At 29.3% G+C, this 72,089-nt stretch overlaps 1 protein-coding gene and 1 long non-coding RNA gene across 2 annotated transcripts in view; both read left to right on the forward strand.

The window, feature by feature from the left end:
* The window catches only part of LOC136085938 (uncharacterized), a 6,000-nt gene extending 2,856 nt beyond the window's left edge, over positions 1 to 3,144 (forward strand). Inside the window, exon 2 of the long non-coding RNA XR_010641274.1 lies at positions 2,997 to 3,144. This is a non-coding gene — a long non-coding RNA (uncharacterized LOC136085938). The remainder of the gene's footprint in view (positions 1 to 2,996) is intronic.
* Positions 3,145 to 27,141: 23,997 nt separating this feature from the next.
* Positions 27,142 to 43,631, forward strand: LOC100201866 (uncharacterized). Its single transcript, XM_065807927.1, has 11 exons — positions 27,142 to 27,208; positions 31,494 to 31,591; positions 31,680 to 31,758; positions 31,933 to 31,964; positions 33,507 to 33,538; positions 36,211 to 36,354; positions 36,544 to 36,616; positions 36,719 to 36,779; positions 36,875 to 36,906; positions 43,116 to 43,147; positions 43,382 to 43,631. The coding sequence occupies exons 2-11, from the start codon at positions 31,542 to 31,544 to the stop codon at positions 43,582 to 43,584; spliced, it is 738 nt and encodes a 245-aa protein (XP_065663999.1). The 5' UTR covers positions 27,142 to 27,208; positions 31,494 to 31,541; the 3' UTR covers positions 43,585 to 43,631.
* Positions 43,632 to 72,089: the final 28,458 nt, after the last annotated feature.

The raw sequence follows: 72,089 nt of genomic DNA on the forward strand, positions 1-72,089 counted from the left end.
TTGTAAAGTATTGAAGTTAATTGATTAACGTGTTGAAGTAGATGAGATAATGCAAGCTTTTCAAGAATTTTGGAAATTGTATTGAGATTTGATATTGGGTGTAGATTTGATGAATCAAATTCTGCTAGTCCTGAATTTTTGGGAATTGGTGTTATTTGAGCAACTTTTTATGAGGCTGGGAAAATTTCAGATTTGAATAAGAGGTCAGCAAGGTGAGCTATAATTGGACTGAAAAGTTCTGAACAAGATTTAAGGATGTATGTTAGAATAATATCAAGTGGCGATGTCTTAGGTTTGAGAGCTTTGATTATTTTTGACACATCTGTAGGTGTGACTGTACCAAATGTTGTAAAAATATTTACCGGGGATGTAACTCTGAGATGAATTTAGATTTTGGGTTTTTTGTAAGCCTTTCCTGGATAGTATTTTTTATACTTTCAAGTTTGTGTATGAAATATTGACTTATTATATTGCATTTTGCTTCTGGTATTGTGTTTTTAGTTTTAGAACTATTTGAATGTAGTAATTTCTTGGCAATATTCCATGTTTCATTCTGATTACCATAAGCTAAATTTAGTTTTGCCTTATAGTGATTACATCTGGATTTATGAATTGCCATCAATTCATAAATCCAGATGTAATCACTATAAGGCAAAATTAAATTGTCATCATGTCGACTTATTACTAAATCAAGCAAGTTGGCTATACCTGTAGTAGATGATATGCGAGTTGGAGATTGAACTCTTTGTATCATTTTGTAGATCTCTAGAATCTCAGCAAGTCTTGGATTGCAGGTTGTTGGAGTAGTACCTGGGCAGTTAAAGTCACCACAGAAGTATTTCTCCAGATAATGTTTGATGTTCTTCTAGGAGATCAGATAATTCGAAAAAGAAAATACTTGTTGGAATGATTGGATTTGATCGGTAAATAGCAATAATATTGTAGATATTATTTGCCAGATTTAGTTTGGCAGATATACGTTCATAAGACAGGCAGGTAGACAATAACGAGAGTGGTTTGATATTTAAGTTGTCCTGGTATATTATTGCAACGCCTCCTCTACGATGATCTGATCGACAGTACTGAATCGTTATAAAGCCTGTTAAGGCCATATCTTCTTGAATTGCAGTAGGGTCGTCTGACTTTATCCAAGTTTCAGTGAGTATAAAAATATCTAGAGAATTATTATGCACTATATCACGAATGATAGCAGATTTTTTTAGCAGATTGAACATTTTGTATACCCAAGTTTAATGTAGAGGATCATTTAATTTTTATATGTAATTTATGCAGATTTGATTTCAATCTATTTGAGTTCACCTAATCGTATACCCCAATAATATTTTTTTCCATTGTGCACATTGTATTGTTGCCTCCCATTTTTTCCCTCAACTTCATGAGCAAGTGCTCCGTTTCTAGTATTTCTAACTTTTCTGAGTTCACTGTCGAACAATCTCTCGTTTGCAGTTTTGTCTTTGTTAATAAAGATATTTTTGAAGTTTATATTATCATTTAACTTTTTGGAATTTTTAATTAAAAAATTTTGAGTTTCTTTGTTCTCCAATTCAACTAAGATGAGGTTAGGTGGTCCTTCTGGTCTTTTAGTATTTTTAGTTAGTCGAATTATTCTTTTTGTATTTGTTATTAAAAAATCTTGTTTTTATTGCTTTTAGTAATGTTTCGATGGTTTTTTTATCATTTTCTTCATTAATTTGTTTGTCTAAAGTAGTATGATCAGCTACCCCTCTTATAATGATGTTGTTTTCGATTCTTTTTTTATTATTAAACTCGTTTGTAATTTTTGCCATCATTACCACTTCAGTTTCTTTTGGTTTTGATTGATTTTGCTGAATTGATGTTGCTTGTGCATATGTGAATATTGTTGTTGGTTTATTTGATGTTGCTATTGAGACATTTATCTTTTCATCTTCAAGAATTTTAAACCGTTTTAAAAGGTCAGAAACGATATATGATATTTTGCCACACCATTTATGCATATTTTTGGTAACTTCAGCAGATGCAATAGTAATTGTTGGCCAATTTGGCTCTTCTAAGCATTCATAGTCAAATTCCATGCTTTTTTTTTAAATATTTTTTATAAATATATGAGAGGGCTACCACGCTGAATAACAATGGATTAACTCTTGATGTCTTTTGTAGGAGGGTTACCACCCTGAATAACAGTGGATTACCTCCTTAGTATATATATTAACCTTATTACACAGGGACTAAAAAGTTTCAGTATGTGTTTTTTTTCCGTTTATATGTCAGTCATAACATTGAGCACTCTATTTTGTAGAATACATTTTAAACTTGTTTAAATATATATATATATATGTGTGTGTGTGTGTGTGTGTGTGTGTGTGTGTGTGTGTGTGTGTGTGTGTGTGTGTGTGTCAGTCTTCTCCATTTAGCCAGCGCTTTCGTGCTCAAGTCTTTTTGCGCTCACCCACACACACTTGCAAAATTTTGTTTTAAATTGCTGATTATTGACCAATATCATTGGTCAATATTTAGTGTCAGAAACCATTATATAGCAACTCCAGAAAAAAAATCTCAAAAAAAAAACTGATTGATGCACATCCAAATCTTTTTTTTTTAATGTCGAAAACGTCACTTGTATTTCAGGCTGTTTTTTAACATTAACATTGTTTTGGTCTCAACACCCACCCCCTTTTTCCCAATTGTCAATTGTTGTCAAACTAAGCACCCCCTTTCCCCTCTATTTACTGACATTATTTGTCGATGGCCCTTAATATCTCATTAAGGGCCATCCACAAATAAAGGAGAAATAAAGAGAGAGAGAGGAAGAAAGATTCTCACCGTCATAGCCTCGTGTTTTATTTACTAAATAATCTAAGCTTTTTTCTTCGTATATAAACAGAGAAGAAAAAAAAAAACTTAATTATTTGAAATTTCTACAAATTGAAAAAATATTAAACGCATTTTTATGGTTTTATGCCGAAAATAGTTAACAACATTTTTTTTTTTTTTAGAAATTGTGGAATCACATAAAATCAAAGTATGAGTCGCCTGCTGAAAACTAGTCAACATGAAACGACGTGATTGAACTTTAATAGTTGCAATTGTTACTTTAAAATATTGTTACTGTAACTTTGAGATGATTGAGATATTTGAATGAAATGTTTTTATTTTTTAGTTTTTAATAAAAAAACTTTTTTATTGCTTTAAATTATTTTTTTCTAAAATGTCCTAAATATTGTCTCACTATTGATTAAACTATCTAATGAATAAAATTTAAAGAAATGTTAATTTTTAGTATTAGATATTTTGTAGGTATTGATACATACAGCTGCAGTAAATACATACAGCTATAATATTAAATACATAATTTCCTTAAAATACATAAAAAAAGTGATCTTCTTCACTCCATTTGAACGAATTTTGACATGCATTTTTTTAACGACGATCTATCTTACCTTTTTTAATTTTTTTATTTTTTATTTTGTTAAACTCAATATCATAAAAACAACAAATACAGTGACAATTTGTGGAAAAGTTTTTAAATATTTAGAAACGTGACTAGCAAAATATAAAGTACAAAAAAAAAAAAAAGTGGCAATATTACGACATGGAATTAAGACTAACCGTTTACAAAATCTCAAAAAGGTATTTTAGACGAGCTGAAGTGAAAAAAAGATTGAGCTGGAATTCTTTTTGTAGAGTTTGACATTTACGAAGAAATAAAAATTGTAAATATACGTTATTAGTCCCTTTAAAAAATTGAATAGATGAAAAATAATAAGTATAAATTATATAATTTATAATTTATGTCGGGATTACGTTTAAAATTATATTATAAATGTAAACCTAGCAAAAATACTGTCATACAAAAAAATTCTGGATGTTTTTCATAATTTCGTAAGTTCCCGATCGAAATAACGTTCTTTAAAAAAATTGCAAACCTCTAGCTAAACGAGGAAACGTAAGTTTCAAGCAGGTTGGAGGGATGGTCGAAAACTTTAATATTACTACCTACCGTCAAGGTATAGAAGAAAAAACTACTTCTTGATAATTCAAATAATAGTTAAAAATCTATTGAACCAACCTTGGGTAAGCAATTGTTTTTTAAAAATGAAAAAAAGGCAACAGGGTTTGATAAATTATTTAGTAATATTGTGATAAAATGCGGGTTTGATGAATTATCGAGTGATATAATGCGATCAAATTCGTGTTAAAATTTTTACAAAAAGAAATTGTCGCAAATTTATGATGAATGTTACTTAATAAAGTTGATGAAATGATGTTGACTAATTGTTTAACTGATATTAACTAGTTATTGAAAGAATATCAATTAGTTGTTGAATTGATAATTAAGTTGTTGAAGTGATATTGACTGAAATGATAGTGACGTTTTCGTCACCAATAATGTGACGAAACCGTAATAATCTTTGTATCGTACTTGTACCAGATTTTATAAGATTTTGCAACAACAAAAATTGTTTCTTATTCCGCATATTTCCATTAAATTCGGAAACTTTTAAATTTAATGCAACTGCACAATATGAATAATAAGTATAAGAATAAAAGTGTCTAAAGGTCATTTATTTGAAGCCTTTTGTGAAATTGCAGCCTGCTTAAATAATATTGTCAATGAAAATATATAGAAATCAAGATGAATTGTTTTTTGTGTAGATAAACAATCCTGTTTATCTGCACAAAAAACCTTCCTATTTATCTGCACAAACCAACCCTTTATAAAAACTAAATGCTGATAGTAAAGAAAATTTTAACGAACGATTACAATTATTGATTATTTGCTGTTACTTTAGCAGTTAAAATATTAGCAGGTAAGTTACCAACAAAATCGTAAGTTACCAACCAATGCTCGCTGAGTTATAAGTTATAATCTTAAGAAAATTAAACCCATATATAAAAAGAATTTTTATCCTTTTTTTTAATGTATAAAACATCTTTATAGGGTAAACTTATTTTTGGAAATTTTTATTTTGATTAGATCACTTATGACTTTGTTGTTGTATTATATATATACTTTAATCTGGTTATTAAGTAGCTGGAAAAAGACCTGAGGGTTTTGTTTTCAGAGCACCGTTTAAGAGCATTTTAACTAGGAAGTTTAAGCCTCCTTCCTTACTAATGTCGCATTTAGTGGAGCTCTGGCTATGAATCTTAGACCTCTTGATTCTAAAGCAAGCTAACTCAATAGTTTAAAAACTTAAGTCTCGTGCTTAAATATGTTGTGAATCTGATATTTAACACCTTAACATTAAAAAAAAAGTGATCAGTCAAATTCTAATACGTCACCTGATAAATTATTCGGCAGATTACATGTTTGAATTAAACTTTTCGGATTTCCGAACAGTTTAATTCAAGAAAATTTAAATTTTTTTAAGCAGTTTAATTCAGAAAAATTGGCTCTGGTTTTAGACTCCATTAATCTCCAACTCTAGCTCCGGGACAACGCTGGAGTGACTCCTGGTAAAATAAATAAAAAAATAAAAAATTTAAGAAAGATCTAAAATATCATGAGTGAAAAACGATGATCACTAGATATGAACTTAAATGTAGAAAATAGCCTCTCTATTCTTGCTTGTGATACAGGCATACAAAAGACTATGAACGCATCTTGTAATTATTGGGTATTCCTTAATTTCCTCAAATGCTGGTTTCACTTTTAGGCGTTTCATTTCTGAAGTGTGATTCCAGATAATTCAGTTCTATTTCTCATCTCATGATTTTATTTTTTTTATATTTTTGGCATCAATTTTCTTAATCTGGTTCTTTTTTAGCAGTATTTTATATCAACATATTCTGCAGCTCGAAATATATCAAGAATTTCTTAGTTTCTTCACAATATACCGGATCTATGCAAAAATTTGGGTAACGTATTTTTTTTTTTTCAAAGCATAGCTAGCTGCAAAGTGTGAATAACTCAGCTCAGTGTCGGTAGATAACTGCTTACACTATTCTGGCAGAGCAAAGGTTAGACTTTCTTCCCAAGCTACTGCGTTTTTTACCTCGTTTGTATTATGTCGTAAATATTCCTCTTCTTCTTCATTATATAAAGCTTCATCTAGAAAAATTTTCATCAACTGAACTTTTGCTTAAAAGTGTGATTTTCCTCGTTTCTCAAGTTGAGCATCAAATTTTAAATGTCAATCTATATATGTGATTCTAAAATATTATAAAATGCTATTTTTAAATCATAAAACTAAAAATGTGTGATATTTCATGTATTTTTAGAATATTCAGAGATGAGAAAAAGAATTTTGTTGCATAAACTTGTCGTAGCATGTTATCTCAGTAATACTTTAAAGATCATATATTTAAAAGAAAAATCTATTAAAAAAATATTTTTTTACTGCACTCTAACTAATGATTGACAAACATTGACAAGTGCTATCAAATACTTATTTGAGCTACATGATGTTTAAATCGAGTTTCCGTTGATTGCTTATTCACTAAATCCCCTTTTTAATTTTATATACGTTTACATTTTTGTATATTTTATTTACACGGTTTAAGAACAAAATATTACCAAATTCCACAATAAAACATTCAACGACTTTCTCAAAAAATAAACTCCCTCGGCTTTACCATACACTGAAGGTAGTAATGCATGAATTTATGGAAAAAGAGCTCATAGATCTTAATCAGGTTGCCATAACCACCAACCACTGGACATCAAGGGCAAATGGTTCATACATGTCCGTGACATTACATTATATCTCGCCAGACCTTGCCCTAAAGAAATTTACATTAGAAGTGTGCCTATTCAAAGAGCGACACACTGATATCAACATTGCAAAAGCACTTGATAACACACTCTCATACCCTGAATCATTAAAAAAAATACCCAATAAACTGTGTGTTATTGATCAGACATCAAATATGGCATGTGCTCTAAACAACAGTGTGTCTTTAATAACTAAAGAAGAAGGTTCTGTTGCATGCAGTGATCACAAACTCAACACTGCACTTCAAAGAACAGTTGAGAGTACCCCGGAACTGAAAGATGCTTTTCTTATAGCCAACTCACTTACTACCAGGCTTCATAAATCGACAGCCTTCAGTGCTTTGTTGAAAGATGCTTGTTCTAGGTTAGATGTGAGTTATCTCAAAATACCCTCCACAGTAACCACGAGATGGAACAGCCATTACGATATGCTGCACGTCATGCTTTGACTGAAGGTTCCACTCATATACTTACGCGATGCAGAAGTTGATGATTGGAAGAAAACCGTACCTACAGATGAACAGTTCCTACTCTTTGAAGCTATTGTTCCAGTGCTTAAATCTGTTAAAGAATTATCAGTTTTTTTATCTTCTTACGCAGAGATCCGAATTGACATGTCATTGTGGAAAGTAACAGCACTCATCAACTTCATCGAGAAAGAAAAAAATAATTATGTTACTAATGGAAACAACAAATTAGTAGAAAAATTCTTGGAGAACTTATTATCAAAACTAAATAAGAGATTCTCAGACAAAAGCCGTAAATTACCCGCATTTGCACTAGGAAATTATCTTCATCCATTTTTGTGTAGATATCTTCTTAATGTTGACGATGAAAATATTCAAAAACTGGTTGAAAACCATCCCACAACCAAAGAATACTTTGAGAATTCTTCATTGTCTGTCTCAAGCTCCAGTAATAACAACTGTAGTAACGATTCCGTCGCTGATAATGCACAAGGCTGGGAAGAAAATGAGTACAATATTATTTTAGCAAAGTATAAGGAAGATACTAATTCACATCATATACACGAAAACCCTCCTATTAAACTTGAAATTGAAAAATACCAAAAAACAATAAGATCCAAAAATGCAGGAAAAACTGACACCTGAGCATGGTGGAAGCAGCATACAGCGGAACTTCCTATCCTTTCGGGTGTTGCAAGATCTTGGTTGGCAACTCCACCAACCTCTGCATCATCTGAAAGAGCATTTTCTGCTTCTGGGCTTGTCATCACTGGTCGTAGATACAATCTTGATAGTGACAAGGCAGATAAGCTTGTATTTATAGTGCAGAACTATTTCGCTCTTGAAAATTACACTAAAAAATGGCCCATCGAACAAGAAAATGAAATTGATAAAGAACATGAATCAGACTTATCTTTGCCAATATTAATAGAAGAAAATCCTAAAGGTAAAAACAACGAATGGACAATAGCCAAAGTATTGTAGATTATTAAAAAACAATAACTAAATCTCTAAAAAGCAATTGTACTTGTATTTTGTATTTAATAAAAAATTCATTAAGTCACATTTTAATTTTTTGTTTTTTTGTTTTATTGAGAGTCTCGATTCGAGACCATGCGATACTATACGATTCTTTTTATTATCGGTATTGTTTGGTATTGAAGCGATACTGATAGTATCGACATTGGAACTTAAGCAATACCACACAATACGAGACCTTCATTCTCGGTATCGAGTGGTATCGAACCTATGCTGATAGTATTGACATTAGTATATAAGCGATACCACGCGATACGAGACCATTCTTCTCGGTTTCGACTTATACAATACCGATTATCTAGTGTCTAAGGGCTGGCTTAATGAAACATATCAGTTATAACCGTTAACAAATCAACAGTAGAACAAGAAGATCGAAAACTAAATTAATGATCAGAAAGTTATTAGATTTAAGATGAGAGATAAACTGTTTGCTAATTGATAGAAGGAATGATAAGAAGAAGGCCAATGGGGCGGTAGTTAGACAAGTCAGATTGTTCTCTAAAATCTTTGAAAATAGTGATAACAGATGCCGCTTTCCAGAAGACTGGAGTCAAGATAAGCAATTGTTAAATAGTTTTGATAGTATAGACGACAGCTCTGGAGAATACCTCTTCAAAACTATAACATGTATGTTGTCCGGACCATAAGCTGTAGAAGAGTCTAAGCAGGAAATCACTTTACATATAGAAACTGGAGGGATACAAATGTCAAGCAACAGATTAACCTATTGTCGACTTTATCAGGTAGGGTGTGATAATTTCTTTGCAAACAATTCAGATTTGTCTTTAGGTGAGATGATAAAATTTGAACCTTGCAAGAGAGGTGGATTAATATGTTTGCACTTATTATGGTTGCTGTTAAAGATTATCCAAAAGTCTCAGGATCCTGATTTTTGAGATAAAATAAAAGATTTTTAGGCCTAAGAATAGCGGGCTTTGGGCTTTTGACAAAACCTTTTTACAATGGTTTCAATCAATAGTAAATAGACATCTATTTTCAAAAAATTGTTTTGGTAATAGGTAAAGTGGAAATTGCAGCAGCACACTGAAATATTGAATGCTGGATCTTTTTGACTCATTGAATGGGTTTAACTTGTTTTATGACTAGGCAACTTATTCTTTTATCTGCTAATGAGGGCACAGCTTGAAAACTCAGTTTTATTTTTCTGAAGCTGGCTGGTAGTCAGGTTTCTTGAACTTTGTGATAGCTCTCAGATAAGCTGATCTCATCAACAGCTGTAAAAAATCAGAGTACTAACAGTTGCCATGTTGCGCATGAATAGTGTCTCTGCTCGTACTTTTGGTGTGCATTTTCAAGGTCACATTTGAAGTCCTTTGTAACCGCTTATAATCAAGCCATTTAGTGTGAAGAGCATAAAAGTCATCAATAACAACATTATTATTAATAAAACCTAAGCTGTAACAAAAGGCTCCAAATATGGTCTCGCCAATGCTCACCAAAAGTACAAACAGGGACACCATCCATGCGCAACATGGCATTGTTAGTACTCTGATATTTTTGTAATAAAAACAGAGAAACAAACTAAACCCATACATTGATTCAAAAAGATCCATCATTCAACATCCTAAACTGGAAACAATGTATTATGAATACATCTACGTCAGCCTCATAGATAAAGAAGTGGTGCGATGCTGGTCAACAGATAGAACCTGTTTACCCCTTATTCCCTTTGTCTATCTGATACGAAATATTTTGTATACATTTTTTCTTTTTTTTTTGTTACTCCATATATATCCCTTTATCAATCTGATACGTTATAATTTTGTATATTTATTTTCTTTTTTTTTTTTTCACAATCAATCTTTATATGGTATACCTGAGGAAAAAATAAATAATATGAAATAAATAAATAATCTAGCTCAATCTGCGCAAAATATATTGATACATGGACATGACAAAATTTAAAGACTTGCATTGCCCATAGGACTTACGTCTGAAGAAGTTCAAGAGGCAAGAAACAAAGATTTTAAAACTTATCGCAAAAATTTTAGCCAAAAAATAGGCAGAAGTGAATACCCACCAAATCAATCAATCAACCGTTTATTTCGCTTTTTTTAATAAATGAAAAGTTAGGATCAGTTACAAACAGTTATTTAACTGACAAAAACGTGACGACCTACAAATATTCACTGTAAATTTGACCAAATATATAACACGTTACTAGTAGATATATAATAATATCAAGAATATTAGAATAATAATAATATTATAATAATAAAAAAACAACAACAAAAAAAAAGCAATAACACTAAAAATAATAAAAAAAGAACTTGAAAAACAAAAACAAAAAAACAAAAAAATAACACTATTTAAAAAAAAACAGGCACTTAAATGGAATAATAACAATACAGTAACAAGAACATCAGCAATAGCATGTTATTTAAGAAAAAAGGCAAAAATAACTTGAGCTTTACAGGTATAAAGAATAAGGTCAAAACGACTGGAAAAACAATTATTAAGATAAACAACACAGCAAAAGCTTTACTTATTAAAGCTTCTGCTGTGTTGTTCTTCTGTGTGTAAAGCTTTACTTCCTTTTTTTTGATTCCTTGATTTTTTTTAGATACGTTGTCTTGATTTTAAAGGGAAGATAATTCCATGATTTAATGGATTGATATTTAATTGAGTTAATGCCATACTTCAGTGTTTGTTTTAAAGGTATTACAAGGTTGTTACACAATGCTAATCTATGGTAATACCTTTTGTTAACAAATTTATAATAAGTATCGAAGCTTATTGGTAAGTTATTATGCAAACTGTCCCATAAAAATGTGCATTTCAATAGGAATATTAGATCTTTTAGCTTCATAATTTTTGAGAGATAAATCGAAGAGTTAAATCTAATCGATTGGAAATGAACTACTTTAAGTAGTTTGTTTTGAAGGTTTTCAATGATCTTTGTATACTTTGAATGATTTTTCCCCCTATCTGACAACCATAAAGCAAATGCGAGTTGATTATAACACTATATGTCTATGAGTGTACCAAAATATCATTTGCACGGATGAGTTTAAGTGCTGTCTTCTTCAATTAGTGTGTGAAGGAAAAGTTTTTATCTAACATTATTCCTAAGCACTTTATTTGACTAACAAGATTTAACTCTTTGGCCACTGATTCTGATATTTATTTTTTATGAAGTTTTACAGAGTGTGGTTTAAATAGAATTATTTCAGTTTTTGTAACATTTAAGGATATTTTATTGGATTCTAAATAATAAACCAAGCAGTCCAAGTCGTAATTAAGGTGTTGATTTATTTTTTTACGTGATTTTTTAGTAATTAGGGCGTTAGTGTCATCAGCAAAATGATATGTTTTTGAGAACTTAGTGCATGAATTTAGGTCATTATTAATGTAGATAAGAAAAAGAAGAGGGCCAAGAATGAAACCTTGGGAACACCTACAGATATTGATTTGGTATCAGAAGAGATATCTGAAACTGTAACAAATGAAGAACGATTCAATATGTATGACTTAAACCATGAATGAGAAACTCCTCTGATACCATAATGATGTAACTTTGATAACAGAACTCCGTGATCCACAGTATCAAATGTCTTCTGTAAGTCAATAAAAACCCTGCAAGTAAATGTATAATTGTCTAAAGCTTTGCGCATTGTTTCGGTTATGTCTATGAGTGTTTGGTTAGTACAATGTTTTTTGCAAAATCCAAACTAAAGCTTATATAGACAATTGTGCTGGCTTATAAAACTTTCTAATAACTTATACACAAATTTTTCTGGCAAATTACTGATATTGAATAGTAGTGATATTGGTCGAAATTGATCGATTTAATATGATATTGATTGGAATAACCCTAGCAATTTTAAATAGGTCAGGATATGTTCTGGATTTAAACGGTTCATTAGTTTTAGCGGTTAATAGATGACTTCTTTTGATAGATGATAGTATAAAATAGTTCTTTTGATGCTAAGAAAAGTATATTTGTGGGAATGCTGTTGGGACCTGTGCTTTTTTTTTTTGGATTCATTGTGGATAAATAATCTTTTACTTCGTGTGGTTTTGTCTTCTTCTTGTGCGTTCAAATTTAATGAATATAGCACTGGTAAATAACAAAAATATGTTGTTACTCTGCAAAAAAATGAGTGACGAAAAATAAAATGACAATTCATTTGCTAAAAAAAGTTACTTTTTTAGCAATGAGCTGAAAAAAATAACTTTTTTGTTGTTTTGTTATTTAGGTGCCCCAAGAAGACCTAACGGTCTTGTCACAGAGCACCGCGAAAGTGCATTTAAATAAAAAGTTCACGCCTCCTTCCTTACTGTGACGCGAAAATTTGTCCTGAGATCGTTTCGAACGTGGATCTCCTGCTTCTAAAACAAGCGCTCTAACCACTGCGCCACGGCCGCTAAACCTTCGCGGGCATTATATAACTAGTTTTTCTAATTTTAGTAAAAATGCGCCTAATAATAAATTATGAATTTTGTCCAGTAAAAGTAAATTCTGGCCCTCTGTGCTCCCTGAAAAGCTTCTTCAACTCAGCTTTTTAAAAAAAAGCTTAGTTGAAGATAGTCTGGCTCCAGCTCCGCAGCAATGAAGTACACAGTAAATATTGTAGTATTAATAAAAATTAACGGTTCTAATAACTATCAATTAACATCTATAGTATTACATAATCAGGAGCCGATCCATAGGAGTTCAAAGGTTGCTCCAGCATCCCTGAAGTTTCAATAATTTTTAAAGAAAAAATAAATATTGTGTCCCATTTTTTATCCTTAACAAGTAGATTTTTAAATAGTTTATTTCTTCTTATACACAGCAACCTTCGGAATAAGGAAAAATGAAGTCAGCAATAATTTGCCGACCTCAATCTTTTAGAGGTTGGTTTCAGGTCTACCATAATATTTATATATGAAGATCTTACCATAAAACATAGAAATGAGGTCGGCAAAAAATTGCTGACCTTAAACACTTTTGAGTCGGCAGTTAGGTCGGCATTACCGAATGCAGAACCTAATTCCGAGGGCTGAAATAGTGGTTTCATTTTTTAAAGAGCACTATTTTAATATTACTTTTTTGTAATATTTTGATAGGACAACCTTTGCAATGACTCTTTCTGATTTGCCTGCTCCCTTCAAAAATGCTTTTGATAGGTCTGCACTCCTCAAAAGGCACATTAGATTGGGTTGGTTTCTTAAGCTAATCAAAAAAGTTTTGAGGAATACAAGCCCCATCAGAAAAATCTTTGAAGGGTGCAGCCCAATCACGCAAGTTCTTACTGCGAATTAGAAAACGGAAAAATAACTTTTCATTTTATATATGCTGTTTCACAAACTTAAGTGCTGTAAACAAGTAATTATTATGGCTGATTCTATGCTTCAAATCGTTTTAAAATGTCTTTTAGATGAAAATATGGTTCAAGCTCAAAAGGAATTGCTATTGTTCAATATTGCAGAAAAGATTCACAACAGTATCAGAGAAAAGTTTTTTTTAATAAAAAAGCTATAATAAGTGTATATCATAAAATCTTCAAAGTTTCACATATTATGTTTTCTTTATCTCAGAGATTTCGAGCAGGAAACGAATAATTTCAACCTGTTTGGTAAGATTATCGTAAATTATAAAAGTCACACAAAACTCATTTGTGTGCATTTGTGTGCGTGTGTGTGTATGATAGAGAGAAAGAGTTTGTTTGTGTGTGTGTGTGTGTGTGTGTGTATGTTTGTGTGTTATAGGAAAAGCATCTTTGTTTTTGAAGAAAATAAATTATACATTTAATTAATAAAAGTAAGATTAGTTACTTGTTTAAACAACAGCAAATAAATAACCATTTCTGTATAACTATTTGTAATATTTATACTATTGGTACATTGGAAATTATTAGAAACTTTTAAGATTTTATAGTTAATAAGAATCAAAATTACAGTAACCAGTTATTTTTTGCTAAATCATTTATTTTAATTTTTTTTTAATTTATTAGAACGTCATCAAATTGAAACTGTTTATTTAATGCTTCTTCCATGTCGCTAATTGACAATGAATCTTTGTGACAATATTTTAGATGGCTAACGAATTTTATACAAATGCTGTTTTTTACTCAAATCTTGCAATTATTTTACAAATAATTGCATGATACAAAAAAAGTCGGAGAAGGATGTTGATAACATATTTTTTAATTTCACTATTAGACCACGTGTTAAAAACTCTTGAAAAAGGTACACATTCTTTGTTGCTCTTCAGTTATTAAACAGGATTTGAACATGCCTCTAATATATCAGTAAACAGAGATCATTTTGTGCCTCTATTATCTTTAACAAATTTATCTAAAAAATACAATTGAATTACTTGTTAAATTACCTGAAACAAATCAGGTAGCTATTTATAATTCTACTATCTTGTTTCGAGATTATACTCAAGAAGCAGAGATATTAGGGTCAAGTAAAAGTACTTCCTTTAAAAAAAGAAAGCAACTTAAAATTAATTAATTAACTATTAACTCATCTTTTTCTGCAAAAACAATTTTTGTTTAAGATCTTCGCCGCCTAAATTAAAAGCTCTACTATACTTTCTGTTGATACAAAATATACTTCAATATCTAGTGAGCCATTGAAAAATGTAAACATGGAAAGTAATTCTTCTGTTTTTTGAAATTATTGTAAACTACCTTTTTCAAACAAATTTGATGTTGGGCTCTATGCAACTTATGAATATGATAAATTAGGCAATGAAAAAAAATATGATTTTCTTAAAAAGTTTCATAAACAAAGTTTTAGCTTTCATTTCGAATGCAATAAATCAGGCCGCTCTTGTAAATGCAATAAATCAGGCCGCCCCTCATCTCAATTCTCTTGGCTCTCTTTGTGCTCTTGGCTTGCATATTCAGAAAATAAAAAAGGTGCTTTTTGTGTTAATTGTGTAATCTGAAGAATCAAGTCGTAATGCAAGCAAACTTGATTAGCTTTATAAATCTCCATTTGTGGCATATTCAAAGACCATCAAAAATTTATATAAACATGCTGAAAGCAATTCACCTATGTGCAACTTTTAAAGCTATTCTTTTTCGCCAATAAATGGAACAAAAGATAAATTTTATTGATTTAAATCCTAACACAGTAATTGAACAACAAGTCAGGAAAAAATAGAGAAGTATTAAAAACCTAAAATGTTTAAAATATTAAGTTGTTAATATTTCTGTCAATTATTATGTGTGGCCAGTGGCATAGCTAGGGTTTTCGGCGCCCAGGGTAATGCTGAAAATTGACGCTCCCTTGAAGCAGACATTCAAACTAAAAAAAAAACACTTAATGTTTCCAAGTATATGACAATTTTAATAAAAAAATGCAAATGTTAATCATAATGCAAACTCAATTTAACTCATGTTTCCAATAACGTATCCATTATGGTTCATGTGAATTAGTCATTAAAAGTGACAGATGATCAATCAGATCGAATGATCAATAACTATTTATAAATTATAATTTGATCTTTCTAGCTTGAACTGCAGCAAATTTATCTATTATGTCGTCAAAGTCTGTTGATTCTAGAGTTTCTCATTCAACACTAAGGATTGCTAAATCAACAAGACGTTGTTGCCCCATTGAACCTCGTAGATATGAAAGAACAAGCTTCAACTTGTTTAAGGAACGTTCGCAACTGGTTATTGAAACTGCAATTGTGAGCAAGATTTGTAATGCAATGCGTAAGTTTAGAAAAACCTCATCTCTGTATGACAAAATAAATGAAAGTAAATCCAGCGGAGTTGTTGGTATTGGGTCCCCATGAGATTTAAGCAGCATCTGACAGTCTGCGATTTAAGAAAATAATTCTGCTCCACTGATATCTGTTCTGTAAAAGTTTCCCAGATCCAAACAATGTTGCTGCAAACTTTCTTGATTTTCATCACTATCCCTCTTTAGCAATATTCTCACATCGAGCAAGAATCCAAATTTTTCATTGAGATCATTTAATCGTCTAAAGCGAGTTGTTAGTTCTTGTTGGAAATAATCCAATATCATTTTCAAAACTCTCCTAACTTCATCTTCAGCAGAGAAGCCACTATCTCCAGCCTTTTTACCTGGCATTATTCGCCGCTGCCTGACTCTCCTTTCAACTTCAATTCAATACATCTGCCCTTGCTATACTCAATTGCATTTTGGCACAAATGATCACGAAATTCTTTGAGATAATTTTCAAACATTTCCATATCAGATGCTGTATCTTTAAAAATCTTTTTAGGATCTTGTAGTTGTTCTTAAACGTGGTATACTTTTCCAAAAATGTTGTTCCAGAAGAAAAACAATGAAATTAAATTTCAGAATATTTTGAAGTAAAGTTCCAGCTTCATTTCATGTATCCATCGTCTGGCTTATGTCACCTGAAAGACTTTCAAGAAGTTCAACCAATTCAGTGACTCCTTCAGAAATTGCTTTAACAGTTTCTGGTTTTGCACTCCATCTGGTTTCTGCTTCCCGTTTAACAGTGATCTTAACAGCATTTTTCAATTGTTCCCTTTGCAGAGTCGAACGAGAAAAATACAGATAAATGCTTTCAAATGTTCCAAAAAATGTTATGACTATAGGATCTACTTTTGCAGCATAAACTCCAACCAAGTTCAAACTATGGTTATCACAATTTACAAACAATGCTCGAGGATTTCGGTCACATATTCGTTATTGAAGCCCAGAGATATGTCCTCTCATCACAGTAGCGTTGTCGTAACATTGGGATTTACAATCTGCCAGTGTTAAGTTGTTCGATTTAAGTTTCTCAGTAAAAACAGTTTCAAGAGTTGCTACATATTTGGCATGGATTTCAATGTATCCAAGAAATGACTCTCTGATTGCAACATTCTTGGTAACAAAATCAATATCCACAAATCTTATTACTTCGGATAAGCAACACTGGCGAAATATCTTTAAAAAATTTTTTTCTTGTATTAAATTTTTTGCTTCTCAGAACATGGCTTTACGTGGTCATAGAGAAAAACTTAGTACTGCTGATGAAGGAGCCAATATTAGAAACTTTCTTGCCCTTTTGAAACTCCTTGCTGAGAAAGACCTTCTTACTGCAAACCTCTCGATGTCCCAGATCAGGAGTAGAATCAAGTAAGATACCAAAATACTTACTTCTATTGATACTGGTGAGGAGCTTATCTCTAACAGTACAGGCAAGTAGGTTGATGAATTCATTTTGAATATCTGGAGACAGATAATAATATATAAATATTGGCTCCTTTATCAGTAGTATTAAGTTTTTCTCTATGATTACGTAAAGCTATGTTCTGAGAAGCAAGAACTTTAAAACAGGAAAAAATTCTTTATAAGATATTTCGCTAGTGTTGCTTTTCAGATTCAATTTGGGCTTCGAGTTCTGAATCTATTCCTTTTCCATAAATTATTTTTCGTCCAGCTTCTTTCCATATAGTATATGATTTGCGGTGACAGGGACTGTTCTCATAATCTTTTAATCGTTCTGTGTGTCCCCAGTTAGTGAATCCACCAGCTGATTCAAAGGAAGATTGTGAACTTGAGCTGGAAGTTGGAAATAGTAAACAACAGAAACAATCAGCTGCTTTTTAACTGGTGAGTATAACTACCACGAACGACCCACTTTATCACCATTAGCAAATCGTCGTTTGAACCACGTCGAGTTGATTGAAGGTCCTCCTGAGTTTGCCACAAAAGGTCCATTCTTGTTTTCAAATAAATCAGATCCGCAAGCTTTGATCTTAGTTCTAAGACTTTGCAACAAGATAGGTCGCTGTGTTGTTTGGTCAAATTTTAAAAAGCCAATATCAAGAAATGACAATACAGCAGGAATAGGAAGATCTTCAACCATTTCTTCATTTTTACCGTCACTGTCGTTATAAGGATCAGGATCGCGGGTATCTTCACCTCCTTGGTCCAGTGAGTCTTCTTCATTTTTGGCAAACAATTGATAACTGCCTTTATCTCTGCAGTCATCTTCAGATTCTGATTCACTTTCTGCATCATCTATTTTCGCTTTCTTTGAATATAGAAACTTGTTCATTAACTCTTTGTACTTTCATACCTCTTTCTCATCATTTTTCAGTTTTTTGCGACGCTGAGCCCCACTTAGTTTGTGTTTTGGCATGTTTGAATTTGAAAAATGATATTGTCATGATTAGGATTAGTTTCTCTGCTTAAATGTTATAAAACTATAATTTGCAGATTTTAAAATTGTTGTAAATTAAAGGCTGAATACTCGGAGTCGAACTCGTTTACATTTATTATACATTGATGGTCTTAGCTGCTTTAAACAATATATATATTCTAAGTGAAGAAGAATCGTTTGACTCCGAGAATTCCGCTTTTAATCTTTTATTCACGTTTAATGTTTGGACGTGGACGATAATGCTGTTCAACGATTTAAGTGTTGAAATTTTGTCATTTTAGAATGTGTAAAATCTCAAAATTGTATAACTCAGTTTTAGTATGATATTAACACTTACCTTTTGCATTGATAATTTTAGTTTAGCTGAAATGTTTATATTTCATATTGATTTATATTGAAATATTTATATTAAAAACTCATAAGTTTCACCGTAATTTTAGGTTGAGTTGGTATTACTAATACGAATGTATGTAACGCTAATTCGAACGTGTTCGAGTTTCGAACGTTCGAACTTTAAGCCAAAATTTCAACGTTCAGGTTCAAGCATTTTTCTCTTAAAAGTCCGAACTTTCAGAAAAAATACCTTTAAGGTCATTTTGATAAACACAGCTGAAATTAAAGTGACCATACGTACGCGTTTGGCGCGTACAGTAAGCGTTTGGCGGTAGTTTTGCGCGTTTGAGGTTTGTACGCATTTGTGTACGCGTTTGTGTATTAAAAAAAGCAAATAAAATTCTTTTAAAAAATATTATTTGAAAGACTTTAATAAATGAATTTTCTTAAATTTAAAAAACAAAATGAATAAAATTCCAATAAACTTAACTATAAAACATTAAACTAAATGAATAAAATTCCCGAAAACATTAAAAAAAAAGTTTTTTAAATTCCCATTAGAGAAGAAAAAAATTACTTCGAAAGATTTTTTAACTACAACAAAGAAAATGCGCTCGTTTTACGCAAATTTTGTTTGCTTTGTAATGTCTTTTTTCCCAAAATATTGTAAATAACGCTTTGCAACTTATTTTAATAAGAAGTTCATAAAAATAAGTGTTCATAAAAAAGTAATTTAAGGCTTTTATAACTATTTATACATCAAATTCAAAAAATGAATAGTAAGAAGAGAAGGTTAAACCCAATGACAATTTAAAGAAAATGTTTCCTTTCTTAACGCAGATCAAAGATGAGCTCCTCAAATGTACTCTTGGTCAAAGCCTATTTGACATTAGTAGTCGTGGACGGTTTGCAATTCAAGATCATTGCAAATCCATCAAACACAAAATGGCATTGGATGTTTCTATATCGTCAAACAAAATCACAAAGTTAAAGAGTCAGTGCTGGTCAAAATGAAAAAATATTAGCCATTCAAGATGGGACAATTACATTGCAATTTGCAAACAATCAAACACAACCATAACTTTAGAAGTGCTAACTGTACATCAAAGCTATTTAAAAAATTTTATAATCGTAGATTTGCTTGTGCGCGTACAAAATGTGAAGCAAATAATTGTAATACCAATTTCGGAGGTTTAAAACGAAACGGTTATAAGAATACTCCCAAAAAGTTAATTGTTAAGCTAAACCGTAAAATTATTGCTATCGGTTGATTATATTTTATCAACGCAATGAAAACTGCATCTGGTTGTTTATCGATTGATCTGGAGATAACTATTCCTCAAATTTATTAAATTTTTTAACGTTTTGCTGTTCGAGTTTCGAGTTTAGAAAGTTTCTGCGATGAGGCCGGTGTGGAATATCAAAAAAGGTTGGCCTTACTTCCAGCTATCGAAAGAGTGCTTAAGTTATATCAGCCACTAAGATCATATTTTTTAAGCTTAGAAAATTGTCCGAAACTTTTATTCGACTTTTTCAATAACGAAATGGGTGAAATAGTATTGTTTTTTGTTCACAATCAAGCCAATGTTTTTTATAACACGGTAAATATAATTGAAAAAGATTATATTTCTGCTTCTAAAGTTGCCGTGGTATTAAAGGATTTGAAAGACCGGATAAAATATAGAAAGAAGAAAAATTTCTACCTTCCATTGTAAGACAGCATTTGCAAGTTAACGAAAAACGTAGTCAACATTTGAAAAACCAATTTCTGAAAGAAGTAGACATTTTTTACAGTGTTAGATGAATGGAAGCGTCACTTTAATCAGGTTGAAGTATTTAAACGATCTTTGCTTAGCTGTAAAGTTGAATGGATTAAAATTATTGAAACTATAACTTTTTTGAATTTATCACATTCGATGAAAATGAATTGTTTGACGAAATTCGGAGAACTAATTTATATTGCACAAGGGAAAAGTTTTCTTCTTGGAACTCACAGTCTGTTGAATGTGATAGGCGATGGGTTGAAATTTTTTCTCACTTCGAAAATAATCACGTTCCTTAAAACAATTTGTTAAAATTGGTGGAAGTCGCTTTATGTTTGCCAGGTAGAGCTATTGTTTTCGATCGCCAATAATATTTGGACGGAAGGGAAATCACAACTTACAATGGAAACTTTAGCCGCTGTTTTGTTCGATAGCTGCTCAGAATTTGCAGAAAAAATTGAAAATTTTTGTTGCTGAAAACAATTCATTCTTATGAAAAATATTTGTGATTTAAAAATTCAAATATTGTTTAATATTTTTTCCATAATTTAGTTTCTTTACATAAAATTTTAAAATAGATAAACGAGATTTTAGTAAAACCCATTTAAACCAGGCCGGTAAGCAGAGCGGTAGCGAGGGGGGCACGTGCTCCCCTGCACTTTTTCCTGTTTGGTCACTAATATATTCAAAAATTGGTAGTACAACACAAAAAAGGGCATTTTGTTAAATATCAATTGGAAACACGTTTTTTAAATCCGCCCTTAAGGTTGTTTTTCGAAAACTGCAAATGCAGACTTAAGAAAATTGTGTTTACACCTAAAATGACAAATGTATTCATTAACCTCAATAATCTTATACCTATTTATTAAAAATACCGTAGAAAAAAATTTATTAATATAGGTATCAAAATTTATTTGTTTAGATATTCATGGTTTAAATTTTGCTCTTGGCATATTTTGAGCCATTGCACAGTGATTCAGAAACACTAAAAATTTGGCCAAAATATAGTTTTTTGAGTAGCGTAATTTTAATAATGTTATTAGCTAACTATTTTCTACAGTTTCTTATGATTCTAATGGTATAAAAAAATAAATACTGAAATAATAGATTTAAACGTTAATATACGTTTAAAATTGATCGAAAACAGCTTTTTTTTATCATTAAAATTTTATCATTTTTAAAACTTAATTTTCTCCCTATATACAAAGTTTTTTATTTTTGTTTTTACAACATGCAAAGATAATAGATAATTCTATTTTAATTTATAAAAAGAATTTAAATATGTATTTATACAAGTTGTACAAACTGCATTTAAAAAATGCGTTTTTAACGATTTTAAACTGTTTTTTATGGTGCTAGGACTTTTTACCCTAAACTTCCTTCACCAAGCCAATTCTTTTTTTAAAGAGAGTTTGTATCATTCTATAAGAAACCAAAAAAGTTAGCTGCCCCAACTTGCCCCATTCGGAAATAATGTAGTTTTAAAAAGTTCATTTTATAGAAATAATTAGCAACTTTCATGTTTTGCGAGTTTTTCCTGACACGTCTAAACAAAACTTTTAATTTTATTTTATTCTAGTACATAGCTTATGTAGTTATCTATGTTGTAGAATATATACATATATATATATATATATATATATATATATATATATATATATATATATATATATATATATATATATATATATATATATATATATATATATATATATATATATATATATACAGTATTAGACAAAACATTTGCAAGCAACATCGAACAATGCTAAAAAGTGTTCCTAATTTTACATGTCTTAAAAACGAAACGAACTATACTACCACAGCAAACAGTTCAGGAGTCTGGAGTCATAGCATGCCATGACATAAGCAATCAGCTGACAGGTGACAGCACACAGGCAGAGTTTCGTTGACAAGTGCCATTTTGCAGCGGACAAAACAAGTGCAACTTTTTTGGTTTGTTTCATTTTCTTAAGTCTGACCGTGTCAACGTCACGGAAGTTTTTTAATAATAAAAGGAAGTATCCAGAAGTTTCCAGAAGTTTCCAGAAGCATGGAGAAGCTTCCAGAAGTTTCCGGAAGAAGCATCTGGAAGCATCTAGTAGCATCCAGAAATATCTAGAAGCATTCAGAAGCATCCAGACGCATCCAGAAGCTTCCAGAAGCATCGAAAAGAAGCATCTAGAATCTTCCAGAACAGGTTCACACAGGTTCGTTTTACTATATAAGAGACATGTAATTCAGTCAGTATATGGAAGTCAATCAGTCAGTATTATCAAGACAGTTTATCGATGTGAGTTTTATCAAAGTGTTTTATCGAATAATACATCAATACAAGAAGTGAAATACAACAAGTGTTTCATTACATCAATACAGTCCACATCCAACCAAGACGTTGTGTTCCACAGAGCATTATTGGATCATCACAAGGTAAATGTAACACGGTAAGCCTTGAGGAGCGTGATTATTTATTTTTATTATTTTTATGGCTTCAAGTGCAAAAATGGCTCCCGACAGTCTTGGATTGGAACTAAGAAAGAAAATTATTGGCGATTACGTAAGTGGAATGTCACAAAAAAGTATTTGTGATAAATATCGCGTGAAAAAATGGACCGTATCAAGACTATGTTCCAAATATCGTTCTACGGGGAAGTTGGCAGCAGATAACAAAGGTGGAAGACCGCGTTCCACCACTTCTAGAGAGGATTCTATGATCGTCAGATTCGTCAAGAAGGATCTCTGGATATCATCAGTCGAGATACAAAAGCAAATAGAGCTGCCTGTATTGGACCAAACAATCAGACGACGTGCTGTTGAAGCCGGATTGTTTTCTCGACGCCTTGCAAAGAAACCGCTGATTTCACTAAAAAACCAAAAGAAAAGACTCTTGTTTGCTACATCTCATATTGACTGGAATGTGCAGAAATGGCGAACTGTCCTGTTCAGTGATGAATCGAAGTTCAACATCAATGGGAGCGATGGCATTTGCCGTGTACGTTGACCGGCCGGAAAACGCCTCGATTTAGGTTACTGCCATAAGACCGTGAAGCATGGTGGAGGCAATGTAATGGTCTGGGGGTGTTTTTCTGCTAACGGTCTAGATCCAATACATCGAAACGATGAAATAATAGACCGTTTCATGCATAAAAATATCCTGAAAGATGTTATGTTACCTCATGCTGAATGGAATATGCCAATAAAATGGGTTTTTCAGCAAGACAACGATCCGAAACACACTGCAAAAGTAGTCAAGCAATGGTTTCAAGACAACCACCTTTCGGTGATGGATTGGCCGTCTCAATCTCCGGATCTCAACCCTATCGAGAACCTATCGGAGATCGTCAACCGCAGAATTAATCGTGAAGGTGTTCGTGATAAGAATCAACTGTTTGAACAAATCCAAAAGACCTGTGCAGCGATTCCACAAAGTTTCATTGATCACCTGATTGAATCTATGCCTCGAAGATGCAAGGCTATGATCGACAACAAAGGATTCGCCACGAAATATTAATAGCGAAATACAGCTTGGTCAACATTTTGTCGAGTTGCACTTGTTTTGTGCAGAAGGAAATCAACTTTGTTTTAATAATTTTGATTAATTTATTAATTTTTGTGTACAAATAATGAACTTTGTGATGAATAAAACTTGAAGAACTTTGTCTCTAAACAGTTACATAGATATTTCTCTAAATTGAAAAAATGCAGCACTTTTATATGAAGAAGCTAAATTAGCATTATTTGGTTGCACTCGTTTTGTCCGATACTGTATATATATATATATATATATATATATATATATATATATATATATATATATATATATATATATATATATATATATATATATATATATATATATATATATATGCATACAAAAGTTAAATTAATTTATCTCTCTTTTTAGTTTAAAATGAATATAAAGTTTATTAAACATCAGCTTTATTTAATTATTAAAGACAGAGTTTTAATCGATAAAAATGAATTGCTTCAAAATTTACTTTTTGATTACATTTTGGAAGTTAATCAAACAGATTTGTGTTCTTCTAAGCATTATAGAAGTATACTAAAAATAATGGAAAATTCTATTCAAAACTTAAAAAAGAAATTTTATAATCATAATCGACAACGTGATCGCTTTGAAATCAAAGAAGGAAGTTGGCTTCAATCAGATCTAGTTATTCTAGAAAAATTAGAAGAACATTCCATTGCGTCAACTTTTAAAAACATAACGTATCAAAATGAAAAGAAAACACTCGGAAGAAAATGCCTTGAATGGGAACAATCAAGCAGCAGAACAAAAATAAGAAAGAGTGAAAAAATGGGAACAAACCATACTTATGACGAGTTGATCTTATCTGCTATAGTAAGTTCAAGGAGAAGTCAATGCTATAGTCTGTGTTTTACTTTAAACCAATTGGTTTCTTCTTCCAGTCAACCCAATAAAGTAGCTAATATGATTAAAAATGAAAAGCCTATTATAAAGTTATCTCCAAAAGAAGGTTTGGCTTTGATGGTCTCAGCTGGTTTGTCCCAAAGAGCTTATTAGAAAATAAAGATTATAGCTAAGGAAAGAAATGCAAATATATATCCTTTATATAGTGATATTTTATTAGCAAGAAAAGAATGCTATCCTGATGGCATTATATTTAGTGAGCAAAGTGCTGAAATTAAACTTCAAAGTCTTCTTGATCACACAATAATTCTTTTTTTTCAAATCGATTCAATCATAACAAATTATGCAACTAGAGAATTACAAATTATGCAACTAGAGAATAACGGTAAAACAAAAGGAATATTATGTTGTAAATGGGGGTTTGATGGTGCATCTGGTCAAAGTGAATATAAGCAAAAATTTGACAATGATAGTTCGAAAGACTCTGATTTATTTAGTACCACTTTTGGTCCTTTGGATCTTTCATTTGGAAACATTACTGTTTGGACAAACCCTAAACCATCGTCAATTAGATTTTGTCGACCAATACAAGTCAATATCTAAAGAAATCAGAAGCTTTTTTGAAATTTGAAAAAGAATATATTCAGAATCAAATAAATTTACAAGAGGATTCAGAGTTTGAGTTGATAAACGGTTTAGAAGTAATTGTAACTAAAGTTAAATTTAATTCAGAATTAACAATGATTGACGGTAAGGCTGCCAATGCAATATGCTCAATTTCTTCACAACAAGTTTGTAATACATGTTCAGCTTCTCCTAAACAAATGAATTCTATTGCATGTGGCTCAATACCAACTCCAACTTCTAATATAGATAACATTGAATTAGGTCTTTCTCCATTGCATGCTCGGATAAGGTGTTTTGAATGTTTGTTACACACTTCTTACAGACTTGAAATAAAAAAATGGCAAATTCGTGGTAATGATGACAAAGAAGTTTGTGGAAAAAAAACAACGAATCATACAAAAAAAATTCATTGAAGAATTAGGATTAAGAGTAGATTTTCCTAGGCAAGGTGGTTCTGGAACTTCAAATGATGGTAATACTGCCAGACGAGCATTTAAACATTTTAATTTATATTCTTCTATTACAGGCATAGATGAAGAATTAATAGAACATTTTGCAAACATTTTGAACACAATAAATTCAAGTTATGAGATAGATACAATAAAGTTCAGTGAATATTGCACTAACACAGCAAAGCTTTATTGTGAAAAATATAATTGGTTTTATATGCCTGTATCTATGCATAAGTTATTGCTTCACAGTTCTGAAATAATTTCAAAGTTCTTGTTGCCAATTGGATTATATTCAGAAGAAGCTAAAGAATCTAGAAATAAAGATAATAAACAATTCAGACTTCACCATTCAAGAAAAGATACAAGACTCCATGCAATTGAGGACCAACTTCACTATCATCTTATTACAAGTGATCCAATAATATCAACTATAATAATTTCTCAAGATAGAACAAAAGTTAAAACAATGCAATTATCAAAGAGCGCTCTAGAACTTGTTAAAAAATCAAATAAAAATACCATTGATGAAATCCAAAGTGATAATGAAACTGATAATGAGTACAATGAGTATGACAATGAAGACGAAGAAAAAGAAAATTATGAACTAGTTACTGAGGAAATAGATTACGAAGATGTATATGAACATAATAAATAAGACGATGCTGATTTATTTTTAAGCTTATTTTTCAATATTGGTGAAATATAAAACGTATAGATCATGTTAACTAATTATTTTCATAATTTTTCATTTGATTTTGAAAATAATAATTAGTTTAAAACTTAATTAGTTAAAATTACTCAAGGGCAAGGTGGTGGGGAGGGCGACCCAGTAAAATTTGCTAACCCCTGACCATACATAACCCTTTAAAAAAAATTTTGAGTCTTCTTTTCCTTGTCTACTTTTTTTACATCTTAGAGTAAATTTTCAGCAATTTTGAATAAGTATTTTTGAAAAAGTTAATTTTGGCAAAACTTTAAGTTATTCCTGATTACTGTGCATTAAAAAGGTAGGAAGCGTAAGTTTCCTAGTTACATGCTATCACGGCGTTAGTTTTTGTTTGAAAATCTCCCGGTTTCCAGTTTGCGCGTATTTTCACACTTACAGTTATAGTAAGTGGAAACCGTGTAAAAATAATAGTTAGACAAATCAATATCAAAAGTTTTTTGATATTGATTGGTCTAACTATTATTTTTACACGGTCGAGTGTTCCTATCGGTACAGACATTTTGCGCTAAACTTAAATTCTATTTATAAGAAGACAAAGGGTATGTTCGTGTACCTCATCCTAGTATTATATGAAGGGTATGTTCGTGTACCTCATCCTACCATTTTTTTAATTATATCTTGAGATTATACATTCACATTGATAACATAATATTAAATTGATATTTGCAGAAAAAATATTACAAATTGGACACTCCAATTATAATTGTTCTTTTGAATAAAAATAATTTTTAATAATTATTAAAAAACTAAAAATCTATATGTAAAATAATTTTTTAAACTTGAAATTTTGTAAAACACCAAAATTAAACAAACTCCAAAAATAATTTAAGTAAATGATGAAATATAAGTAATCTAATTAGTAAATAAAAAAGGGAAAATGCTGCTATTAATGGAAATGCTGCTATAAAAATTATTTTAAATTGGTTTGTTGTTGAAGGTTCTTTTGATTTCGTTGCAGGAAAGTAAGTTATCAAGTACAGCCTGCTAATACCTAAAAAAAATTACTACTGTCATATCATACATGTTCTATTTTCATTCAATTTCTAAATTCTATTTAATAAATCTGCACACACTATAATTTGCATAGCTTGTTGAACAGCCTGGCTTTAGATATGTTGTGGATTAAATAGCTAACCATAACTTAATCTTAAACCAATAGAATAATTTATTCTTAAACCAATATAATAACTTAACCTTAAACCAATAGAACTACTATATACATCTACACCTTAATTTATTGAAAAATAAATAAAAAGCATAACATTAAGAAATGTGTCAGCTTATTGATATTTTTATAACAGGTAATATATATAAAAACTAATAGAAATACATTATTTTCATATTTTGGATATCTTATCTTTTTTACGAAGGTTATGTCAAAATATCTTAAAATGATATAAATAAAATCCAAGTCTAAAAAAAAATATTAATTAATTTGAACATATATAATTTCTGAAATTGAGATATAATCAAAATGCAAAAGGATTTCCAGAGATAAAATGAAACCAAAAAATTTGTTGCTCGTACATTCTTTTTGATGTTTTGCTAGCACAAATTTTATAATAAAAAGCCATATAACTGAGCAGCCTTGCAAGTCATTACATCTGTGATACCTATTTTGAAATTCACAATATTTGAAGTAATCTTTTTGTGACATACAAATCCAGAGTCCTTTTGGGACTCAGTATCCCTGCCTGGATCATGGCTTTACTTAGATAACCTTAACACAAACATCAAGGTTTTTAATAATCTGATACCTTGTATCAGATTACTATAACCTCATACAAAGTATATCTGATACCTTGTATCAGATGTTTATCAACTTTGAAAAACAAACTACAAGTTTTTTTTTTTTTGAACATGCAACATATAAATGGATATTAATGAATATAAATGAGAGAAACACAGTTTTTTTAAATATACACCAACATTTGTATGAAAAATGTTAATATAAACATTTAAATCTTTAAAATTTGAATATAATAATTATAATTCCTAAAGTACTTTTTTGTAGCTGTTTATACATTTTATTCACAGTAGTACAAGTCTTTACATTCCTGGAGGTCTTTCAATGATAAAATTGTTGTAATCAATAATAAACTTGTTTATCAACTTAATATTAACTTAATAATAAGTTAATAATATGTAACCAAGTAAAAAATTTATCCTTCATAAAAATATTTAATGAAGTTACAATACAACTATAAAAAAAAAATGCAGAATAAAATCCAGACAATTTTAAAATTTAATCAACATAACTTTGAAATTTATGAAAACGAAATAAAACAGAAAACAAAACAAAAATATAAAAGTAAAAATAATAATTAATATAAACAATTATGAAGACCTAATAATAAAAAGATAAAACTTGGAACTTCAAAAACTTCCAAGCATTTTTTTTTTCCACTAAGCCTGCTTACCTCAGCCAAATAAAATAAAAAGTAATATTTAGTGTGTTTAAATATCCTAATAACACAATAATGTAGAATAAACATAAACTTCATAAAATGATCTGAATGCATTTCTTGGTTAAACACAGACAACACTGATGTGTAGCCAGTCACAGTTTGCAAGTTAAGATATTTGTAAACATTTTTAATACTGCCTTATATATATTTATACCTACTAATAAATATTATTTTTATGAAATATATTTATCAACTATAAAATTTTTAAAAGTCAAGCGACAAATAAATCAAGATAAAGTCCTAAAAATAGTTTGTTTGTTTTTTAATGAAATAATAAAAAAATATTTTTTAAATATGGCTGCCAGTTTTCTGAAAATTAGTAAAAAAGTCACATAGAAACATCAGAGATAAACTCATACTTATCTTTTACTTAATTTATAAAAAAATTACACAAATAGTCCTTAGTGAGTTAGGTACATATTTAGTTAGAGATTTTAAAGTTAATTCATTATTTTAGGTTTTAAGACTTTTTGAAAATCAAAAATGTCAATTTTACAAGAAAAAATAAGATCTCTAGAATATATATATTAACTTTTAAAATCTCTAGCTAAAAAGATAGATATTAATGCAAGTATCAATTTCAAATGTAAAACTGTGTGTATAGAAGAGGTAACATAGTGGTTTATTGAGCATCTTTTTGTAGACTTATTTATTATGATTAAAATAATACAAAGAATGTGTAAAAATACATATATTATGTTCATAAATACATACATTAAATACATACAGAAAATTTGACGTCAACAATGTTACTTTTTTAAATAAATTTAGTTACTTCATTACTAGTCATGCATACTTAGTTACTAGTCATGCATACTGGCCGATAAAAAAGGTATCAAAACGAGACTATTACATATCAGGATCAGATGGCCTGCCACTTGCAATCGAAGTTGCTCAGTTAGAGAGAGATCTTGGAGTTCTTATCTCAAATGATCTTAAACGTAATGCTTTCTTTGTTCTTTTAAATTCCATAACTGGAACAATTTTTTTATTATTAGCATAACATCGACTTGCAGTTCTTCGATAAGTTGAGAGAATTTAATTTTTTTTTCCTTCTATCATGCACTGAAAGAAGTTTAAACCAATAGTGTTGCATGTAGTAATCACTTTTACTCCTATTCACTTTTGTTCAGAGCAAGCCTTTGTAATTTTAAATGGCTATATATATTTAAAAAATGTTTATAAGTTAAAAGTTAAACTAAGTTTTTTTTCTAAATATTTTACTTTTAAACACTTTTTCTATAAGTTGTAAACTACTACTATTACTACTATTTAAAAATGTTTAATTTTTTTTATTTTACATAAAAAAGGTGTGTGTGTGTGGGGGGGGGGGGGTAGGGTAGGGTAAATTAAATGTGTAGATAATTTTATAGGGGGGTCTCTGAAAGCTTGACAAGTTATTGACAAGAGGGAGGGGAGGTGGAGGAAAAAATTGCCAAAAAATTGTTGATATATTTAATGGAGTGCCCCTAATAGTATATAATAATTATTACCATAGTCATAATAATAATTATTATTGTTATCATAATAATTATAATAATTATTATCATATCATTATTATAATTATCAATAATCAAGTAATTAACGTCTCCTATGCAAGAATATTTAGCGCGCTATGTTCAAACTTGATCTAAATGTGACACCAATAATATTGGTATTTAATATTATTGTTTTGTATATAATATATATATATATATATATATATATATATATATATATATATATATATATATATATATATATATATATATATATATATATATATATATATATATATATATATATATAATCAGCAATCAAATACTATGTGTTAATGTCAACACTAAACTTTATTATGTTATGAGCTTTTAATATAAGATCTAATATTTGCATCTTGAATACTTTTTTTTTTGGTCAACTTAATTTTAACTGTAAATATACTTCATTTCTGCTTCCTTCAAAATGTTCAATAGAGGCGCCTCTTAAACATTTTGAAGGAAAGCAGAAATGAAGTATATTTACAGTTTTGGAGAGATCTCTTTAATAAAATTAAGTTGGTTAAAAGTTTTATTATCTCTATAATAAAATTAAGTTGGTTAAAAGTTTTATTATCTCTTTAATAAAATTAAGTAGAATAAAAGGCCAAACTTTTTATAAATAATAAAATGAAGTCAATAGGCACAGACTCAAACTTTTTATAAATAATAAAATTAAGTCAATGCAATATAAAATAGATATCCGATTCAAGAAAGCTAAAACATTTTGTTATAACGTTCTCATTTGTTTATACACTTTTTAATTAAACTTGCATTTAACATATTTCAGTCATGCTTTCAATTTATATTTCATTTTTCTATGTTTCTAATCTGTTTTGTTTTATTTCCATTATTATAATATTATAATATAAAATTTAGATTTCAAAATTTGCAGTTCAAATTAACTTTATATGAAAAATTAAAGCAATGAATGACAACGAGTTTGTATTTTCAGAGGAACCTACTTTAGAGATTTTGTAAGTTTGCATTAAACAATGAAGTTAAATTGAACAAATTTTTCGTTTATTTATGGCTTTTAAATTTTTGTTTACTTTTTTTTTAAAGACGACAAATGATGGAGAGTTTTGCATCAGAAAGAAATTGGAATCAGTTTCATACACCAAGAAATTTGATATTAGCTTTGGTTTGTTGTTCTTTTTTATAATTAGTATTATTGTATTTCTTTATAATTGATTTATATTTGTAATTATATAACTAAATTTATTAATTAATAGTTGTTATTTATAATTTAAAAAAGTCATTATTTTCTAAATATTACTTTAGAGCAAAATATTTCAAATTAATATTTTGTATTTAGGTTGGTGAAGTGGGAGAACTGTCAGAATTATTGTAAGCATTTTGTTTTCATAAATATTCATTTGGTATAGATAACAGTTTATAGCCGTGAATAAAGTTATGCAAGTTGTTGATGTTCTTGGCTTATACAGTGTTTATTAAGTATGTAACATGAAATTTTTAAACTGATCCCATATTGGATTGTGTGCATCATTAGAAAGTGCTTAAATGCACGAAAGAAACTGTGATCAATAAGTTACTCTCTCTTAGCTAAATATAATTTTGCCAATTTTTATAAAAACTTGCTTTTTATAAAAATTGGCAAAATTATATTTAGCTTTTTTTGAACAACTTGGTATAAAAAAAGGTTTTTAAAAGTCTATAAGAATATTTTTATTATTTATTTAATAACTTTTATTTTGTCTTATCTGTCTATAATCTCATTAGGAGGTAAATGGGCATCTGTAACAACCTCAGATATTTGAAAAATGCCAATTCGTTTGAAAAAATATGTATTCAATTTTTATTATTTTGGCATTGAAATAAATTTCTCAAATATAATCTGTTATGTTTCAGTTACTCAAATCATATCTCAATTAAACTCTTCTACGGCTTGTGGTCCAGACAACATTCCTATCATCGTTTTACAAAAGTTTTCTCTAGAACTCTCTTCAATTCTCTCTAAACTATTTAATAAGTGCTTGACTGAATCTTGTTTTTCTGCTAGCTTGAAAATGGCATCTGTGGTTCTGATTTTTTTAAACTCTAGAGAATATTCTGACCCCTTTAACTATCTTCCAAGCAGTCTTCTTTCTGTTATTAGCAAGGTCTTTCAGTCTTTGATCAACAAATTACTTTAAACAAATTACGTTTTCCTCTTAAGTCAATTAATTATTGTTAGAAAATCTATATGGTTTTTAATCTTCTTGCTCTATGGTTGACTTGCTAACTGCTGTGATTGAAAGATTTTATTGTACATTAGAAGGCTAGGGCTGTTACTCATGACATATTTAAAACTTTTAATAAAGTTTGGCATGCTGATCTTCTTCATATGCTTCATATTATGTATCTTGTTTCATATGGTGTATCTGGAAAAGTTTTTGAAATTAACAAATCATTATTTTTGTTTTTTGTTATATACTTTAGTATATCAACCAATTGAAACTTTGTGTTCTAGTGATTTAACTTAATTTTAAGAAAGTTAAAGACTAAGAAAGTTAAAAAAATAATACATCTCAAATTTAGATCATCTGACTATAAGAAAATATTTTCCATGGTCACTAACACTACAAAAATATCAAATAAAATTTGACCTCTTTGTTGTGTGAGATTGATCATGAAAAATATTTTGCAGCAGTTTGCAACCTTGAATTATTATTTTATTTACAATTATAGGTTTTAACAGTGTTAAATTGATAAAAGTTGGTTTTTCTCATTTCTTTATTTAGAAAATTATTTAGAGTTAATAAATATAATTTTTTCTAATTACCAGGTAGCCAGGTTATTTAAAATTAGTCAAAACTTTTTTTTTTTTTGTTAGTTAATTAACTATTACTTTTTTTTAAAGAATTAAAAAAAAAATGTAATTTGCTTTAGTCAGTGGAAAGGAGATGATGAACCTATAGCCAGTAAGCTTTCATAATTTCTTGTTAATTTTTTATTTTATGTTTTTAATAGTACATACAGATAATCAATATAGTGAAAATGTCTTTTTTGAATCAAGCAAAGCTACATCTAAGTATTTCGATAAATTTTTTAAAAGTCTTAAAACTATATCTCCCATATTAGTAAATTTAAAGTAGAGTGCTCAGAAGTAGTGTAAACATTTTCAGCAATAAATATTAAGCTTCTTATGCCAACATAAGTCCAAACTAAAGCACAACAGCACTGATCTCGTTTACTCAGATGTTGCTTAAAGTCAAGAATGTTCTTGTCTTGTTTCCCAAGATTCAAAATTTATTTTAGATAATGGAAACAAAACAAGAAAATTTTTTAATACCTCAAATAAAAGCTTTGAAAAAAGAAATTATGACTGATAGAATGAAAAACAGTGCTGATAAAGACTAATAAAGTTAATATAATTATGTTTAACATATATAATTAAGATCTCCCAACTTCAGGTAAAAAAACGATGATAAATAAAAGAAAAACATTTAATTTAAGCAATATATGCAGTAGCATGCAATTGTAACTGGATTTAATTGATAGGATAATATTTAAAAATATATGTAAAGGTATCATTAAGGGTGTTATTCTGTCATGTGCCGAAAACAAAATGCCTCAAGGATGGATATTTTAACAGTACGATGTCCCAAAGCAAACTTCAACCTTATTAAAAAACTTTTTCAAGTTCAAAAACATTCAGTTTATGGAATGGCCTTTGCAATGTCCTGACCTTAATCCTATCAAACTTTTATAGGAACACCTTGATTGACAATCGATTTATTAGATTTAGATTATAGATAACTTGAAAGAAATTGAACTTTTTATTCAAAAGTTATGTTGATTTATGGTCTTGATCTTGTTTGGTTACTTTTATATGTATAAACACTCACACCCTTTGTGTGTGAGTGTTTATATATTTATATATATATATATATATATATATATATATATATATATATATATATATATATATATATATTTATATATATATATATATATATATATATATATATATATATATATATATATATATATATATATATATATATTACCAAAACAAGAAATATGCCGAAACCAAAATAAATTGAAAGTTTGGGTATACTAGTTCAATACCGAAACTGACATTTTGTCAAAAATTCTATTGAAACTAATATCAAAATTTTGGCCAAACAAAACTAATTTCGTTAGAAATCTAATCTAAATGTTATCTGAAAATGCAATTTTACATTTTTTGTTTATTTAGATTTGCTGTTTTTTTACACCTAATCTGTTATATATATATATATATATATATATATACTTTTTGAAGACTTTAAGAACCAGTTAGTTACATGTTATTTACTAAATGTTAAATAGTTTGTGAATAATAATTCTTCTGAGGTGAAAATAACTATGATTAAGAATATAAATGTTTCAAATCTGAATCAGATGACTAACAAAATCAAACAGATGAAAAAAGTTCTGATAAAAAATTCTAAGCCTAGCTTAGTTTAACTTAGTTTTGTTTTCAAAGCAAAAAGTTATGCTTTGTTTGTTACTTTTGGCTACTTTGAGCTTTGGCTCAATATTAATTATTACAGATCTTTTGTCTCTGTCAATTTGCCTATTTTATTCTTATGTTCATCTTGTGGAAAATCAATTGCTTTGTCAAATTGACTTAATTTTCTAGCTAAACTTTGTTCAACTTTTTCAAAACTAGTCCTTGATTTATCAGAAAATTTTTGTAATAGCCAAGTCTCCCCCTCTTATTGCTCACTTTAACTGAAAAATCTTTTGCTGCTACTGAAGGCCTTTTTAATGGGAAAGGATCAGCCTTAGGATTTGATGTTGTCAGAGTTGTAACTGACAAGATATTTTTAGAACTTACTGATCTTAAATTTGTCTACATTTAGCAAATTGTAGAATGCAAATATTCTTTATTTGAATCATAGTTTACACTGAAATGATTTAAGAATATAAGGACTCTTCTAACATGTACTTGCTTTTTTTTTGAAAGCACAACAAGAACTTTTTCTACACTTTGACATATTTAAATGAAAAAAATATAAATTATAAAATTCTTAAAGAATTTTTAATTTAGAACTTTTCGCATTAATCTGAATTTTGAAAGTTGAAAGTTGAACTTTTATTGAAAAGTTTTATTGATCTAGAATTTTTATTGTGAAATCAGAGTAAACAAACCTTTCCAGGTTTTTAGAGTTTTATTGAAAATACTAAAAAGGCTTTAATTATCTCAGATATGGTTAAATATTTTTTTAAATATTCGAAAGTGACCATAAAGCCAGTGTAAATATTTTTTTGGAATTTATTTTAAATAGGTAACTATAGTAACTATAATAGTATACAATAAAGTATAATTGATTAGTTCTGGTTATTTAGTCTAGTTAATTAATCTGGTTATTGTATAATAGTTTTTGAGCTTGATTGTTAATATAATAGATTTAGTGATATAAATATCCATATACATAAATATAATAGATTCAGTAGACTTTAATATATAGACTAATTTCAAATATGAACTAAAAAATTTCAACTTTTTTTTTGTTTATATATACATATATATATATATATATATATATATATATATATATATATATATATATATATATATATATATATATAATTTTTTGAAAAGATTGGCCAGTCGCAGAACAGATCCATTTAGGAGAGGAGCTCAGTGATGTATTGTTATATCTTATTCGACTAGCTGATATATGTAATGTTGATTTACCGAATGCTGCTGACTATCTACTAAAGATTTCTAATAAAGTAAATAGTGGTTAGTTTTTTTGTTTTTATTATTAGTATTAATAACATAATAATAGTAACAAAATGAAAAGACAACTCCACATGGTTTTTAATGGTTATATTTATTATTTTTTTTTTTTTTTACAAAGAATTTATAATTTTTGGTTTCTGTATCGGAGAAATGCTTGCCTTGATAAAACTTATTATTTTTTAAATGTAGAAAATGGGGCAGGTTACACAGATGAAGTTTCAACTGCGAAGGTTTTTTCTGCTCATCCTAACCTCGAAGATATGTATACAAGTATTTTTTTTAGTATTTATTATGTTTAGAAGAATGGATTGAAATTTGTGTTTGTTTTGCTTTTTATTTAATTGCATTATGTGAAAATCTTTAGTAGAAAAATGTCAAACAGTAAGGCTCTGAATCATTCTCCAAGAAATTTGCTATTTTCTATTGTGAGTAACTTTTGTTATTTTGGTTTTAGAAACATCTTTAAAATTTTTGTTTTGTTTTTTGTTACAAGTTGCTGATTTGACTTTTTTTTATTTAGGTTGGTGCTGTTGGAAAAATTTCCGAACTTAGGTATTATTTTTATCATTTTAAAGCTATAACGTTTGATTAATTTCTTTTTGCAAGAAAATAATCTTTATATTCTTAAATTTTCAAAGAATTTTAAATTTTATTCAAAATATAAAAAATATATGAAAAAAAAATATAAAAAATATGCAAATAAATAATTTTACTTTTTTAAGAAACTTTATTCAGTTTAAAAAAAAAAAATTTCATTTAATGGTTTTGGGGAGAATAAAATATGAGTAAAATAATATTATAACATAATATGATGGATAATCAAAATATCATAATAAAAAATATTATAAGTAATTAAAAGGACACTTAATTAAAAATCAATAACTAATAATAACAAATAATTACATATTAATAACTCAATTAGATTAAATTGTTCAGATGTTTTGGTGTTGAGTTAAGTTGTCTCTTATGTGTCATTTTGTTGTAAGTAAAACTCATTGTATTTACATCTCACTTTACTATGCATGTAATTTAGGTTGAGAAAGTCAAACCTTACATTTCGGAATTCTGGTACCATTTATTATTTTAACCTGCTTAAGCTTTGTTTAAAACTTTATAGTACTTTATAAACATTGACTTGGTTTGCTTCTATTAACATCACTGTTGTTGCTTCTTGGTTATGTTAATACCGCTGTTGCTGCTTGATTTTTTTGCTTCTCATTATCAAAGTTAAGTTTATGTTGTTATCATTTTTAAATCTCTCAAGTATTTTAGTTTTATGGAGACACTCTCCTTCAAACCTTAGTGTATCAACATTTAAAAGGTTTTTTTTGTGCCAACATGCAGGAGGTGAAACATTGCTTGCTAGGCTGCTGCAAGCAAATAGGCAGATTGATATGTTTTTTTCAACGTTGGAATTTTTTTTTTTTAACAGCTAGAGCTACTAAGGTAATAAAGATAAACAGCAGGTGAGTTGACTTCAAAGCTGATGCTATTCAATGTATGCTGATGTTGGTTTAGATTCAGAAGGCAGTTGATGAGATGCTGCACACTTCTGATGATGTTGATGGTAGTGTTAGTGGCATTCTGATGGTTAAAATAATAAAGACTCTGGTTAAGACTGTAGGGCTTTAATGGTTTTAGCAATTTTCAGTTTTGACTAATCGATTTTATTGGTGTTGAATGGAAACAAATCAGTGTTTTAAAAGCCAGTGACTATTGTTTTTTTTCACTGCAGCTATGACCTAATAGGCATGTGTCTTGTGTCTATCTATTACTAAATTATAATACTAGTATCTGACCAATAACTATAATTAGATTGATTGGTCAGTTTAAAAGTGATAAAAACCTAGATACCAAGATGAAAATTAGCTTTTTTCATTTTACCTCTTAGTTCACCATTATTGTTTTTAACTCTCAACTTTTTTAAGGTTTTTAACTCTTATAATTCTTTACTTTTTATCGGAAATAAAATATATTATCGGAAATAGCAAATATAATTTTGAAACAAATTTTTTGATGTAAAAAATTATAAAGATGCGTTTTAAGTTCACTGAATATTTAATAATTTATCAAATATTAAATAATTTTATTAAAATTTTATATCTTGTTTAGAAAAAGTTTTATAACAGCATGATCGAAAAAATAAAAAACAGTTTATTCAATAATTAAAATAATAAACATAGTCATTATTGATTATTTCCTTTGTTTAATTTTATCTTGTTTTAAGCCTCTTTTTTTTTTATAGTAGCTTTTAAAAATATATGGTCACTTTAATTTTTTGTGATTACTTAAATAATTTTCAAGCTTTTAAAAAAGATTAAAAAAAAAGAAGAGATTTTTTTTAATTTTTATTAAAAAAAATCTCTTACAATGTCTTTTTGTTATTATGGTTAATACTTCTTGTATAACTTTTGAAATCCTATTCCCTTATAAGAAATACATCCTCATATACCAATCAAAGTGCAGCTGCCTTGTACTCTTGGTACGCGAATCTTTCCTTATATTTCTCTGAAGCTAATTTTTGAAAAATAATTCTTGATTTTCGATTAGCCACTTCAAAATTTGATTCATCGCTCAAAATGAACTTAGACCAATCTTCTACTGACCAGTGAAGTCTTTCCTTACACCACTTATATTTTTTAATCCTATTCATCACCCTTAAAAGCAGTTTTCTGGCAGCAACATAACAATCAATACCTTTTTTTATTAAGATGTCTTCATGCTGTGCTATAACTAACACGCACAAAACCAGCCTTATTACTAAACTCAGCTGACAGCTAATTTTAGAATCTTCCATTACCCTTCCATAAAAAAAGCTTTGATTCCTTGAATTATGTTTTGACAACCTGCCAACTTTTCATGTATCTTTTACTTGATTTGAATGTTTGTAGTTTTTCAGCGTTGTTTGGTCATAGCATAGTAAAACATCACATAGTCTTGTTATTTATTGTATACTTTTTGTCTTATTTTTGGATAGACTGGCTTTTTTCCATTTTACTTCTTGTGATAATTTTCTGACCACTTTTCTGCTTCAGGTGTGCTAAGAATTTACTTATTTAAATAGGAGAGACTTTGGACACGGGGAGAGAATGGACACTTAGAAATCTTCTACCTTATTAACATTAGGATAATGGTGTCTATGGTTGACATGTTGGTAGACATAGCTTTAAAATAGTTGGTTGACAGTTTCCCACTAAAAAACAGATTTTTGAGTGAAAAAACAATTTTTTGGTACTTTGGTGTAAAATTTTTAACTCCAAATGAATCATTCAGGTTCTAGTTATGAACTCTGCCAGAGTTAATGCAATTTTTTTTAGAACAAAAGTATTTGTGATCTATGTTTATAGATTTAGATTATAGAGTAACGATTTCTTTTTTTAATACACCCCTTATGGGGAGACTTTGAACATTTTGGACATTGTCGAAAGTCAAATTGTCTGATGCTTTAGTAATCATGAACAATTATTAAAGTTTTGTAAATTTCTATTTCAACAGTCATTAATGATTACAACACCATAATTCCCTTGTAGATTAATTCTGCACAAAGGAATTCTCGAGTGAATGTATATAAAAGTCGTAGCGCTGAACTAAAGAGTAGTAGTTACTAGAATAAACAAAAAAGTTTAACATATTTAACAAGTTTTAAGTTTTGTTTCCATTACAACTAATTAAAAGATAACCAGAAACTATAAGAGAAAATCCAAGCGTACATTTTCACCAGAAAAGTTATTGCGAATCTGTAAAAGATGCCCAAACAAATAATTTGAGCATAAGAGAGAGTGCTGCTAAACACGCTGCTAGCAAATTAAAACTCTACGACCATATCAAGAAGACTAAACATCAGAATATTGATTTAATAACTGTTGATGTAACAACTAATTTCAATAAAAGTCATTTTTTTCTCCGTTTATGGAAGCTCTGCTAGCTGAATATTTGATTAAATGCTCAGCAATGTTTCATATTCTAACACCGAAAGCTACAAGACTTTAAATATGTGGAGAGAAATTTTATAAAGTGTCAATGCAAATGGAAGAAATGGAAGTTTGCAGGACCTGATTGGTTCTCGTCAATCATGAAACGTCATCCTAACCTATTAATTCAGTCACCTGAAGCTATGAGTTTTGCTCGAATGACCAGTTTCATTAGAGTAACAGTAGCAGATTTTCAATATAAACTTCATGATCTTATTACACGATGCAATTTCAAACCATTCCAAATTTACAATCTAGATAAAACTGGGGTAACCACAGTGCATTGTTTTTCTAAAGTCATAGCTCAGAAAGGGCAACACCATGTCAGTCATGTGACATCACGAGAAAGTGGAGAATTGGTAATGCATATAGTAAACGACCAGGGCTATGGCCGGGGCCAGGTTTGATAACACATAGCCGCGACCGGGGATGAGTTTATGATCAGTGCTGCATTAACATTGGTAGATCCTATAAAAATGTTATTTTTAATTGAAATTTATGATATGAGTTATAATTAAAAACAATACTTTTATAGGATCTATCAATATAAATGCAACCTTGGTCATAAACCCCGCTGGGGCTGCATTAAAATTGATAGATCCTATAAAATATTGTTTTTAAATAAAATTCATATCATAAATTTTAATTAAAGATAACATTTTTATAGGATCTATCAATATTAATGCAGCCCTGATCATAAACCTGGCCCTGGTCATGGCTATGTGTTATCAAACCTAGCCCCGGCCATAGCCCCGGTCGTTTACTAAACACATACAGAAATCATAAGTGTGGTTGGTCATATCTTATCACCTGTTTAGATTTTTCCTTGTCACTGCTTTGATAAAAAAAAAATGATGCAAGGTATTCTGCAAAGACTTGGTTTGGTTAACCCTCTGGCTGGATGACAAGAGAGAACTTTGTTAACATTTTTGAATATTTTTCTCAAAATGTCCGTTGTTCTGCACAAAACAAAATCTAATTAATCATGGACAACCATGAGTCCCATTTATCTGTAGGCAGAGTAAATTATAGCAAAGGAAAATAAAATTGTCATTCTTATGCTCCCCACTACATACATCAAATAAACTATTAGACGGAAACATACTTGGGCCATATAGGCATTTTTACAATAAGGGCCTGGATTCATGGATGTTATCTCACCCTGTTCAAACTGTTAGCATTTATAATATCCCACAAATTTGTCTCCAAACTTGAGATAGAGCTGCTACTCCTAAAAATATCAAATCTGGTATTCTGCCTTTTGATAAAACTATATTTACGGATGCAGATTATTTATCATCTTATGTGACAGATCGACCAGAACTGCTCAATCAAATAGCCCTATAACATCTTATAACACCATTGATCAATGTGTACTATTTTCAATAATTGGTCAACCACTAGCAATAGCTCCTATGGTAAATGAGAATAATATTGATGATGAGAGTTACTACAACTGCTAATAGTGATCATATTGAAACACAACCAAGTTTCTCACCTCATGTTAGTCATAACATGAGGATGCCATCAACTCTTTCTATTTTTTGCGAAACATCTCGTAACAATGAAGTTTCAACTTTATCAAAGCGATGCATCTTTATTGATTCACATGTTACCCCACAACTCATCTGTATCCTAAAGCTGTTCTACGGAAATCAAACACTAATAATCGAGAACAACCTAAGGGTAGATCTAAAATAGCCACAGATACACCAGAAAAAGAGGCACTTACAGCTGCAAGAAAAGCAAGAATAGCGAAGAAGCTTACAAAAAAGACAATCAAGAAAAAGATTCTACAGGAGAAGATCTCATAAAATCTTTTGAGAATTATCGTCAGATGAGTCAATAGACCTACAAATTTTAATGGTAATACATATAACCTGAGTACATATAACCTTGATGACGATGGATTTAATGACAGCAATACTGATAATTTTGATGTGCCATGATATCTCGTTTTGAGGACATGATATATTTTAAGTGTAATTTGGATGAATACCAGTTGCAATAATTTATTTAATTTAAATGAAAAATAAACTATCATTGTTGAAATTGCTTATTTATTTGTTTGATGTCCATAGTCTCCCTTATACATGTCTGAAGTCACCCTGCATGCGGTGTTTATACTTCGGACATTCTTCGGACACTTGACTTGCATTTTTTAAAATTTTATAAACTAAAGTTTTTAAACGTTAAAAATTAAGAAGTATCAGTGACATATTTTCTTAATCATTGTAGTTTGACAAAAAAATATGTCACTTTGAAAAAAGTTATTAAATAAGCTCAATTAAAGTAAAAACTATCCTAAGTCACCCCCCCCCCCTCAAAGTCCCCCTAAACTGTACCTCTTGAAATACTGGTTAGTAATTGATTTTTTCCTTCAAATTTATTTGTAAAGTTTATAATGGTACAAAGCGAGTACAAGTTTTCAGGATTCTCGTATAATTCATTTAAAAGTTATTAAGTTTAAATTAACTGACCTTATAATTTTGAAACATTTTTAAATAAGTAATTAATAGGGTTGCTTTAATTTATTATTAAATTAATCAGAAAGGATAAATAGGACCGATAGGTGTTCTATATCAATAGAAAGCTAATTGATTAACTCAAAAGTTATAATATTTTTAAAAGATTTAAAAATTAATTAAAAGATAGTTAAAAAGCCATTAAAAAAAATTTAAGTGACCTTATATTTTTAAACGCCACTGTATTTATAGTATTTTATTTTGCACTGTATTATATTTATTTTCGCACTGTACTTTTTTTACCTTTTTTTTTTTATATCTGTAGTGGCTGGAAATCAGATGGTGAAATTTTGCGAGGTATAATTTTTCTGAATAGGAACTAAACTGATCGACAACCTATTATTTTATCTCATACTTTATATAGATAAATTTCATGTGACATCAATCCCTGATCAAATCTTCCCCCAGAGTCTACTGATTTCTAGTTCCGATACCGTAAAATATATTAAAATATCGTACTTTTATAACTTTGTGCCTTAATGTAAAAACTTTGTACCTCATCTTTAATAGTTGTTTATTTAATCGTTATAGCGTCACAGAAAGACCGAATCACTTTTGCAGAAAAACTTACTGTTCTTCTATTATACTTGGTTCAATTAGCTGAAAAATGCAATATTGATTTGCCTAAAGTTGCTTTCCGCAAGTATAATCTAAATGTAGAGAAATACCCTGTAAGATTAGTAAATGGATCTAGTAAAAAGTACAACGAGTATGCAAACAAAAGCAGCTATTGAACTTGATATCAAGTTTTTTATTATGTTGTATTTAATAATTTATTTAATCCTGCGATGTAATCTTTTTTTGTTTGTTCATCAATTTGTTCTAAATATTGCAAAAATATGTAAAAAAATAAAAGATTGCAAAATAAGTCATTTCCGGGAAGCTGAATAAGCGCGAATTTCATAAGTACGAGCTGGCATAAGTGTGAAGCGTTGAAAAAACTGTGCGCTAAAAAAACTGGCAAACATTGGCATAAGTGCGAAGAAGTTACAAAAACTGGCATAAGTGCACTGAACAGAACTGCAAATATTAACAGGGCGAGTTGGCATTTCGCACTTATGCCAATGCTAACATTCTTTTGGCGCACTTATTCCAGTTTTTGCAACTGTTTCGCATTTATGCCAGATTGCATTATATAAGTTCACGTTTATGAAATTTGCCCTTCTTCAGTCGTACCGTCATTTCGAACCAAAATTTAAAAATGTTAACTTTGCAACAGTAGGTATGAATTTTTGATGTAACAAATATGACACTTTTAGACATGCAAAACCCAACTCTAGTTTTAAGTATGTTTATGCTAATGTCAAAAAATATTTTTAAAAAAAATCGCAGTAATAGGGGCCTGGTAACGAAAATTCTTCTCCTACCCCAAACATGAAGACAATAAATTATTAAAATATTTATATATTTAACTATACTAAATTTGTTTTCATCGACAAGTTCTAATAACGTTTAAACTTTCAATTGTTATGAATATCAAGTTTTCAACCAACCAAAATAAGAGGAGTGAAGATTTTGCATAGTTATATCTTGCTTTTACGTGGTCTTATCTTAGTCAAGCTTAGAAACCACTAAAACTTTGTATTTGGCGAAACGTTTTATGCGCATAAAATAAAAGATCGAAACTCGCGGTAAAAATCATAATTTTTGATTTTTACAAATTTTGATTCAAAAGTCATCAAAATTTGTGAAAGTTGGCTTATGAAATGAAACAAAATGGTAATGACTCATGAAGTGCTTTTTTTTATTTTTTCAAATTAGTTTTGCTTCAGGCTCTTTGTTATAATATTTAAAACGAATTCTTTTAATTCGAAGGAAAAAGTTCAAGTTAAAAACTATAACAAAAAAGCAAAAGCTAAAATTCAACACTAAAAAGCTAAAATGTAGGATTTATGGAAATCTATTCGTTGTTCTTCATATTGCCAACCCTTATTGTACAGTGTACAGCGGCTCACCACTAAAAAGAAAAAAACTTTCTCAAATTTCATTATTTTTAATTAAGTAAGCTATTAGGGAATATTATTTCGCGTCAATTTCTTATGAAAATTGCAAAAATATGTAAAAAAAAGGTTGTAAAATGAGTCATTTTGAACTTAATTTGGAAAAATGATAATTTAAAAACCAATGAAAACTAGAGCTTCATATTTAGTAAAACATTTATTAAATATGCCTTAAATGAAGGACCTGAGCCGAAGTTATTGCGAAAACTCGTGATAAAAGTTAAAAATTTTGATTTTTTTAGAAAAACTTCAAAAATTGGAGGGTCAGCTAATTAAATGATACAGAAAAATGTCAACAACTCATGAAGTACTTTATTTTTGACATCGGCTTTGCTTAAAATCCTCTATCATTATACATAGAACAAACCCTGAAAATTTGAAGCAAGAACCTCTATTTATAAGCTATGATTTTTCAAAAATTACAAATGCTAAAAGACAGCAATAAACATTGAATGGAGCAAACCCTGAAAATATGAAGCAAAAACCTCTATTTATAAGCTATGATTTTTCAAAAATTACAAATTGCATATAAAAGCAAATGCTGACAGACAGCAATAAACATTATTAACTATAATAGTATCGAAAACTGCCAGTTGAGTAAAGTTTATAAATTTCTACTTGTTTTTTTTCACTTAATCAACTCTTATTAATGACTTTTATTTGCTATCTTCTGCTTTTGCTTTCTAAAGCGTCTTTTTTGCTTATATTGATAATCCATTTTTGATCCTTAAAATTTGAGAACATTGTGGTTTTTAAACCAATTTCAAGGTTAAAGTGACTCATTACTCTCAGAACATCAGCAGCTCCCTCAATAAAATACAACACAACTGAGTTTACTATTAACTTAAATGAAGCTTCGTAAATAAAAATGTTCTTTGGGCAATATAAAAAGTACAAAGCTTTGTTACTATCACTTTAAATTACTAGATGATACTACCTGACGAGCTATACAACTCGAGTAACTTAAACACACTTTTATCATATAAACTATGTTGGTCAATTAAACTAACGCGTAATTAACAAAATGTGACAAAAAACTTCAGGGCAAAGAGAAAGAAATTATAAGGTAGTGTTGCTAAGGACCGTTTTCAAGGTAAAATATCTTGATTAAGCCTAAATAAACTGGAATAACTAACAGTAGACTAATGTCAAAATAGATTTCAAAAACATTTACAACTATGTTGAATTGATATAAAATATAAGAAATCTAAAAAATCAAGTTTTGATAAAAATTGAGATCTATTTAGTGGTAAGACACCTTAAGCGGATATTTGGTCTGACCAGTAAATTGACGGTTATCCGATTGTTACAGAGTATATTGATTGAGAGCAATTAGAGCTAGAACCAAGGAACCTTTTACAACAAATTCTATAGTTGATTGCCCGTCATCTATGTACAAGTCAATATTTTACTTAAGCCATAAAATCTGACAATCTTTCTTGTTGTCAGCCTGAAAGAAGCTCTTACTTTACACTAATTGGAGCAAGATTTCTTCCACCAAAGATGTTCTGGTAAGCCAAACAAAAGGTAGGCTAAAAACAGTGGATGTCTCAGATAGAGCTAAAGAGTTGTTTCCATCATCGCTGTCAAGCGTCAGACAGAACTGATTATTGCCTTGCATAAGAGTTTTTGTACTACTGAATAGTTAGATGAAAATGACGCAACAGATCTAGTTGTAACTCAAGAGGACGATAATCTTTTCGTTTGGGGAAAGCATTCACTACTTATTTCTTCATTCAAAGATCACTTCAATAATTCTAGAAAGATGACAAGTAAGTGAATTTATATTATAGATATATGATAGTATTACCTTTGTTAATAATTTGATGAGATCTACTTTTCTTAAACCTTCTTAGGGTGAAACTGACCACGATCACCAGGCACAACTTAAATTCAGAAAAAAAAAATTATTTCTTCAAAATCAGAAAAAATAATTTATCATGTTTTACTACATCATTTCAGTTTAGAATAAATGTAATAACCAGAAAAACTTTTAAACTAGAAAAACATAAATGGAATATACGAATTTCTATTTTATAACTCTAGCCACTGCGCAAAAGTTGCACAACATGTGGCGACAAGGTTGATTAAGAAACTTAATGCAATTATAAAGAACCTCGTGAAAATATTTTTTAATTTGGTACACCTTTTCATTTTTCAGTTAAAGAACTATAAGCCGCAATATGTCGATTAGACATACCAAAATAGTTTTGTGATCTATTAATTGCGCATTCTGTTAATCTTCCATTTCTGGATACGTAGTCTGGTATTAATACGTTTCTGTATATGATACTATGAAATATATTACACTAAGACATATTTTTATGAGTCTTAGTGTAATACTTCTATATTACACATAGACATATTTTCCATACGGATTATTGTTAAATACATCAAAGAATACAGGAAAATCTCTATCTCCCAAATAATATTTAAAATTAAATCATTTTTTTCGACATAACGATTAAAGATCTTCTACTCCTGGACTTACCATTCCCGCTAAGAATGATGTGTGACCAAGGAGCAAACGTGATTAGCCTTCTGTTTCTCATAAAACGAATAATTCTGCTTTCTTTTTCACATTCAACAGCCCCTACAATATACTTGCAAAAGACTTCAAAGTCGATACTTCGGAGATTGTAAAATAGATTTCAAAAACATTTACATCTATGTTGAATTAATATAAAATAAAAGAAATCCAAAAAACAAGTTATGATATATTTTATGGTTGAGATTTATTTTGAGTTTGGCCACCTTAAATCGCATTACATGCTTTTTTGCAAAATTTGTAACCTTGTTTTTAAAATTATGTATAAACTGATGTATGTATTTATCAACTTTTTCATGTTTAATTGTTTAAAAAGGCGCTTTTTAATAATGCTGTATAACTTTGAATAGTTTTTAACTCGCCACCCTCCACTCTCACCTTTTTTTATCAAACTGTGTTTCGTTCCATAACTCGTTTCTTTTTCACGCTTGAAAAGTAATTATAAAAACACGCTTTTTTACATGAAATACATTAAAATATTTTGCCTTCAGACAGAATTTTTGTAAATTTTATATAATATTTATAGAAATTCATGGAGAGAAAAGAGCGGTTCTTTAAGTTTTTAGTTTGTTTGTAATAAATAATTTTATTCAAAAACACAATTACGGGGGCATTGTTGTGTTTGTATTTCTTAATTATTAATGATATAGTTAGGTGGGTAATAAAGCAATTATATTACTTTAAAAAGATAATAATGAGTTGTTTGGGTGATGCAAACATCTTATGGTATACAATATCAGAAATAAAATAAATAACTATTTGTTAGTTCTATGTATGTACAAGCGGTCTAAAAATACAAGAAGGGTCAATGAATATTTTTGAAATCTTATTTTTTGTTTGTTTTTTTTTGTTTTTGTTTTTTTATGTTTTTGAACCTGTTTAAAACTTCTTTCTTATACTGATAGCTCCCAACTTGATCCCCACTTGAAACCTTTCTATCGCCGTCAGAAACATAATAGACGTGTAATTAATTTTGCTGATCAAATGAAAATACTTAATATTTACGAACTTAGTATTTTTAATATTTTATGATTTTTTTTTTAATGTTTTGTTTACATTTGATGTAATTTATATATATATTACATATTTTTCAAATACAAACAAGACTTCTAAAAGAAGATCACAATGATCTTATCGTCAGAAGCCTTTTACAAAAGAGAGTACGTAAGATATTATAAAAACGCCTTTTTGCAATAAGGGTATGTAAAAAATAACATAAAAACATTAAATCGTGCTTAGATAAGTGAAAATAAATTGAAACAAGTATAAAACAAAACTTGAACATACAAGACAATAAAAAATTATTTTTTATCACAAGATAAATTAAAAATATTCCAAAATATTTTCAATAGAGAGAACAAGATCTTTAATTTAAGCCGAAGTTAAGCAAAATAATTTTGTTCCAGAAATGAGCTACGCGATAAGTGATACAGAATTGATTGAATCTTAATTATTATTCCTCATCTAAAACTTGCTTAATGGTTTCAAAATAAAAAGGTCTTCAAAAATTATAGAAGATAAATCCTTTAAAAATGCTTTGTATATATAAAAAATGCTTTGTATATGTATGTAAAAATAATCTTTCTCCTACCATTTTAATGATCTATTTACCTTAAAATCTACCAATAAATACTCTCTAAGAAATACCAACCTCCAATATGAGCCTTTTTGTCGAACATATTTTAACCAATTTTACATCAATGTAAAATTGGTTAAAATATGTTCGACAAAAAGGTAAGCAAAGAAAGTAGGCAGTTACAAAGAAGTAGGCAGATCAAAACTAAAATTAGTCAAAACTGCCTACTTCTTTGTATCTTTTTAAAATTAAGCTGAAAAACTTTTACTTTCCAATATTATCAAAATTTGACAATAATATTTAGTATGGAAATATTTATCAAAAATAAAAAGTTGTTCATTATTGGCGATATAAACATAAATATTTTAATGTACAACGAGCATGCTACTACTAAAAATTTCTTTGACGACATGTTTCAACTTAATATCTTCCCCATTATCAACAAACCTACCAGGGTAACTTCCAAATCTATTATTGCTATTGATAATATATTAACAAACTCAATACAAGATATTTCTCAAAAGTCAGGAATAATAAAAACAGATATTTCAGATCACTTTCCAATATACTTCTCTTTGTCACAAAATTTCACAAAAATTAATAGTTCAAAAATCTTATGTTTTAAAATAATTATCGATGAAACGTTTACTTAAAAACTTAAGGACTTGCTATCGGCAACAAATCGGCAAAAGGTCTACTAAGAGTGTAACCTAGGAAAAACAAACTCTGCGTACATTAACTTTATAAATTTATTCATCCTACAATATAATAAACGTTTTCCAATTCAAGAAAAAGAAATAAAAGCAAAATATTTAAATTGTCCATGGATAACAAAAGAAATAAGAAAATCCTCAAAACAAAAACAAAAACTATACGTAAAATACTTAAAAAATAGAAGCGAAAGGAACCTATCCCTCTACAAGCAATGCAAAAACTTGTTTGAAAAAATAAAAAAAACGTAAAATTTGTATTATTCTAATCAAATACAAAAATTTAATGGAGACTTAAAGACATGGGACATTATGAAGGGGATCGATGGCAGTGTCAGATGTTTTTGAGGAGATACGTAATCCAATATACCAAGTATTTAATTCATCAGTTACAACAGGTATTGTACCTGATAAACTAAAAATCTCTAAAATTATACCAATTTATAAATAAGGAGAAACAAATTGAAGAGTAGGCGGGAAAAAACGGCAGTCACATTTAAAAAGTTTTGAGAAAGTATATATTAATCATTTATAAATGTTTTCATATAAATCATAGAAGTAAATTAGAAAAAATTTAGATAAATTAATCTCTTGATTAATTTATCTAAAGTTTACGTTTTTGATAAAATGTTTGTAACTTTTATTGAAAAATTTTTCCCTAACTTTATACAAAGATTTAAAAAAATGATTCATAAATACTTTCTTAAAACTTTTTAAATTTTTTCTCATGTACTCTTCAATTCTTTAAACAATTATAGACCAATCTCAATCCTTTCGATATTCTCAAAACTTCTAAAACAAAAAATCTATAATAAATTATATAGATATTTAAAAACTAACAAAATTATCAATAAAGGTCAGTATGGTTTTCAAAAGCTACACTCAACTGAGCACGCAATCCTTGACCTCCCAAATAGAATAAGTAGATCTTTAAAAAAAAAAGTTTACATTAGGAATCTTTATTGATTTGTCAAAGGCGTTTGATACCATCAACCATGAGATTTTACTAACAAAAACGAAAAACTATGATATAAAAAATCAAGCTTTAAATTGGTTTAAAAACTACTTTAATAACAGACAACAGTGTGTTATTATAGATAGAAAAAGCAACTCAAACTTACTAAAAACAAAATGTGATGTACCCCAAGGTTCCGTTCTTGCTCCTCTTTAGTTTCTTATTCGTATTAACGATCTCCCAAACGCCTCTAATATCTTTAAAACTATAATGTTTGGCGACGGTTCAAACTTATTTTACTCATCAAAGACAATTGAAGACCTCTTTGAAAAAAAAAAATGCTGAACTAAAAAAAATTAATATATGGTTTAAATCAAATAAACTGACACTCAATATAGAAAAACTAAGTATATACTATTCCACTCTAATCAACAAATTAAAAAAATACCCCTGAACCTACCAACAATTAATATAAAAAATATAACCAAAAGAGCTCTGAAAACAAAGTTTTTAGTAGTTCAAATTGATGAACACATCTCCTAGAAACCCTACATAAACAACATAAACACAAAAATATCAAAAAACATTGGTTTCACAAGATAAGACCACTTCTGTCACAAAAAATTCTAAAACTTGTCTACTTTTCATTCATACACAGCTATCTCTTGTATGGCAATTTAGCATGGGGCAGTACCCATAAATCTAGATTAGAACCACTTTACTAACTACTAAAATTCTCAATTACATATCGTGGTCCCTATTTATTTAACAAATTAGTTTTCAAAAACAAATCACTTTTAAACTTAAACAACGAACACTCTCTGAAAATAAAGCTAAAACCTACAATAATCAAATTAAACAACCATAAGGAATATCTTTAAATTTAAATAAAAAAAATAGTAAATGGAACTTAACTTTTAATACAAATCAAATCAAAAAATAATAATAATATTAATAACAAGGTATATATGTAACACATACATATATACCACGTATGCAACTGATTTTTTATGTGTATTACACGTCTCTGAAAAAGGTACTCGATGACAAAACTGACTTAAGTCTTCTGCGAGCTTCCTATAACTACAAACAAGTAATTCTTTTTATCAATCTCACACAAATTTCGTTTTTATCATATTTATACACAAATATTATTTTGAAATGTGGTAAATAAACTTATAGTGACACATCTAAACACTCCTTCGAAAAATCATCAGATTTATTTTTATTTATTGTATTTTTTATTTTAATTGGAAGAATATAGAAAAATATTTCTCGGATTATTTTTACGCACATGTTATTATATTGTTATAATTGGCATTTATTTTAATCATGTTTCGGAGTTGTATGCAACTTTATTTTTATTTACTTTGTATATTTCGAACTTTGTTTATGATATTTATATTTGTATATCTTTACCGCCAATCTGTGATTGGTTACTTGTTAATGCTTTGTAGTTGTAAAATAAACATGCATAAAAAATAAAAAAAAATAAAAATTTAATACCTATATTGCAAAATGATATGTGTATGAATATTTTATTTTATTATGTTGTACTTATAGTTATTTATAACTTAATAATTTGCTTACACTAGTATAAGGTCCTGACGATAAAAACTAACTGATACCTAGTTTTTCAAATGTTTGTAGTATTTGCTTCAGTGGCGTCACTAGTTAATATTTATACATACAATATAGTATTTATAAATACAAAATTATCAAGTTTATTTATAAGTCTGTGAACTATATATCCAATATAGTAAATCATGTACCAACATATTTATGTGTATCCAAGTAAAATATTTGTTTAAGTTTAGCAATTTTTTTTTTGCATTCTTTTTAATTTTATATTTTATAAAAAATTTTCTTAAATACTTTTTGTTTTTATGCCATCCAAACTGACAATAAACTGAGAGAATTATTTAGTTTATAAATATGAGATTATTGATAGCGTAAGATACCCAGCAAACAGTGTTTTAGCGGATTTACAGTGGATCTATACAGACATTTTTAGTGGTTCATTAGAGTTTCGCTTATCGGCTACTTAGCGGACCATTAGTGGAAGCTTCCTTATAGTTGCGAAAATCTTATAGTGGTTAATCATCAGCTAGCCACTTTTGGCTAGCTGATATCATTTTGTCTAATGATCCACTAAGTAACTGGTGAGCAAAACTACAGTGGACTGCTCAAAATGCCTCTATAAGTCCGCTTAAATTCCGCTATAGAATGTTTGCAGGGATAGCATACCAAATATATGTAATAATGTAGAGCGGTTTTAGATGAAAAGACACATAGTCTTTTGCAAGTTACTTGCGTTCTTTAAGTAAAGGTTCGTTAGAATATTTTTTTTGAACATTACAACACTTGTGGTTTTTATTATATACTATACTTTTTTAACGATTTCTTGATATATATATATATATATATATATATATATATATATATATATATATATATATATATATATATATATATATATATATATATATATACATATATATATATATATATATATATATATATATATATATATATATATATATATATATATATATATATATATATATCAAGAAATCGTTAAAAAAGTATAGTATGTAATAAAAACCACAAGTGTTGTAATGTTCAAAAAAATATTTTAACATAATAATATAGGGTATAATTTTGAATTGTTATCAGAGTTGTTACGACATAATATGTCTGGCAGATCTGTCGACATATTTTCTGCCGACATAAAATATGTCCCACATATTTTCGATTGACATATTTTGACATAATTTTATGTCTGAATTATTTTCTGCTGACATAAAATATGCAGGGCCGTACCAGGCCAACTTTGCGCTTCGGGCAAGCAAATAAAATTGCGCCTTCCTCCCAAAAAATATACAAAAAACACATTATATATATATATTTGCATGAAAAAAAATTAATTATTGATCACAAAATTTATCGCATCAAGTTAAAAGAACAATTTGTCACCAATGTTTCACAAACTTCAGTTCAAGGTCACTTTTTTGGCTTTTTTGGAGGCAAAGTCACTAATGACATCATCAAAATCAAGTGCGTTGGCCACTTCATGTTCAATTGAAACTACTGCCAGACAAGACAAACGTTCTTGGCCCATAGTTGATCTCAAATAGTTTTTTATGATCTTAAGTTTACTGAAACTTCTTTCACACGTGGCAACTGTAACTGGTAAGGTGAGGAAGATGCGAATAGCAATTGCCGTGTTAGGATAAGCATCAGTCAATGAGTATTTATGAATGAGCTGCAAAATGTCCATCGGGCTAGATTTTTCAAAGTTTTCCATCATGGCAGCAGCTTGATATTTAAAGCTTGCCATTTCTGACTGGAAATCTAAAGAATCTAAATCTGCCTTGTAAATTTTAGAAAAATTTTTTGGCCTTAGACTTAAGTTCATCCACTGAACTTTTGGAGAGAGAATGTCCACTGAGGAAGTTAAAATCTGAGGATACTGCAGACATAGCTTCAAACCGCCACTCAATTTGTGTGAGAATGCTGTCAAACACAAGGTTGCACTGGGATCCGAAATCTGTTTCTGGTGACAAACGGCAAAAGTCATCTTCAGCTTCATAAAGTGCCATCTGCTTCACTTTGCGCTTTCTCTTCATAGGCAAAGTCTCCTTCTATTCCAATTTGGATAGCTGTTTCTGCAGCAGCTTTGATAATGTTATCCACCCCAACATCTCTCAGATTCTGAATGGAAGCCTTCAGTCCTTTCATTTTTTTTTGCTGCAATGTCAATTGAAATGTTTTTAGACTGAAGCAGTTTGTTTTCCCGGTCAATTAAAGAAAGAATTTGACACCAAAAATCCAACAAACACAGAAAACTGAAATCAATTTGAATGATGAGCTCTTTTGCACTGCAAACTGAGACAATATTTGTCTTGGGATTGTGAATTATGGATTACAAAACTTGAAGAACTTCATTTATTTGTCTGTGTAGTGGGATGATTGCTTCTTTTTTTGGCAGACCATCTTGTATCACTATTTCCCTTTAGTGAGATGGTCAATGTTTTCATCAGTTTTTCCCATCTTAAGGTAGAACTTGAGAAAAAGTTAAAGATGGCTTGAACTTTTCCAAAGAATGTAATCATGAGTGGAGAAACTTCAGCAGCATGGACACCAACAAGGTTTAAAGTGTGAGCTGCACATGGAACAAATCTTGCAAACTCATTTAGAGAATGGATGTGAGCTTGGACGCCATTATATTTTCCAGACATATTGGCTCCATTGTCGTAACCTTGGCCCCGACAATCAGAAATGCTCAGGCCATCCTTCTCCAGTTTTTCGGTGATTTCAGCTGCAAGGCCCTTTCCAGTTTTTACGTGAGATTCAACGAAGTTCACAAAACTTTCCTCAATTGTACAGGTTTCCTCAGTGATGTGGACATACCTGATTATTTCGGTCATCTGCTCTTTGTGGGAGGCATCTGGAGTGCAGTCAAACAAAACAGAGTAGTATTTAGCTTCTCTGACATTTGACAAAATTTCATTCCTGACTTTCTGCCCAATTAATTCAATCAGCTCATTTTGAATTCGAGGAGAAAAGTAGGATGTTGTGGTTTTCTTTGCCTTAACGGATGCAACGTGTTCAGCCACTAAAGGATAATAATGGCTTATCAGCTCAATTAAGTTCAGAAAGATGCCACTGTTTTGCTCTCCAATTACTTCTGTTGAACCCCGAAGGGCAAGATTGTTCTTGGCACAGAACAAAATTGCATCAACAATCACTTTCAAGATATCTCTCCACTTTTTCATCTCTCCGTTGATAACTCTCTGCAGATCAGAATCCAAGGTCTTTCCTTCCTTGAGATTTTTTTCCAGATTTTTCCAATCGGAATAGCATCTTTGGTGTTCATTGCTGTTTTCGTGTTCTGGAATTCTTGGGTTTAGTTTTTTCCAGTCACAAAATCCTTTTGAAATTTCTGAAAAATTGTTGGTTTTTGTCGTTGAAAATAGCAGACAGCAAAAACAAAACAAAGAATCTTTTTTGTTGCTGTACAGCAGCCAGTAGCGAACAAATTTTTCACCATTGGGATGATTTTTTTCATACCATTTTGAGCTGAAGTGTCGCATTCTGTTGTCAAAGTCACAAAGTGTGTTTGGGAAAAATTCTCTTCTTTCTGGCTCCGGCCCATGCTGAATCAAAAAGCACCTTGTTTTATCTGTCATTTTAGGCCATGTAGCTGGATCACTGTGCTGAAAGTTTTCTCTTGAGGTTGCTGAAATTTCTGAGATTTCAGGAGAAAATTCACTGTTGCCCATTTCAATTGGTTTGGAAAGCTGAGAATTTCTATCTTCTTGTGCTTCTGAACCGTTTGGTCCAAATTCGTCTTGACTTTGGCCAATGAAAATCTCCTCTTCAATTAATTCCAATGGATGATATGAATTTAAGTCAGTAATTAAAGATGTAGCAGCAACTTCAGTTGTTGAACCATTATCAACTTCATTGCAAATATCCTCTGAAATAATTTGTTTTTCCACAGAAGAGTTTGTTACCAACCACTTCTTGAAACAGTTTCTTAGTTTTGCGTCACTTTCAAGACGGTCTTCTTTTCTTCTTAAATTCAGCACCAGATAATTTTTTTGCACGATTCATTGTAAAAAACAATGTTCAGAAAATACAACTTTTTATTTTTTAATTGCGCTCTTCTATTATTTATTTTTTCTTTTTTCTTTTCTTCTCCCTCTTTATTTTTATTATTATTTGCTTACTTTACTTTCTTTAGCTTTCATTTCATTTGTTTCTTTATTTAAGCCGCTTAAATTAAGCGTTCTTTTTTTAAATTCGAAGTTCTTTTTGTCTTTATTTTTTTCTTTTTAGAATAATTTTTAATGTGTGCGTTAAATTAATTTATATGATCCTTAATGAATCATTTGTTTATATTATAAATAATTATTGGTTTTTAATTGTCGTTCTTAAATTCAGCACCAGATAATTTTTTTGCACGATTCATTGTAAAAAATAATGTTCAGAAAATACAACTTTTTAGTGTTTAAGGGCGCTCTTCTGTTTGGTAAATGAGCTTTTATTTTAAAGTTCGTCAGGAGGCGCAATTTTAATTAATTTTCTTATCAACATAAAAGTGACGCCACGCAAATTAGTTTCATAATGTGAAAATAAATAAATTAATTTGGGGAAATTTGCGTCCTCCCAATTTTGGTGCTTCAGGCCGCGGCCCGGCTGGCCCCGCCCTTGGTACGGCCCTGAAAATATGTCAGACATATTTTCTGTCGACATATTTTGACATAATTTTATGTCTGAATTATTTTCTGCTGACATAAAATATGTAAGATATATTTTCTATGGACATATTTTGACATAATTTTATATCTGAATTATTTGCTGTTTGATATTCTTGAAGAAAAAATCAATCTAACAAATTTATTGCGCATTTCAACTTATTTTACAGAGTTAAGTAAAAATATTTTAACATATTTGTTGCTTTTTTGCAATCAATTATAATTGAAGGTCAACAAATAAAAAATGTTTTTCTGGTGCCGAGCAAACAATTTGTTTTTTGGATTGCATTTCACATTTTGATTTCAAATATGCAACTCATTTTTTACCATCACGTCAAGTTGTAAAGATATTTGGGTTCAGATCTTTAATATTTGGGGTGAAATCCCTAATATTGTCAAAAAAAATATCTTTTGTTTCATAAAGGTCTTTTTCTGCCCTTTTTAGCGATGTATCATTTGATAGTATCGACTAGTATTGATGCATCATTTGATAGTATTTGATAGTATTGATTAGTATGGATTAGTATTGGCGATTTCCCTAGAATGTAAAAACCATCTCAAGCTGAGTCTTTATTACTGAAAATGGTTTTTATTAATATGACTAAACTTAAAATTATTCTCTTGATTAAAATAATATTTGAAAAAAAACATTTTTAGTTATTTTTAACTAATAGTTTATTCATTCAATAAATTATTCTCCATTTTTGACTTTAAATCGTAAGGAAAACGAAAAAAATAATTATTCCAATACATATTTCACTCAAAACATTTTATGCAAGTTTATGGCAGTTAATTATACTGTTATAATGCAATTCTCAATTATTTTATTGTTAAATAAATCATAACTATTATAACTAAAAGTATATTATTCGTAATTAGTTATAAATTATTACCGGTTAGTCTTCTTAATATGAATTTAATGAGCTGAATATAACTTTTGTGAAATATTTCAAATTCTTCAGCTTAAATGAATTTAATTTGGCACGAATTTTTTGAAATTCTGTGAACCGTTTTTTTATAGAATCTTTTGAATTCAATTTTTCATAATTCTTTTTCATAGAATCTTTTGAATTCAATTTTTCATAAATCTTTTTCAGGATTAACTAATAATTAAAAATAACTGAAAAAGTTTTTTATTTAATATTATTTTAATCAAAGAAATAATTTTAAGTTTAGTCATACTAATAAAAACCACTTTCAGAATAAAAACTCAGCTTGAGATGGTTTTTATATTCTAATAAGGGAAAGCGCCAATACTAATCAATATTAATCAATACTGTCAAATACTATCAAATGATGCCTCAATATTAGTCAATATTAGTCAATACTATCATATGTCAATATTAGTCAATACTATCAATGTCAATATTAGTCATAATCAATAAATAAGTCATAATCAATAAATAAGTCAATAAATGCCAATATTAGTCAATATTGACTAATATGATACATCGCTAAAAAGGGCAGAAAAAGATCTTTATGAAACAACTGATGTTTGCTTATAGGGTTTAAAGTAAAAGTTTTATGAAGCATAATTGATTGCAAAAAAGCAACAAATTTGTTTAACTATTTTCACTTAACTCTGTAAATTAAGTTGAAATGCGCAATAAATTTGTTAGACTGATTTTTTCTTCAAGAATATCAAACAGCAAATAATTCAGACATAAAATTATGTCAAAATATGTCGACAGAAAATATGTCTGACATATTTTATGTCAGCAGAAAATAATTCTGACATAAAATTATGTCAAAATATGTCGACAGAAAATATGTCTGACATATTTTATGTCAGCAGAAAATAATTCAGACATAAAATTATGTCAAAATATGTCGATAGAAAATATGTGGGACATATTTTATGTCGGCAGAAAATATGTCTCAGGCATATTTGACAGATAACAACCCTGATTGTTATTTTCGTGTAGGTTTATAAAAAGGACTGAGTGCTACATTATGTTTTCGGTAATCGATATGAAGGGTGCTCAAAGATTGATAGATGTTATATAATAAAAGTTCACACCTGTAAAATAATAAACAATAATTTTATAATAGAATCCTGGAAAATATTAACTAATAAAAACAAGTTGTTCTTGTTAACCAATAAAAAATAATACAGTATTATTAATACTGTAAAAACAATTGTCCTTGGTTAGATAATTTTTAAAATTGCGTCAAAAGGATGAGAACTTTGATGTCAAAACTTAGACTCCCCTTTTATGAACTGTACTTTTCTCGCTTTCATTCCAACGAATCTATCAATAATGTCATCAAAATTGATTTTGGGTGTTGTGTCAGATTCAATTGATCACGTTGCCGGGGATCATAGCCTTTCTTGACCCATGGACAAACTTAAATATGTCTTGATAAGTTTCAATCTTGAAAAACTCCTTCTGCGCTTGCCTCAGGTATAGTCAGTAAAATTCTTTACGCTATAAATGCGGAAATGGATTTTGAATTTGATGAATAAATCTCAAAATCCCTACAGCTGTTTCCACCTCAGCCTGTAGAAGTTATCGATCCAAACATAGTATCTTAATTAGTTCTTTATTTAAACCTTCTTTTCAAGGACTGTAATGCAGTATCTGCAATAACAAAAAAAAAATACTCCACTTTAAACATTTGCTTGGCGGATCCTTCCATAGGATCATCTTCTCCCTTGTGCTCTAACATTCTTTTCTTTCTCTTCCTGGATTTTTTAAAATTTGGCTCTACACCAAGAGTTTCACTAAGTTCTCTTGCTAACAATGTTGCCGCCTCAAAACCTTCAGCGCTAAATTTCTAAAAAAACTGAACTAGTCCTCGAAGTAACTTCGACGCAACTTCAAGGTGCATTTTTTGAGCCTGTAGGCTTTTGCTAACATTGTTTACTCCAAACAGTACATCATAACAAATACATAGGGCTAGTAAGAACTCATAACTACTTATTTCATTCATAACTGATGGTGTTTCACTATTAGCTTTTGGATCCTCAGTGAGTTCAACTAGTTTAACTGATTCTATATGAATTTCCTTAATTTGATATCGAACCGCTTTTACGCTTTTCAGTTTAATTTCCAAACGGAAAAACAGGACCTTTTTACAGTCATATTCATCAAAATTTGCTCTCGCATTGTTGACGAAGAAAAAAGTACATAAATTCTTTGAACAACAACAAAAAACGTCAGAGATCTAGGTGAACATTTTGTTGCGTACCAAATTAGGAGATTTTTTTTTTTTTAAATTTTATTTAGGTGCCCCAAGAAGTCCTTACGGCCTTATCACAGAGCATCCCGGATGAGCATTTAATTGGAAGTTCACGCCTCGCTAAATTTTACCTAACCAACTCTAATAACTATAGTTTTAGAAATTTGAAGATCCAAAAAAAAAAGTTGTCTAACCGTTCAGGTATTGATTTATTCTGATTTTTTAGTAGATATAACAGTTTATTTTTTCACCTTTCTTTTAAAAAAATGTTATCCTTCTGATAATCTTACTTTTTCTTGTTATTTTTAAAAAAATAATTATGGCTTGGACACTTTTTTACTGAGCCTCTTCAATAATCTTCTTTTTTTTACACATTAATTTGTATAATTTTCCTGCACGATTATTTTTTTCACTATATTTATTCAGCATTGCAATTTGGAGCTTTATATATTTTGAAGAACTTAATTTTATGGTTTTTTTTTGATAATTTAAGCCATTTATTAGTTTTTCATTTGAAAAAATTGGGACCATTTATTAGTTTTACATTTGTAAAGGTTTGGGCCATTTGCTAGTTTTACATTTTCAGTGCCAAATCTCGCTCAGAAAGGATTCGCCCTAATTTCCGCCAAAACATTCAAACGTTTTTTTGTTAATGTTTAAGCCGTTTCTAGGCTTTTTATTTATTCAAAGCTTTAATCACAGTAGCTTCAGAGGATTTAACAGTAATTAGTGTTCGAATTATAAGAAATAAAAAGTGTCAATTTTACTTAGCCCAACATTTACATATTCATATATTGGGTCAATATCGGCTATTTTTCTCAAACTAGACGCCAATGAAGATAAAGTGTATAATAGTTGTTTTATCATAATCTTTGTATTGTATATGGTTAAACAATCTATGCACTTCATTTTGATTGGCTTATTTTTCTTGCCTGGTTTTGGCAGTAGTTCTTAATATCTTTATCACGAACATTCTTTAACAATCATCCAATAGGCTACATAATTTTTTGTACAACAAGATATCTCTGTAGGTTTCGTAAAATTACTGTATTTTAATAAAAATTTATAAAACCAATCTTGACTTTATTACCATTATTACTGTTCCCACTACCATATACTGTTAGTAATTTTACTATTATTCTATGTGTATTTAAAAACTTTTTATGTGAACTTTACTTTTCTGTTCCGAAACTATAATCTTCGTTTCAGAAGATCTTTCTTGCCAAGATTTCAATTTCTTTTTTTATGCAATATGCAATAGACATTCAAAACATGCAAACCTGAAAAACCATACTGAAGATCATTGTTATGCTGTATTTTAAAATAACAATTTCGATGCTATTTAATTAATTGGCTGACATCCACAAACTGAATATGACTGACTCGAGTCAACTGCGTTGGATAAGGAAGTGCGTACCTTTTTATCAATCATGACCACACTGAGGTTTCCAATAAAAAACCTTTTGCTGATCTAAATGAACAACTGAAGTAGTCAAATTTGCCGTTTCGGTTTTAAGTTTATTTTTTTTATCACTCAAGAACTTTTTGTTAAAGCCAAAACTCAGAAGCAATTAACGGTTAGTAAAACTTAAAACCACCTTTTTCATGTTTCTTTATAATTGCATTGACTACATGAACCACCAAATTCAAATCTGTAATACAATTTTGCTTTTCTAAACCGAAATAAAAAACTTCTGTCTACAAATCCACTAATCTTTTACAAGTATGGGTAATAAGATCGTGTTTAAAAAATATTAGCTAAATACTAACATAAATACACAAAGCTAAATACGTTATAAGGATATTATAATTCACGTATAAATATGTTATAAGGATATTATAATTCACGTATAAATATGTTATAAGGATATTATAATTCACGTATAAATATGTTATAAGGATATTATAATTTATTTACAGCTCTCATCTTGTTATATTACTAGATATATAAAAATTTGTTTTTCTTGTATAATGCATTTATTCATATATTCATATTATAATGCATTAATGCATAGGGTAGGGTGGGGTAATATGGATTGTTGGGCGTAGTATGGATATATTTAATAAGTATGCATGGAGTAAGTTATCTATAAATAATGCTAAAACCTGAAAATTACCAACAGTTTATACACATAATTAGTTGTTTTTTTTAGCATTAACAATGTTTATATTTGATTTACATAAATAGTTAAAATGTAAAACATTTTGTTTTGAAAAAAATAAAAAAAACATTACGTTTCAAAACTTTTGATTGCAGACTTTAGTAATATTACTTATCCAAGAATAATGATGTAAATTTATTAGTCGGACCATCATGTAACAACATGTAAAATTTAATTTATAAGTTCTCTAACCCATATTGATAAATAAACAAAAATCTAAAATGGGGTAAAATGGATATACAGGTAAAATGATAGTGGGGTAAAATGGATATATATAAAATATATAAAATCCTATTAACATTATAGAATTTTGTTACAAAATCATTAGCTGCATGGCATTTGTGTATATACTTAAGCTCACTTTTGCTTTTAAATATAGTATTATACATTTTTCAGAAACATAAAATAATGTAAATAGTTCAGTAACATTATATAGATTTATATAATGTTACTGAACTATTTACATTAAGATCATAGTTCAAATTTGTTTTCTTTAAATGGCTAGGGTAAAACTTTAACTCCCATTTAAATATTTCATATTTTATTTTTGTATTCCTCATTTTTGGTATTCCTCATTTAAAGTTAATTTTATAATATTTTAGATAAAATAATAAGACTGAAATAAACTATCATGCCTGAAATAAAATATCAGTGCAAGACTATTGGTTCATACAATCACAGCAAATTAATGACTGCCACACAGCTTGTTAAGGAAGAGGAGTCAGTATACAATGTATCAACGTTTTTTTGGCCAAAAAGGGCAGAGTTTTAACAGCTCAAGATGTTATCACAAGGTTGCAAGAAAAAGAGAAGAACAAAACTAAAAAGAAGACTGTATCAGTCATAAAAAGAAAACTGCTAGTCATAACCAATACAGTTTGACCTTTTAAATTCATGAAAAGCAGTAAGTGTGATATATGTATCAAATATATTATGAGTATCCGTATTAACCCACCAGTGGAGCAATATGGATATATTAAAGGTGTTGTTAAATAAGGATTAGTAAGTTAGTTATTGAAAATATATTTATGTTTTACTCATTGTGAAGTTATTGTATACACCATGAATGTAAAGAAAAATAACCAAAGTTTTTATGGTGGTTATTAACTAAAAAAAAAAATTATATTAAAAAAAATATATATACATAAAATTCTATCCATATTACCCCACCCCACCCTATATTATTAAAGGGTTTTTGTTAAGTTAGAACCTATAGGTAGAGCTAATAACCTCAGTCAGAGACATCGCTATGGGTTTACTCTTGTTTTGTTTTTATTGTTATCAAATAGTTTGTTTTACTTTATGATATTGTTTATTTTTATATCAGCAGAAAATAAAGTTAACTAAGATAATTGTAACTGTATTTTTTTGTGTTTTATTTTTAATGAGCAATCATGAAAGTCTATTGCCAAATAAAATAACAGTGCTTTTGAAGTATTTTTGTCACTTTCCTAAAATTACTTTCTCTTTCATTAAGCTATTGAGCATATTTTTGTTCAAATTTCACAAGTATTCGATTGCATTTAATCTATCGCTTTTAAAAACATTTCAAACAACTCGTCTTTTCTTTCATCTTCCTCGACTTTTTTTGTTTAATTTATTTGTTTAATGCAGATATTATTTGACCACACACTAATGAATACTTTACTTATATTGAGATGAAGAATATTTATCGCATTCTTTATTAAAAAAGGTATGTCGTCTTTTCATATAATACATGAGGATGAAAACATTCTTGCAATAAAAGGCACAATAAACAAGCGTCATTTAATTTTTATTGGGGTTTATCTTTCATGCTGTCGTAACAATAATGAATCGTACGATAAATATTCTTCACAATTACATACAATTACTTCAATCATGAACAGTTATGAGGATGAAGCAGAATGTATTATATCTGGAGACTTTCAGTCATTTCCTTATAAAATATATGATTTAGAATTTCGTAACAACAAAACACGAAACAATCTTTCAAAACATCTCACAAACTTTATTAAATCAAACGAGTTGGTTTTTATCGATATAGTCAATGGTGCTGGTCCTACCTACACCTATTAACATAAAACTCTTTTAAATTCTTCTTACATTGACAATATAGCATCTTTAAAAGGTACAGAACTATGTTTTACAAATTGTCAAGTTATTCCCCCTTCACCGTTTAATAATAGTGATCACCTTCCGGTATCCACAAGTATCAACCTTAGAGGTAGCAGCTTATCTAACGAAATAAATGATACAATGGAAAAGTATGATTCAGTTCCAAAACATGCATCGAAGAATGAAAAGTTTATTGATTTTTATAATCATAATCTATCTATAGCATTTAGCAATTACACATTTATAGATGAAAAAATAGAAGCAGAAATTAAAATCACATGTTCCAAAATCAAAAATGCAGCTCTCTTAGCAGTTAAACAGTGTTTTGGACAACAAGTGACATGTAAGTATTCAAAACCTTGGTGGACACCAGAGCTTAAAAGATGTAAAGATAACCTATCCTTTCACTATAAGCAATGGCAAAAATCCGATTATAACAAGTCAGTAGAATGCGTAGTCTACAAAAGATATATCTATTCCCGAAAAAACTTCCGTAAAGCTGTTAAAGCAGCACATAACAAAAAAATCTACGAAAAAACTAAAAATATCGAATACCTACGCAATACTAATCCTCAAAAGTTTTGGGACAATATTCGCAAAATAAAAAACAAAAATAATACTCGACTCTTTACAATTAATAAATTGCAAAACAAAAATGAAATCGTTGAAGAATTTAGCCATCATTTTCAAAAAATACTTAATACGCCGCAATGTACAAATAACGAATTTAATCCTCAACAAATTCCACATATAAGTAAAGAGCCTAATTCAAAGTTTATTTCAACAGCTGATATTGAAAAATGCATTTTAAATCTTAAAAATAATAAATCCTACGATTGTTTTGGAATAAGTGCTGAACATCTTAAAAACTCTTGCAGTAACAATCTTCTAATGTTACTCGCTTCTTTTTATAACAGCATGTTAACAAATGGAAAGGTTCCCCAACGTTTATCAACAGCCACAATTATTCCATTAGTTAAGTCTTATAAAACATCACTGGAAAATCCAAATAACTACAGAGGAATCAGCATTCTACCTATTTTTACGAAACTTCTCGAATATCTTATTGTACACATATGTCCAGATATCACAGAGAATCATTCACATCAATTTGGGTTTAAAAAAAATAGCTCTACCCTTCACGCAGAATTTCTTCTGAGTGAAACAATAAAACACTATAAACATAACAATTCACCTGTATATATATATGCAGTTTAGATGCTAACAAAGTTTTTGATAGTTGTAACTGGGAAATACTATTTGAGAAACTATATTATCAGAAAAAAATCCCACTATCGGTAGTTCATACCATTTCATCGTTATATCGGGCAGGTACTGCTAATGTATCATATCTTGGATGCACATCAGAAGAGTTTAGGTTGTCTCAGGGAGTTTGACAAGGGTCCATACTTTCGCCTCATCTTTACAACATTTATACTGAAAATCTTTTAGAGAAAATTGTCTCAGAATCCAAAGTAGGAACTTCAATAAATGGGGTATACACTGGTGTCGTTGCGTATGCGGATGATATAATTTTGCAAAGTTCAACTATATCTGGTCTTCAAAATCTTATTAACATCGTCCAAAAGTATGTCATATCAAACTTTATCAAACTAAATGAAGAAAAAACTGAATTTTTAATATCTGGAGTAAGCTCGATCATCAATAACGTGATTTATGTTAACGACGCTCCTATTAAGTTTCAAAGCAATTTAAAACATCTTGATTTCCTTTGGGATAATAAGAACAAAAATATGACGGCAACACTCCAAAAAACGAATATAAATGAAAGGATAACGCAATTTTTATCTGTTGCAAAAGCTCTTATAAGAAACGGAATTCGCTTCTGCCAGCCTTCTACAATTATTTATTTATTTAATTCCCTAGCTATTCCAACGCTATTATACGGACTAGAACTGGGTGGTTGCAACAATAAGTTTCTACTGAATATTGATAAAGTTGGACGATCTGTCTTAAAATCATTTTTTAATATTTCTAAGCATAGTAAAAATTACCTCCATTCTTTTTTCAAAGTAGACTCTGTATTGAACATTCTTATTCATAACAAATTAAATTTATTTATCAGGCTACTTAATGACCCCATATGTTACTCCATTATAATGACTCAGTTGCCGTGTATAAAAAACCAAAGTTTATTTGTTGGTGAGATATGGCTAATAAGCAAGCAATTTGGTATTAATATGTTGCAATGTATGATCGAGGGCAATAAAATTAAAACTGCACGCCCTAAGGAAGTGTTAGATGCCAATATCGCCGCAATTTTAAAACAATCTGTCCAATTATGGAATTTAAAGGAACAAAGACTTATATTGTTAAAAACTAGGGGTGTACCGATTTGAAAATTTTTGTTTCCAGCCGGAACCGGATTTGCCGAAATTGTAAATAAAGTTATATTCTGAATTTCTTTTCTTCAAGAATTATATTTATGTAATTTCTTACCTTACGAAATTAAAAGTGAAAGCCTGAACCTCAGCATCGTGGCTACATAATATATATTTATAACCTATAACATATATTTCATTAACTTGATTCTTGTTTCATTTAAATCTAGTATGTTAAAAACGTTGTTTTTATTTGTTTCTTATATGTTATTACTAAAAGTTTTGACCTGCATAATTTTTATATTTAAAACTTTCTTCGTTTTCATTTTTTTTTTAGGAATTAGGAATCCTATACTTTTTAATTATTAAAAATTTAAGTAACATTTAAAATGAGACTATTCTCAGAGCCAGGTCACTTTTTTGATGAAAAAAGAGCTAGTTTGTTGCGCAAAACTTGTTAGCAACTCTTTTTACACCACAATACTCCTAAACTTCTATAATCCTTACGTAATTGATTAGTGCAAATAAAATTACATTATGTTTGTTAAGAAATTTGTATTTTTACCTAGGTTTACCTATAGTTCTTCATTACCCTGTAGAACAATGATTTTTTAATTTAAATTACACAGTCTGTGTCTCATGTCTTGACAAAAAAGATAAAAAATTAAATTCCGGGATTCCGGTCTGAAATATTGTAACTCCGGCCGGCACCAAAATGAGCTAAAAGTCGCAAATTCCGGTACATTCGTATTAAAAACCAATATACTTCATGACTTATTTATATTAATTTGAAAAAAGATAAAACTAATATAAAAACATTAAAAATTAAATTAAATTGTAGTTTAATTATTAACTATTGTTAATTTGTTATTTTTTAAATGTTTATTGTAACTATTGATCATAAAAATGATTTAAACGCATTTCATGAAAACATTTATTTCACACTTGCGGAACTCGTCACAATCATTTTAGAACCGTCGCAGTCTTTTTTTTCATGTTTTGATAAGACTAAAACAATCTGTCGCCAAAGTCATCATACAGATTTGGGCGGAAATGAAACATATATCTGAGAGTTTAAAAGGTATAACGAATTTGAAATATAATAGAAAACTTTCTAAACTGTACATTTCAGCAATGAACTCAAAACTCTCTTAAAAAAATATAGATGATTGCGAAATGACCGTGACAATTATATGTTATTGCCCACTCAAACAGATTCGTTGCTGGTTATGTCATCATAGCGCCTCATGACTTTTTACGTTAATGATACGTCCTAATGTAGTAATACGTATTAACACATCGCGCGTACTACGATTTTACGCAAATTCAGTTAGTACTTTGTTAAAAATTTGTTTAATCCATTTTACTTGGATATAATTGCTACAAACTTTTATCCAAATAAATGTCAGAGGAAAGAAAACAGTAAAATAGGTAAGGAAGACCATAGATCGATTGCAATGATCGACATACATTCATAGCTAGTCAGATATTGATAATATTTTTTGGTAAATTTATTTCAAACATTTGTCTTATTTTTTTATGTTATTTTTTTATTAACAAACAATATTAACTTTTTTTTTCTTGGATATTTTATTTACAATTGACATTATTTTAAAATTAGTTAGCGAGTCAATAAATTAGTGAGTCAATAAGTTAGCGAGGTTACTTAAACGTATTTATTTTTTCGTTACATTTCGTTAAACTTCGTTACATAGATTTTAAACTACTTTTTGATTGCCTTGTTGATAGTTTTGTTAAATTATCTACTATCCATGAATTTATAAGTATTATTCGACTTAAACATGTGATTCTACAGTTTATCTTTAATTAAAAATTATTATTTTTTATTTTTGGCAACATCGATCTTATAAATTACTACTTTCGTATGATGTGCTATATTTTATTCTTCATAAAATTTTTTTTTTAATTTTACGACTTTAAAATTAAAGACTTAAAAGCGCGTTACATCACTCTAAAGAGCATCACTTTTGGATTCAGAATATTCTTGAAATATTCTTAATCAAGCACATAAAGACGCTTTTCACCTATTTTGTTTTTGACAGTTCAGCAGTTAAATTGTCTAGAGAGAACGAGGGATGTTTTCTAGAAAAACTGGGAACATTGTTCTATAATATTGCAGGATCAAATGAATTAATAGACACATTTGAGCTCTGAAATATTTTGAATATAATATTCAAAGAAAAACGCGCAGAAAAGTTCAGTCTAGAAACAACTCGGAGTATTCTTGCGTCAGCATGTTCTAACCGGGACGGATATCTTAATTACGACGAATTTAAATCAGTTTGGTTGAATATTATGGAGTGGAAGAATTATTTTGAAAAATCGGGTTTAAATCAAGATAAAGAAATTGACAAAACGGAACTTAAAGTTATATTTATTTTTATAAAATTCCAATACAAAAATCTACCTTAAATGCAATATATTCCCGATATAGCAACAAACAAGACTTAATTAGTCTTGACGACTTTATACAAATGCTATCCAAACTTAGTTCTGTTTTACGTTGGACTAACGATTTTAAGAAAAATATTTCTCTAGATTACTTTATGCAAGCTCTACTTTATTGCTAAAAATTATCAATGTAAAATGGTTGAAAATTAAGTTTAATAATCAATTGATTTTAGAATAATAATAATAATATCATAGAAATAAATAGTGTTTTTTTTTGCACTTTAAATATAAAATGATTTTAAATTGCTTTTATATATATATATATACATTAGGAATATGATAAATTTTAAAGCAATTAGCCTGGGGTTCTAAATGATGAACTTTTGCCTATAAATCACAGAAATGACATTGATTTCACCATACCTTGAAAAAACTTCCCGCACCTAAGACAGTTTCATATTTAACTATACAACACATAGCGGCCCAAAGGCTATTAATTATAATATGTCAGCTTTATATACAATACACATGAGAAATACATGAGAATGAGTATCTACACTGTCCTACAGCATTTGTAGTGATGTTAATAATCTTTCAGATTTGTGTATTAGTATTAATAAATTTACAGTAAGATATTGTTTGTTTTGCAAGAAGAACGAATGTCCTCCATCAACTTTACAGCTCTCTCGGCAACTATGTTGGATCGAGGCACATCAAACACTGATGGTTCCTTCTTCCAGTGGGTAGAGAAGCATTTCACAGCTTTGGAACACTTAAGTTAGGATATTGCTGACAGCAGGTCTTTATAAGCCGCCTCTGCATAGTGCTGGTTTGAAAACCAGGCCCGCGACCATGGAGTTGCAACGAAATCGCAAGTTATCCTCAGCTGTTCTCGCCAGTTTGGAAGAATGAAAAATGCAATAAGCGCAAAAATGTGCAGTGTTGGCAGCTTTTGCCATTTGATACGAGGCCATTTTTCCTCATTCTTTTAAAACTTGTATGCTTCACAAAGCTGAAAAAGAAATTTAAAGTCATCTCTCCAGCCAAGCTTCTCATACTCTGCTACCACTGCTGTGCCCTTGTAGGCATTTTTTAAATCATCATAATGCTCCATAATCTCATAATTAAATTTGTAGTTAATGTTAGGCGACTATGACTGTATAGGAAAAAAGAAATCTAACACATTTCGTAGAACAAGATCAAGAATGTGGTGTTGGAAGCCGATGTATTGAGGTTCATTGAATCCCTTGTATATGTTTGCAGAGGATCCACTGTCACAAACCAAAATGCCAAGTTTTAATGTTCTTTTGTCATTTTTCAAACACACAACTTGGTACTCAGTCTTGTCAATTTTCTTACCATCAAAATGCAAAGAAAATTTCTCTTCAGAGATCAGTTCCATGAGGCGGTTCTTAACTTGTTCTGCATCTCTGATTGTTCGACGCCAGACTCCAGACTGTGATGGTGTTGGGACACAAACTCCATACTCAGCCAGACTTTGAAGCACCCGTGACGTTTTTCTGGTTGACAAAGAGTGACTAAACACTAGTTTTACAGCAGACTTAGTTGACTGACGTGTTGCACGCTTTCTGGGAGGTTCTCCTGGAACTGCCTCCGAGTCACCACTGCTGCTTCCTTTCTCAGAATCCTCACTATTGCAGGAAAGTGGTACGGAGATAACTGCTTGGTTTGTCGAAGGTTCTGATGTGCTTTAGGCCCTTTTTGATGGATGGATTGTTGACATAGGAGCCACTTTCATAGTTGTATATTCCACCCTGCCATCTGATTCAATTTGTACTTTGTACAGTTGTTTGTCCTCACTACAAAGCCAATTTTCATCTGCTTTTGTTATATCGAACAGATGAGCAAAATTTTCTTCAAATACTGCATTTGGTCGCTTTCTGTGTTTCTCAAATGATGTGATAAGTTTGTCAACATTAGCAGACACTTGTTGTTTGGAAAGAACAGGAAAATTAGGCTTCTGCCAAAGATTCATCAACTCCTAGGATATTTTTGTTAGTCAATCATGTCGTCCTTTCAATTCATCAAAGAGTCCGTAGAATTTTCCAACGATATCTCTGTTGGAAGGCATTTTACACAATTTGTCGCTCATATCCTGTTTTACCTGTGGTATATTAGGACGGCGCTTTGTGCTTGATTTCAAATTTTGTGTCCACATTTCACCAGCTGCTTCCACTGCTGATTTTGACTTTTTACTTTTAAAGGACATATTTTCAAAAAGAAGCACTAAACAGCAGATCTTGCAAATTAATACTGCAAATAAACAAAAATTGTTTGAATGATATGAACAACTATACAATATACAATATTATATATTGACAGTTTTAAAAATCAAAGTCAAGCATAACGAAGTAAGAACTGGGAAAAAAATCAAGTGAAAAATCGAAAAAGTTATAAGTGGTGAGGTGCTAGGTGCGGGAGGTTTATTTTGTGATCCAATGAAATAAACCTCAAAACAGTGATCTATTGGTAAAATTTCATCAAATGCAACATCAGGAAAATTAAAATTTTGAAAAAAGTTTCTTTGTCATATACCTAATATACATATATGTCTAGTAAATACGTATGCTATTCACATAAATTATATGCATACTTTAAAATAGGTATAAATAAGTAACAATAATTATTTAGATTTAAAAAACAAATATTTTGCAAAAGTATTTTTAATTAGCTATCTATATCTGCATGGTAAGATTTTATTTTTATGTCTTGTGCAGAAAATCTAAAAAATCTCAATTCTATCTGATAATCTGATAAATTTTATAGTCTGCTAATGAATATACAACACTATAAGAACATTATTAGAACGATTGGTTAAATAGTTAACTTTTTGAGACAATAATACAGCTGTTTACATTTTTTTAGCAGAAAAAATGCTTAGTAATAAACAACTAAATAAAAAAAATAAACAGATAATGTACTCGAGACGCCAAAAAAGTAAACTCAAATGACATCACAAGAAAAAACAAA

Source organism: Hydra vulgaris, chromosome 10 (genome assembly GCF_038396675.1).
Source record: "Hydra vulgaris chromosome 10, alternate assembly HydraT2T_AEP".
Taxonomy (NCBI): Eukaryota; Metazoa; Cnidaria; class Hydrozoa; order Anthoathecata; family Hydridae; genus Hydra; species Hydra vulgaris.

Bases quoted from the DNA above. Each gene is read 5' to 3' on its own strand.
- LOC100201866 (XM_065807927.1), top strand. From the start codon at position 31,542: ATGAATGACAACGAGTTTGTATTTTCAGAGGAACCTACTTTAGAGATT. The intron at 33,539-36,210 runs GTAAGCTTTCAT...TTTTTTGAAAAG, and splicing joins AGATGATGAACCTATAGCCA to ATTGGCCAGTCGCAGAACAG. The intron at 43,148-43,381 runs GTATAATTTTTC...TAATCGTTATAG, and splicing joins AGATGGTGAAATTTTGCGAG to CGTCACAGAAAGACCGAATC.